This window comes from Lytechinus pictus, chromosome 1 (assembly GCF_037042905.1).
Source record: "Lytechinus pictus isolate F3 Inbred chromosome 1, Lp3.0, whole genome shotgun sequence".
Classification (NCBI taxonomy): Eukaryota; Metazoa; Echinodermata; class Echinoidea; order Temnopleuroida; family Toxopneustidae; genus Lytechinus; species Lytechinus pictus.
Genome location: NC_087245.1, coordinates 28,613,046 through 28,685,134, shown reverse-complemented (window position 1 = coordinate 28,685,134; position 72,089 = coordinate 28,613,046). Strand labels below are relative to the sequence as shown.

The 72,089-nt window shown below is 35.6% G+C and overlaps 2 protein-coding genes and 1 long non-coding RNA gene across 6 annotated transcripts; 1 reads left to right on the top strand and 2 right to left on the bottom strand.

Moving 5' to 3' along the window:
- Positions 1 to 3,206: 3,206 nt before the first annotated feature.
- Positions 3,207 to 21,183, bottom strand: LOC129275372 (sushi, von Willebrand factor type A, EGF and pentraxin domain-containing protein 1-like). The gene is made up of 11 exons (XM_064099779.1): positions 20,999 to 21,183; positions 20,787 to 20,852; positions 16,731 to 16,854; positions 15,532 to 15,647; positions 13,717 to 13,905; positions 12,995 to 13,243; positions 12,553 to 12,798; positions 6,225 to 6,425; positions 5,273 to 5,866; positions 4,758 to 4,919; positions 3,207 to 4,140 (listed from the first exon to the last, which is right to left on the bottom strand). The coding sequence occupies exons 1-11, from the start codon at positions 21,054 to 21,056 to the stop codon at positions 3,971 to 3,973; spliced, it is 2,175 nt and encodes a 724-aa protein (XP_063955849.1). The 5' UTR covers positions 21,057 to 21,183; the 3' UTR covers positions 3,207 to 3,970.
- A 14,405-nt stretch (positions 21,184 to 35,588) lies between these two features.
- LOC135155659 (uncharacterized) lies at positions 35,589 to 40,370 on the bottom strand. 2 transcript variants are annotated; one of them, XR_010294825.1, is made up of 4 exons: positions 40,102 to 40,370; positions 36,824 to 36,920; positions 36,312 to 36,431; positions 35,589 to 35,838 (listed from the first exon to the last, which is right to left on the bottom strand). It is a non-coding gene; the product is annotated as an uncharacterized LOC135155659 (long non-coding RNA). The 2 variants fall into 2 exon arrangements; XR_010294823.1 differs by having other exon boundaries at positions 40,106 to 40,370.
- A 1,283-nt stretch (positions 40,371 to 41,653) lies between these two features.
- Positions 41,654 to 71,787, top strand: LOC129265277 (cell surface glycoprotein 1-like). 3 transcript variants are annotated; one of them, XM_064099766.1, is made up of 12 exons: positions 41,654 to 42,389; positions 46,880 to 46,925; positions 47,356 to 47,382; positions 55,625 to 55,719; positions 56,469 to 56,600; positions 58,214 to 58,354; positions 59,246 to 59,342; positions 60,811 to 61,003; positions 64,432 to 64,572; positions 65,101 to 65,363; positions 67,261 to 67,299; positions 69,448 to 71,787. In XM_064099766.1, exons 1-12 carry the CDS (start codon positions 42,106 to 42,108, stop codon positions 70,969 to 70,971), a joined length of 2,982 nt encoding a protein of 993 aa, XP_063955836.1. In that variant the 5' UTR covers positions 41,654 to 42,105; the 3' UTR covers positions 70,972 to 71,787. The 3 variants fall into 3 exon arrangements, with proteins under 3 accessions (XP_063955836.1, XP_063955842.1, XP_063955847.1); XM_064099772.1 differs by lacking the exon at positions 47,356 to 47,382 and having other exon boundaries at positions 69,448 to 71,552; XM_064099777.1 differs by lacking the exon at positions 67,261 to 67,299 and having other exon boundaries at positions 69,448 to 71,552.
- The last annotated feature ends 302 nt before the right edge of the window (positions 71,788 to 72,089 follow it).

The following is a 72,089-nucleotide window of genomic DNA, read 5'->3' as shown; positions in this document are numbered from 1 at the left end:
CATTCTATTGAGATAGACAAATAATTTTGTATTACTTATTTTTTAGTACTCATCCTTCCTTTGACTCTAAGCCATAATGGTTTTCATAAATGCTATGTGTCTTGACTTACAAAATGTATATATAGTATAGTGTTCTATAAGGTAATGCTTATTCTTTTGCATCGTCCTCTGCATTTTCAAGTTCGAAGAAAAAAATATTAAAATTGCATTAATCATAATTATAATGATACCAATTAATAAAAATCAATAGTGAGAGATGATTTTTTTTAATTAGTATACAAAATTAAATTAATGCTAAAAATACAATGCGATAATGTAGACCTATTACAGAAATAAAAAACAATATTGATTTAAATTGAGAAAAATGAAATGAAATTTTATAGAGCATTCCGGCGGCTTATTCATCGTGGCTTGTTTTGGTCATAAATAAGCAACGTTACATAAAGTGGGCGATTTCAAGTCCGGCGTTGGCGTTGGTTTGCTTCTCCCAGCTCCAAAACTTATTCTGAGTTTGTAATACTGATCCAGATAACATTATTGACACCTCAACCATGTCAACAACTAGTGAGTGATTTTTCAGGACCATCTTCATTTTATGTTTGGTGATAATACTCGTGTAAAAAATGACTTAACACCAACACCAAAAGGTCAACACGGAACTTGAAATCACCCAATGTTCCAGCATAATCAGAGGCATTTACAAGTGCATATTTTCCAAAGGATGTTGCATTTATTATATTGTTAATCATGGTCATGTCTATCATGTTTGCAAGTTTTTATTAAACTTGCTCTTATTTCTTTATTTCTGCGTCAACTGTGCTTACACTTGGTACAAAATGATCCATGGATAATACTACATAATAATAATGATAATAATAATACTCAACATTTATAAATCGCTTTTCCCACATGGCCCAAAGCGCTCACAATTTCAGTTAACTTATTTATACAAAAAGAAAATCAATAAGTTGCGTAGAACAAAGGAGTTTTAGGGGGTAAAGGGACTCAATTGTTGGGGATTGTCTTATTGTGAGAGGGAGTTTGTTCCATTCCATTGAGGATGCAACGGTGAATGTTCTATCTCCGGTCTGTTTTCTTTTAGTTAGATATGTTAATTTAAGTGGGTCTTCAGAGGATTTATATAGTGCTTCAGACAAGTATTTTGGGGATAGTTTAGAAAGTGATTTGTATACAAAAATAAGTAACTTAAAAATAATCCGTTGTCTAATAGGGAGCCAGTGTAAATTATGTAACAGGGTTACAGGAGGTGTGTCACGGCGGACTTCAAAAATAAGACGGGCAGCCCAATTCTGGAGGTGCTGGAGACGATTGATGTGAGCCACTGGTATTGAAGAAAGAAGACCATTACATAAATCAAGACGAGAAAGGATAAGGGAACGTATTGGTTAGCAGTTGACTGATCAATAAACCTACTAATTCTAGTTATGTTCCTCAAATGATATGTGACAGTACATCAAACAGTGGAAATATGATCATTCATAGTCATATGTTTATCAAAATATACTCCTAGGTTCTTATTTTTTTCTGAAGGAATAATACGAAGATTACCAATTTCAAGTTGAATATCAGGCAATTTCTTCAAATTGTGTGGGGAGGTAGCTATATATAAGAAAAAATAAGTTTTTGTGTCGTTCAGCTTTAATTTGTTTACAGTCATCCACTGTCTGATGTCAAGTATGCATCTCTGCATGTGTGTCCATGAGGATGATAAGGTCAAAGATCATCTAGGGGTCAAAAGATCATATTGCATATACCTTCTTGTAATGAAAAGGGAAGATATACGAAAAAAAAAATATTCCAAAAGTGCTATAAAAAAACGTGTATCAATGTGAGAGAGTTACAGAAGTTTAATAAACCTCAATTCACTTTCCACGGTGATCCTCATATAAGAATGTTGCTCTTAAAATGCTGGTTATATAGTAGGCCTTATAAGAATTTAATATAATGTTTTTGTAAACGAAATCTCATCTTTTTTCCACGATAGCTAAAGATGCTAAAAATCATTTGGGAAATCAAAATATGTTCCGTTAAGTATATTGAGTTAAGAATACAAGCAGTAAGTACATCAGAAGCATGGGTGTCGATTTGTGTTCGTGGTTGGCGGATGACTGACACAAATATTGTTCTCTTTGAGGGATTTTTTTTTCATTTAGTTTGAAGGTGGGGGGGGGGGGGTCAGTGGCATTACGGGTCTAAAAATTTTAGGGGGCCAGACATGAAAAGACAAACTGTATAATTTCAAAAAGATGCGAGCAAGCAAAACAAATGACCATTTTAATAAAAAAAACTATTTTTGCGACAGATTTTGACATGATATTTTAAGATATATATCTTATTTCACCCTTTTCCCTTTCATTTCTTTTTCCCCTTTCTTTGTCGTGAAACTTTCGTAGAGGTCCCTGGAACCCCACGTCTGTAAGCAGTTAGTGTAGGGGGGAGGTAGTTCCTATAAGACCGAAGTTTTTAGTATAATGTTTAACTTTATTTCCTCAAGACTAAAATCTTGTACCAATAATGCGAGCGCGAAGCGCGAGCTGAAATTTTTGAAAGAAATTGACCTGAAAAGGAGTCATTTTCAGGACTCTTATCGGTTTTCATTGTTATATCCCTTTTATACACTCTTTAAAATTTCAATTCTCATTTCTTGTGTATTTTCTTCACTTATCTTACATTTTAGCTAGCTGTTAGCTTTATTTCTACAAGACTAGATACTTATAAGGAATATATAAATAATGCAAGCTCAAATTTTTGAAAGAAATTGACCTGAAAGTGAGTTATTTTCAGGACTCTTATCGGTTTTCATGGTTAAATGCCCTCTATACACTTTATAAAAATTCAATTCTCATTTATTTTGTATTTTCTTCACTTATCTTACATAATGTTAGCTTTATTTATACAAGACTAGGTACTTATAAGGACTATGTAAATAATGCGAGCGCGATGCGCGAGCTGAATTTTTGAAAAATTGACCTGAAAATAGACCGTTTAATAGGGCTCTTATCGGTTTTCATGAATATATCTCTTTTACACTCTCTTTTAGATTTCAATTCTCATTTCATTTGTAATTTTCTTCTCTTATTTAACTTGAACTAACAAAAATGAAGTTATATTACAAATGATGGTGGAAAAAGGAGGCACACCACATGCGATTGGTTGCGGGAAGGAGCAAATTTTAATATAGAATGTCAAGTATAAAAGCATAATCATGAACATGTTCATAAACATGTTATTTTATTTCATCCTGGATTTTTTTTCTTTTTCCATCCATCTGTTTGTAACAGTTTCCGAAAGAAATTGTTTCATTCAACAGTAATAAACGTAAGAAAATTATGAGCAAAACAATATAAATGTTCATTATGCGTAAATAAGATAACCATCGCTAACATCATTATGATAATCGTCATAATTGTTATTGATGTTATGATTATGATAATAATAATAATAATAATTATAATAATAATAATAATTAAAGTAATAATGATAATAACAATCATTATGATTATAATTAATAAATTTTGTCATATGATTCATCCCTAAAAGTATCAGAATGTTGGACCTCAAATTAATGGGGGGGGGGGTGATTGCACAGGCCATCCCCCCTACCTGAAATATTGGGGGATATATCCCCAACCCCGGGATCGATACCCATGATCAGAAGCAATTAGGAAATATGACTGTGTTCAAAACATGAAGAGCTGTACTACTTAACCTATCACTTTGAAGCAACATTGCCAATTTAAGAATCGCCATACGAAGTAAATTGAGACTTATCGCGCTTTCATAAATCTCCCATTTCATAAACTATTTTCGTTGGACTGTTTTCATATTTCTTTAATCTATCCTCAATTTCAAGTAAAAGTTGAATTTCCACCAGGGATACATTTTCTTTGAACGGAAACTGCGTCGCCAGCAAAGGTCTCTACATAGCAATGCTGTCACGTGATCAGGGTTAGATGTGAAGACATTGGTCTACATCAGAAGCTCCTCTATTCCACGTCTTCTTTACATCCGGGCATTCGAAGCACATCGTCTGACCATTCAGCGGCTGAAACGTGTTTAATGGGCATTGGATACAAGGGTATAACCCTGATGTTGAAAATTGACCCGCTTCGCATTGATCTGTATAACATAATGAATAAAATGATCTGCATTAGACGAAACATCCAACCGATGAATGTGTTAATTCATCTTACAATCAATACACAACATTAAAAGGAAAATCCATTGAAATAATTTTGTCAGTTTTGTTATTGGTAGGCCAGTAACAGACATTCATATTGACATAGATATAAACTTAGGTCTAATTTCTTAACTGAACTTTATATGGCCGGAGGAAAGGAGCGTTTCATGAAAAGGTTTGTCGATTGTTTATCCAGCAATGTCTACTTAATATGGCTTCATAGCCAATCAGAATCAACTGACATAATACTCCTTTTACAACTTGTCAAACAAAATGTTTATACGAAACGGTCCCCAGAATTCATCTCGTCGAGTCGGGTTTAACTTAGAGTCTGAGACCACTGTTTAACTCAAATAGTTCTGTAATGGTGAAGACAGCTATCTTATTTATCCTTCGTAGACAGTTGAGAATGATTTCAGAGTAAAATGAGCTGATACATTGAATATGTACTGTCAGAGATTTATCTCACATTTTAATTCCATATTGTTAAACCACAACTTTAGACCAGAACATACGGGCTCTTACATTTCTAATGATACTCCCATGCAATACTCACCTTCACAATCAGTCTTGCTGGGACTGCCCTTGTTTCGAGTAGACTGACCAAGGTCACAGGACTTGCATGTCACCTGACCATACTCGTCTTGATAGAATCCATATCCACATTGGTGACATGCCATGGATTTGGTATCATAGTAGTGACCAGTTGTACAAGCGACTATATATAGACATGATAAATTGGAGAAAATAGTAGGAAATTAAGTAACAGATTGTCATGTCAAACAAAATGGGCCAAATTACCCTCCCCCTTCTTTCTCTCTCTCACACACACACACGCACACACACACCCTCACATCCTTGCTCACCGTAACCATTGGTAACTCAATGCACTAACCCCCTTTTTTCGTAACGCTCCCGCACCCACTTCCCCGCACCCCCCCCCCCCCACACACACACGCTCACCCACCCCATAAACGCACACACACCCGTACGCATAATATACACTAAAGCATATTGTAAAACCTTGGTACCTTTACCAGTAGGCCTACCACCTACATTCCATCTGCTTACCACATGTGGTGTTGTTGCGACCAGCGACGTAACCATCAGGACAATCTATATAGTGATCATTCATGAAAAGGTAGGCTTCGGTTGCGGAATCTTCAGTATCATCATGAGATGCCCCCAAGATATTGAAAATCTCGTTATTTCCGGATACTGCAATGTCCAACACTTCTCTGGCCAGATTCTCAAGCTTCTCCTGTGCCTCCTTCACGGACGCGGAGTCTGCTTTAGAAAGGCCGACACCAACTCCTAGGTTCATCGAAATGCGAATCTCCTGCAGCCCTTCGCCAAGTCTTCCCTCGATGTCATAAGTAGTACTATCGGCATGATCGTTGTTATCAACAGACAACCCTGTAGCACTGGATCTTAGAGTTCTGACCAGGGCACGTTTTCTTCTACGACGGGTCGGGAAGCCACATGTTATTGCGACATTGTCGACAGTACAGTCTCCGTTGGTTTTGCAGATACCGCTGTGGATGGATTTCTCGATTGTCTCTATGAAAGACTGTGCAATATCAGTCAATGCATCTGGACTACCGCAGTGGCCACTGTAGTAGAGCAGATCTGTTGGAAGGTTGATCTTGGTCGGGTCTCGTAATTCTAGTTACAAACAGAACATGAAGGAATTATTAATTGTTTTATTAAGTAGTAAATTATTAGCAAGAAATTGGAAATTGTTTTCATTTGCTGACTTTCCGGTGAGGACTTTTGCTAGAAGACCTTCCCCGGAAATTGAACAACAAGAAAGACTTTATGAGCGTATACAGAATATAGGCCTATGTAAAGTTACACCTAGCAATCACTTTAAAAAATGATGTATGCTGTAGGCCAATTTGTGAATAAATTAGGGTTATCCTGTGCATTCTTCTTTGTATTATTTTCCTGACCATCATTGGCCTAGATGAGTTAAGGAACCTTAAAGTTTATTGGCTACATGTATATCTCATTCTGTACTTACGTGAACAGTCAGGCACATAGAAAGTAGGACTCCACTGTCCAGATGAGCCGCATGTGAACACATCGGCAACGGGTTGGAACGGGCTAGGAGGAGGGATGTCATAATTTTCATTGCAGGACATACTACAGTATCGACCATAGGCCCAGGTATCACAAGACATGGCGCCGTGTGACGGCGAACGTAACTTCATGCATGGCATCGCTGGATTGGAGAGAGTAAGTATGCTTAAAATCATTGACCGTAGTGATTGCTAACCCAGGGCCCTCCTGAAATCAGACATGATGATTGATTACCAGAAATACAGACCCATGAGTACACTAGCGTACCTACGGGGGGGGTCAGAGGGGGCAGTCTGCCCCCCTGACGAGCCACAACCCATGCAAAGGACGTATCCCTGGCTTGACAAAAAAAAATTCTGGTACGAAATCCTTAATCTTTTTTTTTTTTTTTTTTTTTTTTTTTTTTTTTGCTTGTCAAATTATTTTCTGGTACGAAATCCTTCATTTGTGATTGAAGACCTTTTTTTTTTTTTTTTTTTGGCTTGTCAAATTTTTGGGCGGACGGTTTTGCCCCCCCCCCCCCCCCCTGTGTAAAATCCCAGGTACGCCACTGCATGAGTATGCCATTTACGGTTTCTTGCCCTTACCATTATTAACATGAACCAATTTGTTCTTTATATCAAAAACAAAAAAAATGCAAGTATGATACTTTGAAAACAAAACTTCATACCATATCAGATTTTCCTGTCCATATTTCAAATCTATCATGCAGCTCAGTGCAAGTTAACATATTGTTAAAAAGTTTACACTGGCGTCTGAATTTCATACTTTAGAGAAATAAAAAAACACTTGCTCTTTAACCCTTTGCGTGCGGGCCCGCGAAACCGGATACCTCTCCCTGCGGCGGAGCCGTTTTTGTACATTGCTGATATTTGGATCTGTGGCAGTGTTTTCCTGATCTATTGCTAATTGCGCCAAACTGAAGTATTTTCAGGATTTTTAGTAAATGTAAAGATGAAAGATCAGACATTTTTCTTTCTAGAATTAAAGGTCTCGCCTCTCAAATCAACAGAATAGTTAAGAAATTTACGAGGAAAAAGTCGTGTTATTTTTTAAAATCTTCATTTTTTCCCCAAGTCAATAGGCACTGTGTACAAAATTGCGTAAGGGTAATCAGCACGCGCGGACAAGTCGGGTTCGATCAATACCGCTTTGTTGTCTGCTCTAGTGCTTTTTTCATTGCCTATTGTCACGCTACTCATGAATGGTTTCTTTACCTCCCTGTATTCAGATCATTTGCAAAGTGTATAATTACGACGATAATCCATTTTGGGTGAAATCACAGCATACCAAATACCTTTATTTTCCAGAATGAATAAAAAATGGTGAATATATTCCCTTGCAAGTACGATGATGATGCTGCGCAACGAAAGTCCGAAACTATATTGTGATTTTTGGCTTCTGGGCTTCAAGACGGTGGCCTCAATGTTTCACTAAAAATCGCCCTTGGTTTCTTCTTTTCATAAATTATAGTTTGTAATAAAAAATGATTTTGTTCCTGAAGATTGCATACCAGTGTTCGATTGGTTTTCCTGTTGCAATTTCAAAGAGCGAAGGGGGTAAATGTGACTCAAATCTGAAATCACACCTCCCAACGCTCTCCTCGTCTCGTTCTACGTTTCATTTTTCTATCTCCCTTTTCCCTCCAAAATAACGATGCTACCGATTACTGTTCGTCACAATGAGAGAAAGTAAATTTTATTATCTATTGAAATTGTAGCATAAACTTTTAGTTCATTGTTAGTTTTAGCGTTTGAACTGATTATGCTTTTGTCGAATTTTCAGTGCAAAAATTTTCACATGGGAGAGAAAGAGAGAATGAGATGAAGAGCTTCCAAAACCTAACAAATTCTGACAAATTCATTCTATAAAATGACGTGAATTTCAAATTGAGGTGGGGGACTATAGTATTCTAATTCTTTATAAGTAAATACTTATGCAATAGCAAAAGCGCACATTATGGTTTATATTATACCTTTTTGGTCTATTTCCTCTTTTTCCCCTTCCATTCTTTCTGTCGATTTATCATTCTCCTATACATGTATCTCGATTTGCATTTTCTATTCTTTTTTAAAATCTCATTTGCATCTTCTTCCATCCCTATGGGTATCATCACCCAGGGGAAAATTGTATTTTTTGTGAAGAAAGCACTGTCATGCTCAAGAAAATGTTCTTGGCATGTCTTAAGCGCCTGCATGTTTTAAATAAGTAAACATTTACTTTTTTATTGTTACTATCGTAATATAAAAAGCAGTATTCCTAAGACCTTTTTGTATCGCTAAATACGAGAAGCATTTACTAGGTCATCCTGACGAAATACACTAATCTTCCTTTTATTCAGGGCGTTGGCTATTTGTCCCCTGCTCTTTTTATATGGAATTTGTTTGAGCGTCCGCCATGACTTTCTTTTGTTCATTTTTAAAAGAGCAGAGGATAAACGGTGTTATTAATTCTTTATTTTGTTTCCTTTGAAATAGAGGACAAAAATAAGAGCAATATTGGATGAGAGAACGAGAGAAAGCGGGGGGTGTGGGTTCAAAAGTTTTCCAGGGGCTCGTATTACATAAAATTTGTTTACAAATTTTCAATAGCACTTGAAAGCTACTGAAACCATTCTATTTGACTGGCGGATGGTAAATTTTTGTTTAATTATTGCGCATTTTTCAATATAAAATGTGCATGTATAATGTATTTATAAAACGGTACCAATTAAGGATTTCCTCGTTTTCCCTTTTCCCTGGTTTCTAACCTGTAACTGAATGTGTTATCTACCGCTTTCATTCCCTTTATATCTATCGTCTTTCTTTATCCCCTCCCTTCTTCACCTTTTTTCTCTAAGTTCTTCTCATTTAAATTATATCTGTATCGTCTTCTTTCTTCCCGATTTGGATTACGAGGTATATACCTGCCCCCATCCCCTCAATCCTTTCTGATTTTTCTTCTCAGTACCTGTCATTTTACATTACATCTAACGTCTCCCCCCCTCTCTCTCTCTCTCTTAATCGGAAACGGTTCCGAGAGAATGCCTCGTTTTTTGGCAACTTGTATTGATCGGAGATGGTTGCATTTTTGGGCCTCTCGTCCTATTGCATCGTGGTCATCATGTCAAAAATGTTGGTGTTTTTCCCCCCTGTTTCTCAAATAATGTCCCGAAAAACCTTTTAAAATTACTATTGTCACTGTCATTTCACAATAATTTCTATATCATCTTCCATTTTCTATATTGATAACGTGGGTAGATATCTTTCGCAAAAGACAATATGATGATGATGATCATCATCATCGTATAAAAATGCACGACTAAACTATTTTTTGTGAACTTGGGGCTTAGGTTTATGGCAAGACAGAGGCCTCAATCTTTCACTAAAAGTAATTTTCTTTTTTAGATTTTTTCATAAATTATATGTCTCATTTAATTCGATTTCCCACGCAGATATTATAATAATAATGAAATAATCTTGTTCCTGAAGTTTGTGCATCGGTATTCGATTTGTAATATCCTGAAATTATTTCAAAGAGTTAAAAGAATAAAAGTGACTAAAATTGTAAGTCTGAAATCATACCTCCCAACTCTCTTCTTGTCACTTTCTACGTTTCTTTCTTTATCTTACTATTCCCTCAAAAAGAGCCAAGCAATTACTGAAAGTAACAAAAAGTATTTTTTTTCTTGAATAAATTATAGCATCCGCAATCACAAGTGTTTTTTGTTTGTTCTTTCGTTTTTTTCGATTGTCTCCTTCGTTCTGTTTTATTGTCTCCTTGATTTCACAACCGAAAATAAATCATTAAAAAAAAAACATTCACAATAGTTATAATTCATTTTTGTCTCTATCGTTTTAATCGTTCAATCTAATAGTACAGAGGCGGCGGAGTTGGTAGGTATTTTCAGTGCTCACCCCTTGCAGCAAACATGTAAAAAAAAATCCGAAGTCTATATAAATTTCTGATTTTTTTTTCGGCCGGTCCACTCCCTACCACATTCAGTAACGAAAACAATTTTTTCCCTCTATGAATCTTTTCTACCACGCTATTCGCCGGTAAAAAAAAGGGAGAAAGAAATTGGCAAAAAAGTAGGAAATTCAATAAAATTTGGGTCGGTATCAATTTTTTTTTTTTTTTTTGGGGGGGGGGTGTAGGTTACACATGAATAAAAGTTTGTAGGATTGAGAGGGTTCTATCGGGTGACACGCCAGACAAACGTGTTTTCTTTGTAGGGGGTGCCTTAGCGTAATTTCTCATCCTGTATCATTCTATTTCCTCCAAGTTCGCGCGAGGAAACTTTTAGTTCATTATTGGTTTTATCATTTGAAGTGATTATGTTTCCGTCAACTTTTCAATGCAAAAGTTTTCATCTGGGAGAGAAACGGAAATAAGATGAAGAGCTTCTAAACCCTAACCTATTATAAATTCATTCTGTAAAATGATATGAATTAGCAAATTGTAATATTTTAGCCGCTTCATCCCCGTCCCACAGCTCAACCCCTGTACCATAAAAAAACATTGCTGTCCCTGTATAACATCTTTTTCCAAACATTTTGGTTTAGATGCAAACCATGGTAAGCGCCCCAAATGCGATTTTTTTTTGGGGGGGGTCGTAACAGGGATAAAAGGGGCCAGGACGGTCTTTATTCTTATCTTTTCCACCGCGTTACTCGCAATTAAAAAACAGAAAATCGGAGAGAGGAGACAAACAAGCAATATATATTAGAGTGTAGGTCAGAACATTTCCATCGGGGGGAGGGGGGGGGGGGGTCAAACAAGAACAATGATAAACAGCCATCAGTTTGGCAAGGGTCTGAGGACCGAGTTGCAACAAATAAACGTTGTGGGATTTTTCAAAGTAATCTAACCAAAAAATAAAGTCATGTTGTAATTCGTTTAAGTAGATCGGGGGGAGGGGGGGGGGGGTCAAACAAGAACAATGATAAACTGTCATCAGTTTGGCAAGGGTCTGAGGACCGAGTTGCAACAAATAAACGTTGTGGGATTTTTCAAAGTAATCTAACCAAAAAATAAAGTCATGTTGTAATTCGTTTAAGTAGATATTCATGCATGGAATTTTAGCAAAAGTGCACTTGTCTGTTCCCCCTTTTATCACTGTATCTCATTCTCTCTCGCTATCCCTGACATTTGAACATATTTTTTTTTTCCCTAAATAATTATTCGTTCATCCTTATATGCATCATCACCCAGGGGAAGCGCCTTTATGCAATATGAATCACTGACGGATGTCATAAGCACCTGTGTTGTCGGTAAACGAGACCTTTTTTTTGTAGATACGGTATGTTGGTCGAAAAAAAAAAGATTCATAAAAGCTTTTTGTATTTCTATAAGTACGAAAAGCGTTCAATGGGTCATCCTGCCGATAAACACTAATCTTCCTTTTGTTCGGGGCGTTGACCATCTGTATCCTGCTCTTTTCGGAAGGAATTTGCTTGAGTGGCCGCCCAGACATTCTTTTGTTCGGGTAGTGCCGATATCATGAACTACATGGACGTTCCCCTTTTGAAAAGAGCAGAAGATGAATGGTGTGCTAAACTGCTTTCTTTTCTCTTTTTTTCATAATAGTAGACAAAAAATGAGAAGAAGAGGGATGATGGGGAGGGAAAAAGTTCAAAAGTGCACCGAGATCAGCTCAAAGTACTAAGACATTACAAGCTTTTTGCTTTTCTGAAAATGCAATCAATCGATGAAACCAAGGAGATATCATTCTATATAGAGTGATATCTTCTTGATTAAACAAATAAGACGAAAATGGTTAAATAACCGCGTAGCTTATTACGTGACGATCTTGCAGAAAAGATGTTAACGTATATTTATCAGAACAACGATATGGATCAAATCACCTGATCGGAAAAAATCACGTGATCAGGCCTTATGCGCGCGCGTACGTGCTCGTCACAAAATTTATCCTTCCCGTCCGACTCCAACGAAAAAATCGGTTTAAGTTGAAATGATTTCCTATTTTCGGGATTTTTCCCCACGTAGCTGTATATTTTTTTCAATCTGTTATCGAAATAGGTTTATAAAGTAAATAGTGGCAGAGGTTTTAGTACATAACAATTACGAAAAAGCTGAAAAACTTCATTGAATTAAACCAAACATTTCTCGGCTTCTGTAGAAGCCCGTCGTAGCTAAGTGAATGACTCGCTGGGCTTCTGTGGAAGCCCGTCGCACGCAAAGGGTTAAAGTTGGACATAGAATTGAAACACCCTTCAATAACTTATAGATATACATCATTGATCAAAGAAAATATATATAATGCTTACGTTCGATATTGACATAAAAGTCGCAAATCTCACTGAGTCCATTTTTCATGTTCGTTGCGTTGTAGATCACGTGATTATTTCCCCATGGTAATATGACGCTGTTACTACCAAAGTTACAAACAAGTCGCACCTCATCACCGGGGATTTCCCTACACGCTGGTTCATCCCAAGTCACCAAGGTCATATCCGTGCTTGATCGCAGATTTTGGCTGGATGGACAGGTCAAAAATTCTGGCACGACCGTATCTACCATGCAGATTGAAAGGAAAGCATGGACACTATTATTTGATTCATTTACTGGAAATATTTTGTGCTATCAGACTGCCTGCAGTTTTACGAAAGAATATTCGTAAGATCTTAACCAATCTTAATAGGAACTGGTGCTTTATTTTCTTAACATACAATAACTTGCAATCATCCGAGAACAGCAAAAACGTGTTACCGTGTATCTCGACATCAAAAGTACACGCAACAGAATTTCCGGCGTCATCCTGGAAGTGATACTCGCAAGCAGTATCAGCAGTGAAGATGTAAGGAGATGTGAGGTCCGCAGGAACTGTCCATGTCTGTAGCGTCTGGTCGAAGTTGTCTGTGGCAGTTGGTTCTGTAAATGTGACTTCTACACCCCAGTGCTCAGTCCGATTGGCGACAAATGAAGATGGACAGCGCGTCACCGTTGGTGCGTAATCATCTACAAGAGAATCACAAGCACAAATACGTCATGATGATAAGCTTTCAAACATATCTCTATATACGAGGAAGGTAATGTTGGTCTTGAGGAATTAACCCCAAATACTATTCAAAATTTTATTATAATGCATTATAATTCATTTCATTATAATGCATTACGACCTTTCAAAATTTAGCATAATTCATTAGTCCTTATCTCGGATACTCGTGACTGAAATTCATGAAAAGCGTAAAATGGATTTTCGTAACAAACACAAAAATAAAGCCTACATTTGATCCATTCTGGTAAAAGTAAAAGATGTTCCAATTCTTGAGGAAAGTGTTCCAAGAAGAATTTGTAAATAATCTTCGCTGGCAACTGTGACCAGTGACAAGCTTGTGAACTCCCTGCATCTGATTGAATGATAGCAAATCTGTCGTCAGATAAAATCACTGGCAAAGCAAAAGTTGTTTGATGTAATACTTCTAAATTACCTGTACACGTTGGTTGAGTGCCAGTCCATTGTGCTGCATTCCCGCTAACCTCTTGACAAACACGTTGAGATGAGCCCGATAGAGTAAGTCCTGTGGCACATTGGTAGGTACAGACTGACCCTACCGAGTTGGACGTTGAACAGCTCACCGAACAGTGTTGGGGAGATGTGGCACTACTACAGCGGATCACTGAAATAAAAAGAATCACAGAGAGGTTATTGTTTTTAATCCTCAATCGAATGTCTCTTGCTTTGTATCTGAATTTGGAGAAACTTTCACCATGTTCGTCATTTTTTAGAGAACATATATAATTTCCTCAGCTTTAATTGTAGAGACAAACAAATGCACTTTTATTACACTTCTTTCCGCTCACAATATTTAGTGATGTACGCTTAATGTGGTAATTTTGTTTTGCAAATCCGGATTGTACTGTCACCTTGTTTGAGTTATAATAATCTGCTCTGTAATGATTGTGAAATGAAATAAACTTAAAACTTCGAAACATTTAGAGCTTTGGGGAAAAAATAAAGTAGGCACATGCTTTTGTGACGAGAATGTAATAATTTGAGTCCAATACAATTCATCATCAGCTAATGTCTGTGGCGTGTTTAGTGGATGCAAGAGCTCATTTCCGCCCTCGAGCCACTTTCAGTAAGGCGCCAAAAACAAAACTAAAGGAAATAATTTGGAGAAAAAATGGAGAAAAGGAAAAGTAAATAGAACACATAAAAGTAAACAGAAATTACCAGCGTCAACAATAATTGGACAAGCTGCCATTGGTCATGATGCAGTGAGTGACTTTGTCTATAAATAGTATCCTCAACTTATTTTATCACGACCGTTTTATAATAATTATGAGGGTTTTGCTCGAAGTACAGTGGGCTCAAGAACAGAGAAAATGTATTGTCAAATGCCCACCAAAATGATGACAAAGAGCAACCAAGAACTCTGTTTCAAAAATTGGTGACTCAAAACAGCAGTTCGTCCTGGACTCTGGACAAACGACATATTATTTGCAATTTTTCGTCAGCTCCGAAACAGAGGGCGAAACTGCTGCTCCGGTTCACCATTATTTTCGACAGCTGTTCTTTGTCATTTGGTGGGCATTCTCAATACATGTACTGTATTCCTGAACCCTCTGTATACGTTGTGAAAACTCCATTTATTATGTATGCTTTGAAACGGAAATTGAAAAAAAGAGATCACATTGAATAAACACAAACTGAATATATACATGTATGTAAAACCAAATGTTGCACAGGAGGGTCGACAAGAAACTAAGATAACAGAGCGTAGTCCATTATAATCAGCAGATTAATAATAAATAGAGAAAACTCTGTCTGGGAAGAGAGAAACTGGCAAAATAATGTGTTCAGAATGTACTGCCCTGTTATAATTCCATTCTAGTATATGCTTCATGTATACACGCCATTTTCTTTCATATTTCATTATTATTCTAAAATTTATGTGAAAATAAACGACGGAAATTGATAATAAAAGCCTAAAGGAAAGAAGGGTTCCGGAATCACGTATTATAACAGCATCACAAAATATATCTGAAAATATCAATCCAGTTTTATCGTAATAAAATATGTACTAGTTCTGCAGTTGGTTGTTACTGAACATGACATGTGACAAAGATCACATAACCTCGATCCCATGTGTTTGTAAAAAGAACATGATATTACCACATGTATTCCTGCATCCTGAAGTCAATTTTTTTCGATGTAGGATGATGTTGCACCCACTAGTCTGCATGATTTTTGATTACTGAGAAATGAGATATGATAACGAAAGAGTCATAAGCATATTTACCGCTAACAGTAAAAGAAACGGCACAGGATGTAGATAGTCCACCAGTGTCTATGGCAGTGTATGCGATGCTATGTGTACCTTCACCGAAAGAATGCCCCGGAGGATGGCCACTTCGACTGGAGGAAGAGAGAAATGTAAAAAGTTAGAGAGGAGGACAATAAAATGCAGCTGGCCCCTGAATGTTTACCAGTTTGGGTGGGTGTGTGTGTGTGCCTTTTTATTAAATTGATTATAGATAATGTTTTAAACCAGTGGCGTTATATGAGTCTAATATTTTTGAGGAGGCCTGGGCCCCGTCTTACAAAGTGTTACGATTGATCCAATCAATCGTAATTTTTTGGAGATCCATTAGTGTCATATTTTTTTCTATAGGAAATTTGCACAATGTCCTTTGTAAACAAAAAGAAGTACAGTGAATTTTCAAGAAAACAATGAATGCATGGATATACATCATAGTTTGAAAATAATTTGAACAACCATGAATAATACATGTTGACGTTGCTGGCCGTCCATAGTTGCGATTGATCGGATCAACCGTAACTCTTTGTAAGACGGGGTCAAGATATCATGATGGCGTATCGGACGGAATTTGTTTTTAAATAGTTGCAAGCGAGCGAAGCGACTGTGCAAACATGTTGCAATTTTTAATTAGTTCGAAAATCCAATTTTGTAGTAGATTTTGACATAATATTCCGAAAATATCATATTTCACCCTCCTCTTTTTCTTTTTCTTCCCTTTTCTCTTTTTTTTCTTGGTAGTGAAAAAAAATTAGGGAGGGGGCAAGTGCCTGTACGGCACTGTTTTAAAAAGAACAGACCCATTGGAAAATAAACGTCTCGGTTACTTTATTTCGTCACACTCTCTGCATGGTATAAGATCAACATGCTTTTGTCTGGAGGAGCTCATTTTGATATTACAAAAGGGGGCACTTTTTCCCGAGGAAAAATTTTACAAGTAAAAAAGAAAGGTTTTCAACAAAAAATAAGGACATTTCCTTCACGAAAAAATTTGACGAGCCCAAAAAATTTCTTCATTTTCAAAAGGGGGGAGGGGCACACTTATGTTCTAACGGCTTTTTTACAATACAAATTTAAATTGTGCCTCTCAAATGGGGGCACGGGCTGGCTTTGCCCCCCCCTCCCTGTATCCGCCAGTGAATTATGTAATTCCTTCCAGTTTGATGAGGGGGTATCTTTACCTAACAGTACACGATGATTCGTAGTCGGTACACGTTGGTTCAACCCAGATGACGACAGCAGTAGCAGTTGTGGTGTACTGAACAGGGAGAGTTTGCGGGCAGTTGTTAAATCTAGGAGGAGTATCTGCAAGAAGAATATAAAAAAATACGGCAGGTATTCTTATCAGGGGCCCGTTTCATATACCGTGTGAGAAAAAAAAACATAACAAATCCCCAATTTAAAAAATATATATATGTCACGAACGCATAATCATTATATATGACTGGAAAGGGTATTTTATCCCAAATAATTTGATACCGCCATATTTATGGTTTATGTGTTAACGCTTGGATGCTCAGAAAGTATTCGTTGCAGTGATGTAAATTTTGATTCGCGCCAAAGTAAGGCATAAATGCAATGAATGAACCCCAGATGCCAATGATGCAATAATCCTACTTGAGTTAGTAAATATATTTGCAAATCCCTTTTCAATTAAATTAACTTGAGAATCGATACTTAAAAGTAAACTGCATACAGTGAGAGACAAAACCACACAAAAATTAAACAAAAACATATACATGTTTCTCTTTATTTCTTGCAGAAAAAACAAGAATTCGGGGGAATTTGAGTCCCTTCCATGTAGAGTAGGCATAAAGGGGGGGGGGTGCTCTTTACCTGGGGACGGGGAGGGGGTTGGGAATTAGAACATCAACTTTTTTATCAATGTTTTTTTTCTCTCTCTTGTCATTAATTTTGATACATCTTGTTAATATGATTATATTTTGCAAATTTTGTTGAACGGAAATAAATAAATCTAAAATCTAAATCTAAATATTTCATTTTGTAATTGTTGAAACGCATCAGTATTGATTTCCAGTATCTTTGAAGTTTGATTTATAATTTGTACAATTATATGAGATATGGATTTATTGTATAATTTATAATCGTATTTCAAATAATTTGTAAAACTTGTTCATCGAATGTGTATTTTGATTTTGAGAGAGTACAATAAATACATCCTTAAAACAAAAAATAAATAAATACATAACCTAACTTGACTTGATTCATTCCAAAAAATACCATATTGACTGTATAATTTGAATTATTATGTTTTATATCTGTGTAATATTATTATAATAATTGTTAATGTATTTTATGTTTGTGATGGACCTGGAATGTGTTCAGAATAGAACCATGGACCTGGTATGTAATGTCAACATAAACTTTATCTTGAATTTGATTAAGTCATGATTACAACAATATTGAACAATTATAATGTAAATCACTGAAAAGGTATATTGAAATGGATTTTAAAGCAACTCTTGTAGGATTATGACATCATTGACATCTGAATTCATTCATTGCAGTCATGACTTACTCTGGCGCAAATCAAAATTTACATCACTGCAAAGCCTACCTCCTGGGGCCCGTTGCAGAAAGAGATGCAATCATTTCAACTCTAAAAATCATGCGCAACTTGATTTTCAATCAATCAACAGCGCGCATTTGGTACTTACGTTTGATTTTTTTTGGCTGGCGTTTAAACGCAACTCTTTCTGCAACGGGCCCCCAGATCATCCAAGCGTTAACACGTAACCCATAAATATGGTATCAAATTATTTGGGATAAAATACTCTTTCCAGTCATAATATAATGATTATGCGTTCGTAACATTTTTTTCTTGAATTGAGGATTTGTGAAATGTCATTCTTTTTGGTAACTTCTGAAGGTTTCCATGGCGAAGAAGAATAGTGTATAGTAGGATTATCGGTACACCATGTATCTTTTTTGGGCAAGTGTTGGTCCTGAAACGGACCATCCAATCTCTCCTTTTCAAGACCAACACTTGCCCAAGAGAGATTCATGGTGTGCCGTGAAACATACGACACTTTTTTTTAACCTACCGTAAATGAAATAATATCATATTTCACCCTTCTCTCTTTTCTTTTCTCTTTTTCTTTTCTTGGTCGTGAAATTTTTTGGAGCAAGTGCCCCCAAGCTGCCCATCTGTACGCCACTGCTTTTGACTGAAAGGGGCCAACCACAGACCTAAACAATGACTTTCTTTCCGGGCTTTCTTTCCACGATGTATGGGCATGGAGCTATTGTATGGGGTGTTTATATTGTTCGAGAGCCGCTAATAAGGGAAGGAAGATGGTCACTTAAAATTAAAGACTGAAGGATTTGACGCATATTTTGGGTGGAATTTGGCGTGGGTGGAGGGAAACTGCCTCGTCAGCCCCCTCCCCACACATATATACAGCAAATTAATACTAAGATAAATCTAGCATGTCTATAGTGTTGATAAACCAACACAAATACTTTGATTCAAATTAATTGCCACAACAGGTTAAAAAAAGAAGTGTTCCCTTTTATTTTATCAGATGCACATTGGACTTCTATCCCATGATGTTTTAAAGACATCGAATGCTGAAATCAATCTTTGCTCCATTATTAAACAATAGTGCGTAGATTGGAAGTGGGTGGATTTTATGTGTGCGGGAGTGTGTGATGTTCGCAGGGCCCTGGGAACGATTTTTTGACTGGGGATGCTGAAGTAGGCCTAAATTCAGGGGCGGATCCATCTTTCGCCAATAAGAGGAGGGGGGGCGAAAAACAATCACCCATACTTTCCACTCAAAGATGATTTTTGTGTGTTTCTTCGTAACAGTCACTTTTTTGTTTTATTCCTATAAAACATAGTAATCTCATAAGCCATATTCAAATAGTGAGAGCGCAGAGCGCGAGCTAATATTTTGGAAATTCCATCTGAACACAAATACTTTGATTCAAATTAATTGCCACAACAGGTTAAAAAAAGAAGTGTTCCCTTTTATTTTATCAGATGCACATTGGACTTCTATCCCATGATGTTTTAAAGACATCGAATGCTGAAATCAATCTTTGCTCCATTATTAAACAATAGTGCGTAGATTGGAAGTGGGTGGATTTTATGTGTGCGGGAGTGTGTGATGTTCGCAGGGCCCTGGGAACGATTTTTTGACTGGGGATGCTGAAGTAGGCCTAAATTCAGGGGCGGATCCATCTTTCGCCAATAAGAGGAGGGGGGGGCGAAAAACAATCACCCATACTTTCCACTCAAAGATGATTTTTGTGTGTTTCTTCGTAACAGTCACTTTTTTGTTTTATTCCTATAAAACATAGTAATCTCATAAGCCATATTCAAATAGTGAGAGCGCAGAGCGCGAGCTAATATTTTGGAAATTCCATATAGGCCCTATCTTGTCCTGAAAATCTACCATTTTGAGAATGTTTGTGATCCTAAACAAAATCCGTATATAACTGATAGAAAGGGACCTGAGGACTGCTTGTAGTTAGCCATAAAGCGAGCGCGAAGCGCAAGCTGAAAATTTTTGACATTCCAACCTAAAAAAATGGAAATTCTAAGCATATTGTGTAATCATGGGTAGGATAGACATATAACTAAACAATGCGAGCGCGAACCATGAGCGAAAAAAAAATTTAGACCTAAAAACGGGTCACTCTAGGTCATGTTTTGTAAATAATGAAATAAATGGGTAATTGGGTATCCTAAATCAATAATGTGAGCGCGAAGCGCGAGCAGAAAATTTTAGTCTGAAGCTGATGATTTAAGAATGTTTTAAATAAAGAACAAGTTGTGTATACAAAATGAAGGTCGTTCTGGTGCCAAGAAATTTGATAAGCCAAAAAAAAGGGGGTTTCAGCACAAGATGTTGGTAATTTTCCATACAATTCTCCTGTGTGACACACCAACCAGAATTCCATGGCCTATGGAAAATAATACACGCAGTACCCCCTGTGAAAATCTTGGGGGTGCTTCAGCACCCCCAGCACCCCTGCTTCCCAGGTCCATGGTTTTCGTGTGTGCGGACAATCACGTTATATTATTTTATTTAACTATTATGTTTTAATATTCCTTTACTCTGCTTTTGCTATTCAATCCTTTGTATTTTTTGTTGTTTTTATGCCTAATACATGTATATGTGAACGAATTTGCTGAAAACCGTAAAATTGACAAGCGAACGGCCATATATACGGGCCAAAGCAATCAAAGAATAGCACATATTACTTACTTGGAGATGGAGAAGGTGGTGGAGGAGGATCCGATCTTCTACGACGTCGACGACGACGCGCTGCATCTGAAACATCAACAATAAACAATGTATTAAATCAGATGCATTCTGTCCTCATTGGTAATCGACAAGGGAGAATACTCTTTCTTTCAGAGGGTTGGGATAACTTCATCCCATCTCTAAAATGATATAGCATAGAGAAGCCTACAAACCTGCGTCTTTAAGAAAGGCAATACATAAAATCAAAACGATAATCGAGGTCGTCTTCATTGTGTATCAACGTCAGAATTGGAACTCAAATCAAGGAGTAATAATCCAGGAAGCCTATCGATGGCGAAACAGAATGAAAATATGATTTTTGATCTTTGGTTTATATAAATAACGGGCTTGAATCCTCACAGACCAAACCGAGAGATTGAATGATAAACATTAGTCTTGCGTCATCATTAATTGTTTCTTATCGCTAAAACAGGATGTATGCATTTGCTTTAATTATCGAACACATTTGTGTGTTTTTTTAATCAGAATTCTTGCAATACCTATTTTAAAATGAGTATACATTTAAATCTTTATTTCATTTTATTACTCTGCACTGATGGTTTGGGACTATCATTTAAAAAAAAAAGTACTACAAATGAAAAGATTAGTAAATAATTGAATAAACAGGTGAATGATTGGACGAATGTTTTAATGAATTGATGAAAGAAGTGACGTTTTACTGACCTCTCTTTTTGTTAAAGGTCAAGTCCACCCCAGCAAAATGTTGATTTGAGTCAATAGAGAAAAATCAAACTAGTATAACACTGAAAAGTTCATAAAAATCGGATGAAAAATAAGAAAGTTATGACACTTTATAGTTTCGCTCATTTTTCACATGACAGTGACATGCACAACTCAGTGACATGCAAATGAATCAGTCGATGATGTCCTTCATTCACTATTTCTTTTGTTTTTTATTGCTTGAATTATACAATATTTCATTTATTACAGATTTGACCATAGGGATCGATTTGACTGAATCATATAGTATTAAACATTGCTAACCCCACATGTTCAGGGAAGAATTAATCACTGTTTCACTTGACAATGAGAAAAAAATTAGAATATTTCATATTTCATATAATGAAATACAAAAGAAATAGTGAGTGGATGACGTCATCACTCACCTCATTTGTATAGCAACCAGGATGTACATATAACTGTTTTGTGAAAATAAGCGAAACTGTAAAATGTCATAACGTTCTTATTTTACATCCGATTTTGATGAAATTTTCAGTGTTATGCTTGTTGGATTTTTCTCTTTTTATTCAAATCAATTTTTTGTTGGAATGGACTTGTCCTTTAAGCTTCTTTCTTTTTTTCTTTTTACCTTCTCTCCGCCCTTTTTCACTACTGTACATGAAAAAAACATAGGGGTAGTTGCTCCTGGCCCTTTGGATTGGTTTGTATTTTGTTGTTGTTTTTCATACATCTACTTACAAAGAAATATGTATATTATGTGTAACAGCCATTTATACCGTCGACTGTGCATGTGTAATTTCACCATTACTTTTGTTTGTATTCAATTTGGTTTAAATTCTTTGTTTAGTTCCTTTTCTAAAAAAATACATCACGTCGTTTCTGTCGTACTTTATTATGGGTAAGTAAACTGTGAACATAATTGTAAAAAAAAAAAAATCCCAACATAGACAAGATAATATTTCTAATCAAGCTAAAATTCAACAACATACAAATAAAAACAAAAAAGAAATGCACAGAAAAGAAACCCAACGCAACATCGATGCACTAAAAACTGATTTAGCTGAAGAAGATTGGAATGAAGTATTGAACGAAACTTACGCCGATGTTGCTTATGAAATATTTATTCAAAAACTCTTACATTATTATAACAAAAACATACCTCTTGTAAAAGATAAGGTCCTTAAAAAGAATAAACAACCATGGATCACAAAGGGCATTAAACGATCAATATCAACACGGAATAAACTCTATAAGCAAGCTCTAAAAACTCAATGTAAGGTAAAATTTGACAAATACAAAAAATATAGAAATAAATTGACATCCATTATTCGTCTATCTCGAAAACTGTACTATTCAAAAAATATAGAGGAAAACGCAAATAATGTTACTTTTTTATGGAAAACTGTCAACGATCTCTTAGGTAAGAAAAAACATGATATTGCAAATAGTTTTAATGTTGATGGTCAAGAAATTACTAACCCAGAAACAATTTCAAATGCATTCAATGATTATTTCACTAATGTAGGTCCCAATCTGGCCTCAAACATTCATGTAAATGATTCACATTTCACTAAATTCCTATCTCCAGCATGTGAAAACTCACTCTTTTTAAGACCAACTAATGAACTTGAAATAATTAATATTGTTCAACAACTGAAATCTAGCAAGTCTTGTGGGCATGACGGAATTAGTGTTTATTTGCTTAAACAAATTATTCATTACATTGCTCATCCACTATCCAATATATTTAATCTCTCTCTTTCAACAGGCAAATGCCCGGATTCCCTGAAACTCGCAAAAGTAATACCAATTTATAAAAAAGAAGATTCCTCCTTAATCAGCAATTACAGGCCCATATCTTTACTACCATCAATATCTAAAATTATTGAAAAAATTATTTATAAACGACTCTTTACTTTTCTGAAAAACAATGATATTTTTATTCCTAATCAGTTCGGTTTTAGAGAAGGACACTCAACAGATTATGCCTTATTATATATGTACGACAAAATTATTGAAGCTTTCACCAGAAAGGAACATGCGATTGGAATTTACATGGATCTTTCGAAAGCTTTCGATACAATCGACCACAAAATATTAATTCATAAATTAAAGTCATATGGAATAAGGGGACAAGCACTATCCTGGTTTGAAGACTATTTACATAATCGACAACAATACGTACATTTCCAATCTCAAAACTCACAAAAACAAAATATCAAGTGCGGCGTACCACAGGGATCAATTCTGGGACCCCTACTTTTTATTATCTATATTAATGATATCATAAATTCATCCCCAATTCTAAATTTCATAATTTTTGCCGACGATACCAGTATTTTCTATTCCCATGCTAATTTAGATACTCTAACACATATTCTTAATTCAGAACTCTCTAAAATATCCCAATGGTTTAAAACAAACAAACTTTCACTTAACATAAGCAAAACCAATTTTATACACTTTCGAGAAGCTAATCCACATTTACCAGCTCCCAATTTATCAATTGACGGTTTACCTCTTACTGGAAAACACTCTACCAAATTCTTGGGAGTAACAATTGACTCCAATCTAACGTGGAATGAACACATACACAATGTACATACATCTATATCAAGAAACATAGGAATAATTTACAAATTAAAAGACTTTCTTTCTGAAAAATCATTATTGGTTCTATACAACTCCCTAGTACTTTCACATATGATGTATTGCAATATTGTATGGGGTAACTGTAGTATAACGAAAATAAACTCTCTTCTACTTCTCCAAAAACGAGCAATTCGTAACGTTACTCATTCGCATTATATTTCCCACACAGAACCTCTATTTCAGCGTTTAAATGCACTTAAAATACAGGATATTCACACTCTACAAACAGGTATATTTATGTTTAGATACACTTACAATAATCTTCCATCATTATTCCAAAATCTATTCAATTTAAATTCAAATATACATGCATATCCAACTCGCCACTCTTCTGATTATCATCTACACAACCCCAAACTTATTATTGCTCAAAAATCAGTTCGCCATCATGGACCAGATACCTGGAATTCCTTACCACAATACTTAAAACAATGTCCCTCTCTTAACTCATTCAAATCATCCTTTAAAAAATTTATGACACGCAAATACAATTCTGAATAATTTATGCATATATATAAAAAGAGTTCTACGGGTCTTGGTCAATTTTCAATTTTCTTGGTAAATTTTTAATTTCTATCTGATCTCATAAACTGTTACATCAGAAAATGAAAAAAAGTTAAGTCATAGTATCAAACTTTTCTATCATTTCAAGCTGTATCCTGGAACCATTCAATAATTCCTAATTAATACTACCCCCACACCCTCATATACCGACACACATACACGCACACCCACTCTCAACACACACACACACTTAACATACACATACAATTTTAAATATACATTTGCACACGCGCACACGTTTGCACATGCACAAACACATGCAAATACGTCAAATGTGCACATAATATCAGGCATACAAGGTTCTTGCATGTAAATATCGTATTAATAATATCTGTTTATAATTAATTTAAGTCAATGCTTGATTTGTACTTCGTTCTTTTTTGTCTATTTCGCTAATACGTTTTGAGGCCGCTACCCTAGTCAAGCACTGCTTATGGTAGCGGTCTCCAGCATTTTTTTTTTTTTTGTCTACTCAACAAAGTACAACTTATAATATTGCAAAATAATACTATCTATATACATTTTTGCAAATGAATGATTATTTGTATTTTTTTTTGTAAAAAGAAATGTATCACTATTTTTTTCTTTATGTTGTACATTATGTTTGTTAATTATTTCTGTTGGAAAAATGCTGAAATAAAATCAAATCAAATCAAATCAAATATAAGTAATAGGTTAGTATAGGCATAGGTGCTGCATTCTGTGTATCTCCCAATATCTAATTCGTGGAATTTCATTTTAGTTCAACTCAGGCATGATATTTCAAGTTAATCCCCAATATTTTAACTATCTATATCCTGAACAAAGGTTATTATTCTATCTAAAAGAGGGCTTTGTGTATATATATCCAAAGATCTTGAAAGATCGATTATCGTCATCAATCGCGGTCTTTGAACTGACCTATACAGTGCGTATAAAAAAGATTATCAATTTTTCTCATTGGCTAATAGGCCTACAAATACACGTATGTCCAATGAATGTGATAGGCATTATTGTGTATATATAAACACACACAGTTTTATAATAATAATGATAATAATTATTACATATATTATATATATATATATATATATATATATATATACTTGTAAATAATTCAGCATCAACGCAAGACGTAGCTTCCATGTATCTCTTTATTACGTCTTGCGTTGATGCTGAATTATTTACAAGTGTACATAGAACATGACGCGCTGTAATACACGTTATGCAAAGGGCCCTCTTCTTATATATATATATATATATATATATATATATATATATATATATATATATATATGTATGTATGATGAAGCCCTATGTGCGAAAATTTGATCTAACTTTTCTCTCTACGGTTGTTTTATTCACCTTGTATTTTGCTTATATACATATATATATATATACACATATTGAAATGTGGGAGACCGCCATCTTAAGCTTGAGATTGATGGTGTCCTCGAAAGAAAACCAGACATACTGTGCAGATATTGAACTTGCCCCCCCCCCCCCTCCATTAACTCGTTGAAGAGGAAGTTAAAACTGTTTTTACCTCAATCTTACAAAATGAATTTATTTATTTGCTATTTAACTTTCATATTCCTTTGTTTCTGTATCCCCTCCCCCTCTTCCCCCCCACAATCTTTCTCCCCCTTTGCCATTTTGAATAAAAATATCGTAAAATAACCTTCTTTCTCCTCTCTTTAATAATTCATGTAATTGCAAGCTTTGCTTTTTAATGCCTATATCGTATAAACTTTATGAGTATGGAAAATTACAATTACACGTATTGTTCTACGAGGAAAAGCAGCATAAGGAAAAATGAAAAAAAATCAGTGATGCAGATCTAGATATAACAGCATTTAAATGAAATTAAGTCACATGTTGAGTCACGCAATGAGGACTTGAAGAATTGTCACATTTTTTTGTTTGTTTTTATTCGAAGAAATATACATAGTCGTGCAATTATTGTAAAGGCAAGTAGTCTAGCTCAGTGCCCCATTGCATAAAAGTTATTATTATAGTAACTTTGCCATCCAATTGTAACTAGCTACCATGGTAACAAACCATTTTTGGCAAAGTTACCATAGTAGTAACTTTTCTGCAACAGGGCCTATGCAGGACTCATTACTGGATTCTTTATCCACCGACTTTACACCTTAAGCCGAGTGAGGGCGCGACCCCAAAAACATGTACCCCGGTGGCAAACTTCCCAGAACCTTGGAGGAGTTTTTATTTTTTCATTATTATTATTTTTGTTTATTTTTTTTTTTTTTTTTTTTTTGTTGCTTTTTTTAATTTTCTCCATTGGAACAAAACGTAGTCCAGAGGAACACCGACGAACAGAGACTGAAGCTTTAGGTCTATCCAGAACCACATTCTTTATTGGGGGAGGGGAAATTGAGGCCGTAGGCCTATGCATACAATTTCATGGAGGTTGGGAGATGCCTATTATCATTCTATCATTATTATTATTATTATTATTATCGTTGTTGTTGTTGTTATTATTATTATTATTAAAACTATTATCATTATTATTATTATATACTTATTATCATTATCATTGTAATTATTATCATTATTATTGTCATTATTATTACTACAATTATTTCAATAATAATCATGATGATGATGACGATGATTACTTGCTCACATTGGTCAGAATAGTTATTATAGAGTAACACTATCAATATCCCATTGTTTATAACCAACTTTCGTCTTAATTATTTCCCCATCTCTTTCTTGCACTAATCGAATGACAAACTCAAACCCTGAACTCTATACCTTACCCTAAACCTCACATGAAATCCTTTTGCAGCCCAAAGCCTAGTACATCTTAGATGAAATAAAGTCTGGAGGAGCTAATGTAGTGTCACCCCTGCGACACCGCCTCTGTATTATGTTCCCCATGATCGACTGTAATATGTCACTATTGACCACAACCCTCTTCATATAAGCTCCTGAAAAATAAGGGGAAAACGAAATTATATCATAATAATAAAAAGTATAAGCTTGATAGTACCAGTCAGGCGTGCAGGTTTATTTTTAGCTCATGCTTTCAGTTGTTTTTAATGGTATATAGTGGAGCGGTTATGTGACAAAAAATGGCCAAGATGCTCGGATCTGGCAGAAAGTGTGAAATTTGGTATACAGGGGTATTTTTGGGCGCTGATTTCAAAAATTGCCGGCCCCAAGCGATTTGACCATCGAATCGGCCGCCATTTTGAAATCCAAGATGGCCGCCATGAAAAATCATTAAATGTCATTTTTTTTAGTTTTACATGGCATGTGACACTGAAATTTGGCATATAGGGGTATTATGAGGCAATGATTTCAAATATTGCCGGCCCCCAGCAATTTGACCATTTGGTCGGCGGCAAAATGGCCGCCATCTTGAAATCCAAGATGGCCGCCATGATATATTATTGCAATCATTTTATTGAGTTTTATATGAACTGCGGTATTGAAATTTGGCATATAGGCTTAATTTGGGGTGCTGATTTCAAATATTGCCGGCCCCAAGTGATTTGACCATCAGGTCGGCCGCCATTTTGAAATCCAAGATGGCCGCCATGAGAAATCATTAATGTCATTTTCTTGAGTTTTACATGACATGTGACACTGAAATTTGGTATGTTGGGGTATTTTTAGGCACTGATTTCAAATATTGCCTGCCCCCAGCAATTTGACCACTTGGTCGGCGGCTAAATGGCCGCCATTTTTAAATCCAAGATGGCCGCCATGATATAATAATGCAATCATTTTCTTGAGTTTTATATGAACTGCGGTATTGAATTTGGCATATAGGCTTAATTTTGGGCGCTGATTTCAAATATTGCCGGCCTCAAGCGATTTGACCATCGGGTCAGCTGCCATTTGAAATCCAAGATGGCCGCCATGAAAAATCATTGAACTCATTTTCTTGAATTTTACGTAATATGTGCCACTGAAATTTGTAGTATATCGGTATCTGGGTGAGTTCATTAAAAAAATTGCTGGCTCCAAGTAATCTGACGATTGGTCGGCAGAAAATGGCCGTCATCTTGAATTCGAAGCTGGCTGCCATAGAAATATTGCAATTATTTCGTTGAGTTTTATATGATCTGCGGTATTGCACTTGACATATAGAAGTAGTGTGGGGAGCTTATTTCAAATATTGCTGGCCCTCAGCGATCTGATCCCCTGAGTCAGGGTTATACGGGCCAAAGATATTCATTCGAGCCAACCCATTTAATTCTCAATTTTTAATTTTGATATTGCTGATTGACAAAAATGAATGAATATGATTGATAATCTAAGACTGATTCTAGGGAGGCTAACTTTACTGAACTTCCTTTTTTCAAATTGGGAAGATATATCACCACTTTGGAACTATTTTTATACTGGCGGAAGAAGTATTGCCACTTTACTGTCTCAAGTGATGAATATGACCCTGTCAGGTGTAGTCTTCATAAATGCGGATTTATTTTTAAAATGAGCTGGTCGAGGTACCCTTTTCTGGTCAGATATGGAATGTCAGACATGTATCCTATCCACTGGACAGGTAGTAAACATTCAATTCTCGAATTTCATCCTAATTTTTTTTTTAGAGCGCCTCTTTAACACACGAGTCTATGGGAAATGTTTTAGGCCCGTGATACCTCAGCTGCAAAATGGCAGCCATCTTGAAATCCAAGATGGCTGCCATAAAAAATCATTAAAAAAAATCAAGTATCATAATTATAACGAAGGTATTATTTTGAAATTTGGCATCTTGGGGTATTGACATTTCCCCCAAGTAATCTGTCCAATAGATATGCTGCAAAATGGCCACCATCTTGAAAATTCATTAAAATCATTTTCTTGAGTTTTAAATAATTTGAGGCACTGCATTTTAGACAAAGTAGGCAGGTTTTGGCCTGCTGGTTTTAGAATATTGCTGCCCCAGTGTTTGATCCACCGGGTCAGCTGAAAATGACCGCCACTTTGAAATCTAAGATGGCTACTACGAAATATCTTTCAAAAATGTTTTCCTGAATTCTACATTACCTGTGACACTGTAAATTGGTACTATGAAGCAAAAACTTGTATTGTATGTTAATTTCAAATATGGATAGATAATTAACATACATGTAATTATAACACATAACACACTTTATCTGCCATTTTAAATCACACAACATAATGGGGCAGCTGCTTGTACAGTATATGACGTCACAAATCAAAAACTTAAAATTCTAATATCTTTGATGGATTTACCAATATCCTTTTCATATAATATTTTCTTGTGTTTTTACAACAAACTTTTCTCTGGGGTGAACTTCCCTTTTTAATGGATAGAGCAACGTCCGATGTGGCGCTGCTAAGTTGCTGCCGGGCTCATGATCTACAGGGTATGGGCGAAATACATTTTCGGAGCATTTCTGTTACTGAATTCTATTTTGAACAATAAATATGTATTATTACCATCCATCATTAATATTAATTTCATCATCATCATCACCTTTATACCACTATATAACCATCAGTACTTCAAGTCTGGAGCAGTTTTCTTCTTGTCGATTTGTAATAAAATATCGCAATTAATGGAGCAATATTCTGAAACCAGCAGGCCAAAAACCTGCCTGTATGTCTAAAATGCAGTGCCTCAAATTATTTAAAACCAAGAAAATGATTTTAATGAATTTTCATGACAGTCGATCCACTCTAGATTTCAAGAAGGTGGCCATTTTGCAGCATATCCATTGGACAGATTACTGGGGGCAATTTCGATATCCCTAGATTAAGCTTACCCTAGATGCCAAATTTTAAAATAATACGTTACGTGATACTAGATAAAGTGATTTTTTTTCAATTATCTTTTTTCATGGCAGCCATCTTGGATTTCAAGATGGCTGACATTTTGCTTCTGACTCAGGGGATCAGATCGCTGAGGGCCAGCAATATTTGAAATATGCACCCCGCACTTCGTCGATATGTCAAAGTGCAATACTGCAGATCATATGAAACTCAAAGAAATAATTTACAGCCTCTCAACAGAAAATGATTGTTCCGGATGGTTACTGTTCAACCAAAGCCACCTCAAATGTGTAACTGCAGAAGAAGCTAGCTGGTTTGTGTATTTATGGTGCTTCATATTTACGGGTGCCAAAGTATTATAATCCTTGCAACGGACAAAGATGTGGTTGTGTTGGATTTGTTTTCAGTGCCAATACAATGGGTTTTACTCACCATTATAATGTTGTACATCATTCAAACTTGGTAACCATATTGGAATTCAAAATAGCATCTATTTATTATGTTTTTTTCATTGATCAAGGATGCAAAGATCAAGTTTTTCTCCAAATTCAAAGTGTTACAGGCCATACGTAAGACTTGAGCAAATTATATTTCATGGAGGCCATCTTGTATTTCAAAATGGCAATCAAAGAGGGGTCTGACAATAATCAGTGCCTAAATATATGCCTATATGTCAACTTTCAGGGCCAGAGTTCATATAAAACTCAAAAAAATTATAATTACTCTTAATTCATGGCGGTCATTTTGCCGAAACCCGATGGTTATATTGCTGGTGGCCGGCAAAAATCAGTGCCACGTACTTCTGTATGCCAAATTTTGGTGTCATAAATAATGTAAAATGCATGAAAATTATTTTGATATGGTTTTTCATGGCAGCCATATCTTGCCGCTGAACTGATGGTCAGATCACTTGTGGCTGGCAATATTTGAAATCAGCACCCAAAAATAGGTACTCTATTTGCCAAAGTTCAGAGCACATGTGAAATTCAAGAAAATGATTTTTAATGATTTTCATGGCGGCCATCTTAGATTTCAAGATGGCAGCTGACCTGGTGGTAAGACTATTGAAATAAGTGCCCTAAACTACACCTACACTGTATATGCTAAATTTAAATACCATAGATCATACAAAATTAGAGAAAATTATTGCAACGATATTTCATGGTGGCCATCTTGGATTTTAAGATGGCAACCGTTTTTCCGCTGACCTGGAGGTCAATTGCTGGGGGCCGGCAATATTTGAAATCAGCACGCCGAATTAAGCCTATATGCCAAATTTTAGTGTCACATATCATGTAAAACTCAAGAAAATTACATTTAATGATTTTTCATGGCGGCCATCTTGGATTTCAAAATGGCGGCCATTTAGCCGCTGACCAAGTGGTCAAATTGCTGGGGGCAGGCAATATTTGAAATCAGTGCCTAAAAATACCCCAACATACCAAATTTCAGTGTCACATATCATGTAAAACTCAAGAAAATGACATTAATGATTTCTCATGGCGGCCATCTTGGATTTCAAAATGGCGGCCGACCTGATGGTCAAATCACTTGGGGCCGGCAATATTTGAAATCAGCACCCCAAATTAAGCCTATATGCCAAATTTCAATACCGCAGTTCATATAAAACTCAAGAAAATGATTGCAATAATATACCATGGCGGCCATCTTGGATTTCAAAATGGCGGCCATTTAGCCGCTAACCAAGTGGTCAAATTGCTGGGGGCTGGCAATATTTGAAATCAGTGCCCCATAATACCCCTATATGCCAAATTTCAGTGTCACATGCCATGTAAAACAAAAAAAAATGACATTTAATGATTTTTCATGGCGGCCATCTTGGATTTCAAAATGGCGGCCGACCCGATGGTCAAATCGCTTGGGGCCGGCAATTTTTTAAATCAGCGCCCAAAAATACCCCTGTATGCCAATTTTCACACTTTCTGCCAGATTCGAGCATCTTTTTCACATATCTACTGGACTAATATTGGAAATTCATATCATATCGGGCTAAGCCGTCGCAACAGAAGATTACCGTGTTTTGTTTCTTTGTTACGTCATAAGAGTTATTCTAAAAAAATGGAGTTGACCTAGTTCTTAAGCGCCACTGCTGCGTAAGCGTATTCGCCGGTGCCGATCTGACGTAAAGTGCGTCTGGAGCAACCCCCGAAGCTACCGCCATTTTGTTTAATCCATTAGAAGCTAAAATAAGCCCTCATTAATATTAATTTCGTACGATGCTCCCTCGTCAACTGTGGTTTTGTACGTGTATTAGACAATACGCACATCAGCGCAATGACAAAGGTCAACTTGGCAAATTCATTAATGTATTCATTTTGTTACGCGCTCGTGACGCGAAGGATTCAGCGAATCAAGCAAGCGCAAATCTGAGACGATACGTCGCGCTCTATAAAGTATCGATATCACAATCGATATCACTTAAAAACAAAGCATTGTTTGTATTGCGTCTTATAGGCCTTTGCCAATTCCAAAAGGGAAGATGAAAAGAATAGATCAAGTCGTGATTAGGTAAAGAGGTCTCTAGTGCTTTTGCCATCCCTAAATTGTCACATGTTAAGATATACAGCAATCTTAGTTTTTAACAAATGTAAAGAATCTCAACTCTAAATTATAGCCGGCAGAGGCCGCGGAAAGATCAAAGGGGCTGTTGTACTGACCTAAAAGTTTTTTTTTTTTGGGGGGGGGGGGCGGGGGTGGGGGCAAAACATGGTTATTAAAATTTGATGGTAATTTTCACTGGTTGAGACTATGGTTACTGAAAAAAATAACTGTCACCACTTAAAGAGTACATTTCTTGTTAGAAACAAATTTCGAGAAGCAAAAAAAAAAATCTTCATGGATCCCCGTGCGTTCTTTCTTCATCTGGCGTCCGTTTCATAATGAATTACAGCTATTTAAAAACATTGCAATTATTGTGATTACCGTGGTAACCTTGATTATGATTGGTTGGTTATACCATCGTAGTTACCATACATGTAACTCATGATGAAACGGGCCCCAGTTTATCATGTTTAATACGTTTCCTGTCCCCTTTATTCTCCAGCATTTCTTACTCTGTTTTTTTTTTCATTTAATCATTTTCCCACTCAAAATTCTTTTGTGCCGCCTTTCTCCTACATATGTAGAGCACATTTTCAAAAGGGGTTAGGTCCATTTTTCATCAAACTTGATTTTTATGTCTTAATGTATAGATTTTTAGTAGCTATATAAGATGATACCATAGAAAAGTTGAAATTCCTATTAAAAAGTGAAATTGAACTAATATGGCAAAGAAAATCACCTTTTTTTCAAAAGGGGTTAGGTCCATTTCAGTTTAGTTGCAAAAGGGGTTAGGTCCACACAGACTTTTTTGGAAAATAATATCTACAAAAATATGAAGACAAGTAGATTTCTTTTATACCCAATTTTATGTTCTCATGGTAGGGTATCATGAAAATTCAGTTTCGCATAAGAATATTGCAATGTGGGAGAATTAAAAAAAAATTATTTTCTGGGAGTGGACCTAACCCCTTTTGCAACAGAAACTCTTCTGTTAGAACTCATTTGTCAAAGGGGTTAGGTCCATTTTTCATATATTTTATTGTTTTCTGTCTCTAAACCTCTAAATTTTCAGTCACTCTGATGATACCAAAGGAAATTTGAAATTCAAATGAAAACGTGAATGGAAGTGGCAAAAAAAAAATTTGGATTGAAAAAAAGAGATTGGATTCACTTCAATTTACTTGCAAAAGGGGTTAGGTACACAATGATATTTTTTTTTAAGTATATAGAAAAAATTGAAGACAGGTAGATTTCTTTTATACCCAATTTTATGTTCACTGTTCACATGATAGAGTTGTACATCATGACAATTTAGTTTCTCATAAGAATATTGCAATAAGTGAGAATAAAAACTTGGTTTTTCTCGGAATGGTCCTAACCCCTTTTGCAACTAAACTCTTCATATATTTCCTTCTTCTTTTCCCACTTGTTATCTGTCTCCTGGTTACAATAAATCTCGTCTTATTTCTCCTCCACCCCTTTTGTTCCTACTTCCCACATTCTAGCTCTCTTACCACCCCCCTCTAAATTATCTCTTCATATGTGCCCCTCCATTTCTTTCTCATCTCTTTTCAACCCACTTCTCATCACTCTTTCCCTCTCTCGATCTTCATCTCATTTTCAATTTTGCCAATTCCAAATCCCTTTCATTTTAGCTCTGTACAAATACTATATGAACACAAATGAAAGACATAAAGGAATTCTCTGGTTAGTGGTGAATTTTATTAATTAGCCATAAAAAAATATCACATTATCAGAGGATTAAGCTTTACCTTTTTCTTAAGCGTATGTTAATACTTTGAACCAAAATAATTTTTTTGTATGCTGGGGCAGCGATCCTGGGGAGGGGGGGGGGGGCACAGTTCCCCCTACTTCTTGAAGCACTGAAAAGTGCCTCTTTATGCAAGAAAAATGCCCCCTCACGAACGTGTACTGTGTCCCTTTCACCTGACGAGAACCTGTTTTAGGTGTTACCAAGTGCTCTTCCTTGTATGCAATTTTTTTACCCAAAAATGCCCCCCCCCCCCCCCCGGAACGTGTTCTGTGCCCTTTCATCTGAGGGCCCGTTTCATGTGTTAAAGAGTGCCCCCTTGCCTTCTTGTAAGTGCCCTTTCTCGAATCACTGCCCCCTTTTACCCAAGAAAAGTGCTCCTAAAGAACTTGTTCTGTGCCCCTTTCACCTGAGAAGGACCCGTTTTATGGTCACCATGACGATTGCCCTTTGAAACAAGAAAACAATATTCTCATTTCGATAATATACTTATGAAGGAAATCCTTTGTGCATTAAGTTTAATAATTCATGAGTGGGGTATATAAGCAGTTTCGTACAGATGGAGGGGGGCTTGAAGAACTCTTGCCCCCCCCAAAAAAAAAAAAAAAAAAATCACGACCAAGAAAAAAAGAGAAAAGGAAAGGGTGAAATATATCATTCTGAATATTTTAGATTTTCTTTTTAAAAATGTCAAAATTTTGCTTGCTCGCAACTTCTTAAAAATTTCATGTAATACAGCATTTTCCCTATGCCCCCCCCCCCCCACTTTCAACTTCACTCCGCCGCTCCTATTTGTATGTTTATAGCTTCTCCTTTTGCAACCAGTTTTAATGAAAATCAACAAGAAATTTCATACATCATGATTTTGGGGTTGTGATAATAATTATTTTTTTGTGAAAAATTGGACTTGGAAAAAAAAACCTTTTCCATCTTCATCAAGTGGTTCCTAAGTCAGACTCTTCAATGTTGAATTGTTGGATTTCTTGAATGAAAACATCTGTTACACCTGGCCTGCAGATTGAAAAAATAGAGAAAGAAAATCAATGAATTTAAATTAAAATTGTCGTGATTTATGAAACTTAAATGTTTTAAGAAAAGTGAGACTATACATATATATGTTTCTTCAACACATAACAGGAAATCTTACTTCTACTAATTATAAACTTGTACTTCTATAAAGCATATCACTTAAACCTGTTCTATGCAGTTTACATACCACTCTCCATTATCACTACATGTACTCTATGAAAAAATGCCAGAGATTTCTCATAAATATGAATATGAATCAACATATGTAAATTATATAAATAGTCAGAATTAAAGTTGATATGTTTTTTGCACAGAATATTTTGATCTGTGATTAAAAACGACACTAACTATAATCTAAAAACAAAATTGAAATGGGTTTTTCAAAGGCAGGTCTATTTGTTGCCAAAAAAATGTGAACAACCTCCATTATTAAAAATATTCACTAATTAACTCACTCATATAACTGCTGTAGGTTGTATTTCTCTTTGTGGTCTAGTCGCTGTTCTATTAGGCCTACTTCACCAATTATTTATCATCATCAATCACCTCCATGGAAATTGTAAAACTGCATCATCCTATTGGACAAAATGTAAAATAACAAGATTTAAAAAAAAATGTTAATCTACAAATATGAAATATGAATATCACACTAAAGAATGCATAAAATGAATTTGGTAAAATATGAAAAATAAATATTGCTTTGTTTATAAACAAATAGGAAATAAAAAGGCCATTTAATTACTAGTAGATCAAGGACATGACCTTATTTTATAAATTTGCCCAAGGTACATAACTTTTGGCATTGGTTCTATTTTAGACTCGAGAGCCTGTATATTTAAGAAGTGTACATTCATTACAGATCCTACCTCTTTGTGGCTCAGATTATTTTTATTTAATGTAAACATGGTTAACATTCAATGCATGTAATGTATCTGTAATTTTGTATGGGTTAGTTTAAGTTTTATACCTGGATGAGAATCTGCAAAATGATGCATGCACTTATGATCATCATCTTGAACCATATAGGTAGACCTCTACTGTTTTTCTTGTTCTTCAAACTCAACCTGTTTGTGAAAGGAGAGAACAATAATAAGAAGTGATCTTTTTCATGGCCGTATAGGGGGAGGGGTTTGGGTAAGAGCTGAAATGTGAAAACCTTCATCAAAAAGAGAATTGCATGACATTAGGAGTGGGCTATAAATGGGTGATTTTCGGTTTTACTGTGGGAACAGTTTTTTTGTGTTCCTTTTACCTTATCTCAACATGAAATGACAATATTTTTTGTCTCGGGTCCGAGAAAAAAGTGTGCCGGGCCAAAATCCAAAATGGCCGCCAAAACCCCCCCCCAAAATCACATTTTTGGCCACAACTTTTTTATTTGGTGGTCATTTTCTCTGGTTTTGGTGTCTATTCATATGTTTTGGGGGGCAGGCAATTTGTTTTTCCTATAATTAGTACTTTTAAACCATTATTTGTAGAGTTAAAAGGTAATTATACCTAAATTTTCCCATTTTTGTAGCCTTTTTTCAGTAAAAAAGTGGGTTTTATCATCCTGGGGTTCTGGGATATTAGATGGTACGAGGTCAACAATAGCAAGCAGCTTCATGTAGCTATATTGCTTTTATTCCTCCACTTTGGGTTTTACGGATATTTGTGAAATATATCTTATCAAATAAAAGAAAATGTCATTTATCCATAGGGGCTATACGGTGTACAATGCACTGTACATACTACACTGCATATATCCATGCATTGACCACCATGGCATATGACAAGGCCTGTATATAAACTATAGTGTCATAGAAATGAGCTTCAAAGGTTTAGAATTAGATTGTGAATTTGATTCCTTCTCAGCTGATGTACAAGGTGAAACCAGCAACGTAAATTACACTGACATGTAAATATCACATACATGTATATATACGTACATCACATTTTTAGCCATATCTTCTTCATTTGGAGGCTTTTTAAAAACCTGGTTCTAGTGTCTAACTGGCCTATGTTTATGGGGTCAGGTAACTACTAGTATCATGGTAACGCTGATCAACAGCCAATCAGAATAAAGGACTGCATGCAAGTTACCATTAAGTTAAGTTAACATAATGGTAAATTTTTATGCAACGGGGCCCAGAATAGCTACAGTGTAAATTACCTCTCTCCGCCCCCTGAATTAGCATATTTGACAAAACATGTCCTCAATTTCTGAGACAAAACATATCTTCAATTTCTGAGGCATCTAATTCTAAACCTGAGAGCTCATTGCTATGACACTATAGTTTATACAAGCCTTGTTATCTGTCATGGTGGCCAATGCATTTATGCAGTGCAATATGTATGTACAGTACATTGTACATATGTATAGCCCCAATGGATAATTGACATTTTTTTATTTACTAAGATATATTTCACAAATATCCGTAAAACCCAAAGTGGAGGAATAAAAGCAATATAGCTATATGAAGCGATTTGCTATTGTCGACCTCGTACCATTTAATATCCCAGAACCCCAGGATGATAAAACCTACTTTTCGGCTGAAAAAGGGCTACAAAAATGGGAAAATTTTGGTATAATTACCTTTTAACTCAACAAATAATGGTTTAAAAGTACTAATTATAGAAAAAACAAATTGCCTGCCCCCCAAAACATATGAATAGACACCAAAACCAGAGAAATTGACGACCAAATAAAAAAGTTGTGGCCAAAACTGTGATTTTGGGGGGTTTTGGCGGCCATTTTGGATTTTGGCCCGGCACACTTTTTTCTCGGACCCGAGACAAAAAATATTGTCATTTCATGTTGAGATACATTACAAGGAATAAAAAAAAACTGTTGTCATATTGAAATTACAAAAAAAGTATATTTGACCCATGTATAGCCCACTCCTAATGACATCCTTCAATTTTACTTTAGGAAATGCATTTAACGGCCCTAGGTAATATTGGTCGCTTCTGGCCCTCGCTTTCTGAATTTTAGGTTTCTCTAAATTTTTTTACATGTACGTCTGCCCCCCCCCCAAAAAAAAAAAAAATCTGGATCTTTTTATTTCCGAATCTTATTTCATTAGATTTTAACATAATTTCATAATCTCATGCACTAGGTCTAGATCTATTTGTAAGAAAGTATAGATCTAGTCCAATGAGACTCAATGCTGTCGCACAGCATTGAGTCTCGTTCATGTATCTAAATTAGGTCATAGATCTAGACTAACGATGGACTCTCGATCTATCTAGACCAAGAAAGTAAAGCTTCGGTTCTAAACCCTATATCGGTTTAGAAATTTTTGATGTCTGACTTTGACTTTTATTCCTGGCTAAGACTTCATTGCCATTATTGACCGAGAGTAGATCTAGATCTAGTCCGACTCCTTGGTCCACTGACAGTCATACTCGTACATGTAAATGGAGTCGTTTAGGCCCAGACCTAGATCTAGGCCTAAATTACAGACCTAGTCCTAGATCAGAAGCCCTGGGGGTAAGTATCGAGGGTTGGGAAAGTATAAGTTAGACTAGGCCTAGATTTTATTTAGGTAGGCCTAGCTCTTGATAGCATCAATGAATAAATAAAAGTAAAGTACGGTACGGTAGCCTAGATCTAAGTATAAAGTAAGTAGGGCCTAGGATTAAGAAGATTTAGGTCATAGATGTATTGATAATAAGACAAACATGCAGAGCAGCATGTTATTTCTAAGACCGAGTCTATATATTTATGAATAACATTAACAATAAGAGTTAAAATGGTGGGGGCTAAATGCAGAAGCCTGAAGTTATGCAAAATAAATTTGATATCTGAAACAAAGTGAGGCCTGACAGTGACACAATGACAGGCGTATTTTCATCCACACTCCGCTTCACAGTTTATTCCTGACTGAGTCTCGATCTACTGAAGATAGATGCAGATCTCCCTGTAGATCTAACGTTACAGTGTACAAAAAGAAGCCTCATTCTTCTTGTTTTAATCAATCGTGGGTTGGTCCTTGTTTGAGGTGAACCAAACCAGCCCGATTATCTCTCGATTCCCAGCCGGCTAGGAGCCCGTACAAAATACACTACAAGCAACATACAGGCTGCACTGGGCGACGATGACAATCTAACTTCAATTTCAAAGACCAAATTCTGCTTTCCTTTAACAGAAGAATGATAGCAAACTCTCTAATTTGTTAAAGAAATAACCTAAGACCACAAAATACAGTGTGAAATGTGTAAATAGTCCACTGAATTAATGTGGTTATATCAATTTATACGTACTCACCGGAGTGTTCGTAGGTCCATTTTGTGTGTGGAAAGAAAAGTTTCAGAATGAATAAATTAGATGACGTAATGAGGTCAAATGAATAATTATTTCTGTAACACGATACCACTAGTATCGATGACAAAGAATCGGGGAAATCGCGTATTAATGACGCTCTTAGCCAATGAAAAGGCCGGATTATGAATATCTTCATGCTCATGAATGTCAATGAGGGCTTATTTTTGTCTTCAAATGATCGCGGTAGGCGGAGCCTAATCTCATTTGTTTTGTGCTGAACGCGCACGCAGCTTTCGGTCTAGTAATATATTATAAGGTCTTTGGTCTGGAGCTATTACGCGCTTGCCTCGACGCGCTTGTTTTACAGGGTTGAACGAACTTTTAAGAACAACAACAAACCAAAACAAAACAATGGTCGATCAAAATGTGTATCCACTGTAATGTAGGATGGGGGGTCGGGTGTCCGGACACTTTATATTTTTGAAGCCTTCTTCTTTGTCTTTGGATTACACTAAAAATATGAATTCAATACTTGTAATCATCTTTTATTTTATTTCCTAACATTTTGTACTAAAAATTTATGAAACTTCGCTTTCATTTTTTTCCAAATGACTTTCTAAAATTGATTCTCCGGACACACAACCTGTCCGGACACACAACAACTGGGTATAATGTAAAATCTCTCGCTTTTTTAGCTTTCATATCGCATGTGCATGACATTCATTTTGCAGTTCGATTACACAGTTTTCTTTTATAGGCAACTTTTATCGAATATTTTGAAAACGCTTTCACGCCTTCTTAATTCTTCTTTCCCCTTTCTTGATTTCTTTCTCTTAGTCTGATTCTATCTTTTTATTTCTTCCTCCTAATTGCACTCCTGTGATGGTGCTTTAAGTCCCCTTCTCCTTTTTGTAGTGCTTCTGACTGCCATCAATTTGTAGTTAATAAGTAGAATAAGTAAATAATTGGCCGCTTAAGAGTCCTTTGTTCATCATCTTTAAAATATCTTTTTATTATTATTGATGTTATTATTTCAATGATAATAATAATAATGATAATTATTAACACTACTAATATTATTATTTATTATTATTATTATCATCATCATCATCATCATTATTATTATTATCATAATATCCATAAACTTGATGAGATGGTTATCATAATAACTTGTCCTTTGAATCGTTGCTGCTGATGTTTTGATGTTATTTCAGTTGATATTTATGATATTTCAAACTCGTTTTAGCGGCATTTGTTTAAGAAAAAAAGGGTTTATAAATATGAAATTGGACAAAACTTTAGGCATCATGCACTCGCCAAATAATGCAATTATTTAGAGCGCCAAGGGGAGGGGAGCTAAATTTAAACCTACGAATGAGTAAAATCATTGCATGATTTCTGCCCTTCAACGAGAAGACAAACAAAAATGAACTTGTAAGACAATGCAATTCCTAATAAAACCCTATTGTTGCAAGGTTGAATGAAATTGTACGAAGCTGGAAGAATCTTCCGCAAGCTCTATATGCGGTAACTATGGACAACATAGATGTTGACACACACGCTTTGTAAACAAGTCGTCCCATCATGCACTGCATGCACTGCAAAAAATCGGTATCATCTTCATTAAACAAACTTCTGAAATTTGTGGCAAACAAGAAAGTACAAACATACTATTTACGCTGTAACTTCTATGGAAAAACAAGTTTAGACTAATCAGTTTCGAAGCAGCAAGTTGAAATCAAGTGTCAAGATGTTCTCTGAAAGTTAAACAATGTTTGCGGAGGTGTTCCCGTCTTCGGAATCTAGAGTAGCGAGAGTGAGCTGTTATGAGACCCTGCACTCCCGGGGAGCGTAGTTCATTGATTGCCGCTGGATCGATCAGAGCCTCGCCGTAGTAAGGTGGTGATTGCAGCTGCATGTGAGTCGGCGGCATACGTTTAGGACAACTTCTTTAACAATTTCCGATCGGCCAAATTATTGGTCGATCAGACTTTTGTTTCACCATGGCATCCGGAACAACTCTTCAATCAACGCCGGCCAAAAGTATTTTTGTTTATCGGAATGGAGATACAAACTTTCAGTGTAAAAAGGTTGTCGTCAATCCACGACAAGTTAAAAACTGGGACGCTTTTATTGAACTTGTCACATTAAGAGTGAAGACAAAAACTGGTGGTGTTGTACGACGGGTATATACACCATCTGGCAGGACTGCAGTTTCAGATTTGGGAGGCATTGAAAATAACCATTTCTATGTTGCAGCTGGCAGTGAAGGATTCAAGAGACATCAGTAAGTAGCTACATGTAACTTTAGGCCTAGTCTTGAGGACTCCATGATGATGTCTAGGCCCTATGTCTTTTTAAAATACTTTGAGTTTGACATATACTTCTTCATCATTGGAGTCTTGAACCGCCTTTCATATACCGTATGGGTACTAGTATTCAACCCGGCATAATTCAAAGATTTTGACATATTCCCCAAAGTATTTAGAAATGGGGAATTTATCTTAATTTCACACCTTTGTTATTTCCAGGGTAATCTGTTGTCGATATTTTCTTTGTCAATCTGTCGACTGTATTCGCGGAGGGTCGAATTATGCGGCGATGGCCTTTTGCACTGAATGGTACTAGTATTCAACCTAGTGAGGATTGATAGCAAATCTCAAAAGGGTTTAGATTGCTAAATTAGATCTAGATCTATGTAAGTCTCTGGCCTTGATTAATTCCCTGTTTGGTCTCATCTCAAATGGTCTAGTCCTTAGTCGGATGGGACAAGGGCAGATAGAGAGACAGGGCTATCTTTCATCGCTAGGTTGAATACTAGTACCGACGGGTTGAATACTAGTACTAAAATCCGTCGCCGTATAATTCGATCGCCCGCGCACACAGTCAACTGGTTGAAGAAAAAAATAACGGAAAAAGAATAACCAGCATTTGCTCTTGGAAATAAGACGGGTCTGAAATTCAGGTAAATTCTATATTTCTATATATTTGAGGAAACTCTCCAAACGGGTTGAATACTAGTACCCTTACGGTATGTGTTTAAGAGACACATGTAAACAAAGATGAATTTCCCTAGGAAATCCATCTTTTAATATAAAAATCATGTAAATTGTTGTGATTTTATTAATCTCTACACCTTCCTACGCCTAATGCGTAGGAAGGTTTAAAAAAATTGTCAATTAAAATGTTCAAAAATGAAGTTTCTTACCAGACCGATGTCGTGTAGATCCCTCGATCCAAATGTACACAACGCAAATACAATAGGGTCGACCCTTGAACCGCTTATGTATGACGTACATGTACATCCGGTTACTAGCGATGCCGTTTTGAATACTAAAATTTATTACGTAATTATGAATAATTAGCAGTATTATACTAATTATTTATAATCACGTAATAAATTTAGTATTTGTGAAATAATAATTTTTATCTATAAATTGTTCTTCAAAATGGCATCGCTAACCGGATGTACGTCATACACAAGCGGTTCAAGGGTCGACCCTATTGTATTTGCGTTGTGTACATTTGGATCGAGGGATCTACACGACATCGGTCTGGTAAGAAACCTTCATTCTTGAACATTTTAATTGGCCATTTTATTAAACTTTCCTACGCATTAGGCATAGGAAGGTGTAGAGATTAATAAAATCACAACAATTTACATGATTTTTATATTAAAAGATGGATTTCCTAGGGAAAAGCGGTTCAAGACTCCAATGATGAAGAAGTATATATATGTCAAAGTATTTAAAAAAGACATCATCATGGAGTCCTCAAGACTAAGCTAGGCCAGCGTGTAGATTTAGTTCATCATTGCAATGTTTGATTTAGACCAAAAGCTTCAGTCTCTGTATTTTGGTTGTTCCGCTGAACTGCGTTGGCTCACTGGGGATTATACATGTAGTAAAATGTCAGAAATTGTTAAATAAATCCCCAGAAATGATGGTTACCGGTATGTTTATGTTTGATAATGAAAAAGAACTTGTGTGTAGTGTCCAATGGCAGTGGCATGTTAGGCTGTTTTTGTGTAGAGACTCTAGTCTAGAATCTAGATTGGAGCAAATCTAAGGTGTTACTGTTAGCTATACTGTATGTGTAGATCTAGAATACTACAGATGATCTAATCTTAAAGAATGACGAGAAGAGTAGATCTAGGTCTACCTAGATCTATAAATCTTTATTTCATGAAGGCATAATGACATTGCAACAAACATGCTTAAAGTTTTAATGATTTTATGGTGTTTACCTTAAATCCTTTTTTTTGGGGGGGGGGGGGAGTGAGAGAATATTTCATTTCCAGTTTTGACAAGAAAACATATCTACTAGATCTGATATTTATGATTGGACTTCTAGACAACCTTTTTGTTGACAGAGAAATCAAAGTAAAGGAAGTATAACGCTGAGAATTTCATCGAAATCGGGTGTTACATGTAAGAAGGTTTGTCTATTTTTCGCAAAACATTTATGTACATGGATGTATATACACACAACTAATTGACATGCAAATGAGAGTCGATGATGTCCCTCACTACATGTATCTCTTTGTTTTTTTATTGTTTGTAATATTTCATCATTTCAAAGTGATTGAACCATAATATTAAAACAATGGTAAATCCACATGTTCAGTTAGGAATGAAACTTTGTTTCACAGGACAATAAGGAGAAAATTTGAATATTTCATATATTAAAATACAAATGAATAGTCTCAAGTGATGTCATCCGTCCTTTCATCAATTTGCGTACAGATCAGGGTGTGCCTATTTCTTTTTTACGAAATTAAGCAAAACTATAATATGCCTTAGTTTTCCTATTTATGATTTTGATGAAATTTTCATTGTCATGCTCGTTGGATTTTCTCTATTCAAATCAACTTCTTGTTGGGATGGACTTATCCTTTAAACGTGATTTGGATTAGAATTAATCACTGCAGAGCAGCAGGCCTTTTCACCCAGGTTGTACATGAAGTAAATTATTGAAACTTTATCAAGTTTAGCAAGTTCATTTAGAATTTTGTGGAGCTGTGTGTATCATAATACTGTCAAAGATCTTGCTTCGTGTGGATATACTCTACAGCAAAAAGAAAAAGTCTTACATGTAAGATGCAACTTGTTTTTTTACTTTATCTGAATTGATCAGGAATTCTATAAATATTTTTGTAAACAAAGCTTTTGACATTTAAAGCTAAACAACCATGTTGAATTATTAATATCCATTGCATGAAAATTGATATTTAAAGTTGAATTTGTAAAACATTTATTTAAAGTTTGTTTAAACAACTGTAAGGAAACTAGGAAAGTCAATAGAATCAGATTGTATGAAATGTACTGTATAGGCCTACAACTCATTGATAAAGATTATGTGGCTCTTTTATGAATATCCCTAATGTGATAGGAAATTGGAAAAAGTTAAGATCCATCCTTACCACACTCATATTTCCAATATAGAAATGTCATTGCTCTGAAAATCACCTACGAAAAATGTTCTAATCAAATATCCCTGCCGCCCATGCATGCACACAGACAGTTTACACATGGTTCACCATTTAAGCTCTAAGTATTGCAAGAGAACAAGTGTTTTCTTCACTTACGGGATATATATCTTAAATAATTTATGTAATCATGGGCAGCACATATGCATCCACAAACACAAAGTTATTACCGGTAATTCAGAAACTATAGTACATGTAAGTAGAGATTTTCCACATACTGTATGATCACTTTTGATGAGATGTTGCAGTAAATGTGACCAGCAAACACACCAAGTCTAATGTCCATTTAGTGTGTGGTTAAATGAACTACAAGTACAAGTACCGGTAGTGTTTGTTTTGCACAATGCAAAGTATATTAAGTGGAAATTAGACCATCTACTAGTACTAGGCCAAGTGATGTTTTTAGACCAAATGGCCATTAGACCTAATTGATAGTTAATCAAGTGGGTTTAAGTTTTTAGTTATTTGGCGATCTGAGAATTAAATGTAGGTTCTGCTTGTAAGTTGTAACCTTGTTGAACAAGTGGATTAACAGTTTAATACCATGGTGGGATTCAATCCCCTGACTGTCATTCAGTTCACATGAATAAATCAAAATCCACTGATCCACAGCTCACCTTTATTTCATTGATTATCAAGCTTGCAACGACAATTCCCCTTTCCCTGCCAGTCACAATTGCCAAAAAATGATTCCCTAGAGCTCCAGAATATTTTTTTTTTTACTAAATCAAGTATCCACTCGCAACTTATGATGAATTGAATAAACGGAAAAATCACACAGGGATAACACTGATTATTTCATGAATCAGATAGATCTGTAAATTAGAAATTCATGTTAGTTTTGCCTATTAATTTCACCCAACACAACAGGGGATTCGGAGCTGAGAAAGCATATGATGTTACATGTTTGTTTGGTTTTTTTGCTTTTAAATTTATGAAATTTTTTAATTTAAGCTCATTTTTGAAAAAGCTACAATAAGAGTAATGGTACATGTACTTGGATGTTTTTCAAGTTTGAGCCAATAGGATTAAGGTTTGAAATATCTCATATTTCATATGAAGTTAAGAAGAAAAGAGTGTTGTTGTCATCGTCACCTTCATTTTAATGTATCACCCTTCTTCATATACTCTCTTTTGTCACATTGAGCAAAACTTTATTTGATGTAATGAATATATTTTCTTTTTATTCAAATCAACTTGTCAATGTCATTAGATTTATGTTATAAATTGTCAATTATGACAATGTGTAATTCATTCCTTCCATTTCTTCTTCCTTTTTTCCCAACCAGGTACAATAAAATTCAAACATTAACTCCACAAAAGACAAGATTATCGGTAAGTGTGCCTACATGAAAAATTTTGTCAATCGAACTATGTACGTGTACATGTATGCTGTATTCATGAAAGAATGGAAAGCATGTCACTTTCTTTCAAACACACATGATTATTTTTATTTCATGCATGACATTTGCAGCTTTTGATATAGAAAAAAAAAGAACATCATACTGTGTATTTTCCATATTGATTGAGGAGGAATCTTATTTATGTAACTTGTACACTTGTACTTGCTTTTGTAGGTCCAAAAATCCTTTGTCTAATGTTGGGTACATACATATGCTGGACCAGATTAAAATTCAATCTATTGAAACATTTGATATTTAATTTATTTATGATTTTGAACAAACGATGTTTCCATTATTATGGAAGTTCTAACCTAAATATAACACCAAGATTTAATTTACATGATGTAATTAATTGTTTGCAGACTGACCCACTAGACCCAGCTGTAAAGGTATGTTTAAAGTTGTCTTCATGTTTGGTGAATGGAACATTAATACACTCATTAAGCTGTCAAATATAGAATAAATGCTTTGGGTGTTGTTGCCAAGTTTTAACTCCTGCCAGTGCATTCTGTCCTCATTAAATGTTGCCACATAGTCATATCACCAATTGGGTGATTTCAAGTTTGGTGTTTGGGCCCTTATTCTCGAAAGAGATGTCAGTTGTATCATGGTACAAACCTTGAACTAATATGCTGATAATTACGCTTATTTCATCGCATAATCTTTTGGCAAAGGGTACTAAGAAAGCGCGATTATGCAAGAAATCGGCATAGTCCATGGTTTTCTACCAGGATACAATGAAACTTCTTTTGAGAACACGGACCACAGTGTTTCTGTTTACATACATCAGCTAGCACGGAAACAAATCATATGAAGCTGATATTGGAATGACTTTTGCTACATCGAGCCATCAAAATGTGAATTTTTTTTGTCAGCTCGATAAAATACAGGAGAGTGTTGGAGCTACAATCCCCAAAATCTAACAAAACCAGAACCAGCATCAACAAGAAATCACCCAATGTCTACTTACATGTACTTCACCCCCATTTTCATGAAAGAGCCAATAAACACAAGTAAACTCATGCCTCATATTGTGCACTTGACTGTCAAATATAAATTCACCTTTGTACATTATCCATGCCATTTCTCTTCATATCTCCTATTCAAACAGCGCTAGCACTCATCCATTCACCGTTTAGCTAGATACCTGAACCTTGTTGCCTGGTGACGTGTAAACAGTGCGATTTGCTAAAACGTCCCATTATTGTTTGGTTAGAAATATATCTTTGATCTTCAAGTTTATTCAATCTGTTCGTGGGGGGTATCGATATGTACAATGCCACAGCTGAAATGAATCTGTGTACATTGTCAATATTGTACATTGGCTTTTCTAGCTCGTGCTGCTGAGGAAGACCACCATAAGTAAAGTTATGAATAATTTCAGTCAGCAAGATTGATGAGAAAATCAATCTAAACTTGTACTTTCATTTTAAACCAAGAAAATATATAAAACTGGGTTGTGGGATGTTGATGTTTTTGTAAATGTCTTTGTTGTCACCTTTTTAATTAATTAATGAAGGAATTACATGTACATGTAAGAGTTTTCATTGTTGGTCTTTCCATGAAGTTGGGCTGCGTGTGTAGATAGTGACATTTCAGCATAACTCAATACTAAAATGCATTTATTATTTACATATACTTTAGACCATAGAGTTTTATGCTACACCTGCTAGCATAATGAAAGTTTTTCAGATTTCTTTTTGAAATATCAGTTTGCATAGGAAATCTGAGGTTCGTGCATACACATGTAGTACTTGTATTGTATCAAATTTTGGAAAACCCAATTGCCATAATATGACTTTTTTGACCAAATGTAATTATCCTGATGCTACTTTGCTCAATAACTTCATTAAAAAATTATTCTAAATCTGTATGGTCTTTACAAATGAATGTATAAATTGTGATTTTTAACTTGTGTTGAAATGTCACAATTTATGCCCCAGCTTCATGGAAAGACCCATGTACACACATACAATACAGCTTAGGTATACTTCTGTATTTTTCCAGTACTGGGGCCAAAATGCCATATCAAAAATGTTAACGCATCAAACTTTCAATATAAAAATCAATATTGCAATTTGTCAAGTATTGGAGGTGTAATTGTAGTACATTTGATATTAATGAAGCAGAATAGCAGATGCACATTCATGTAAAGCAAATACATGTACATGTATGCACATCCATGGTTCAAAACCCACCTTGAGTGTGTAGGGAACTAGAGATTCTGGATATTTTGTTGTTGTTCAAGACTTCTAAAATACAAATTATTTCAATACTCTGAAAGATATTCAGAGAGGGAGGGGGGGGGGGATACACAGGGACTCTGGGCGATTTCATCCCCGAAATGATAAAAGAAATATCCCATTCTTTGCAATGAATAACGCTTATCCAATGTTCAGGAGTAGAATGTGAAAAGTGGACCCTGAAAGAATATTTGTAAATTTTGACCTACATACACCTTGTACTATACTGTAGACTTTGGCTGCAGTTCTACACATTTTTGTTGAAGAACCATTTTTCATAAAAACCTGCAGTGTATTTTAGGACACACAAATTAAAAGGAGGTGGATGGGTGAAAGACTTCAGAGAATATCATAAGATAGAAAATGAAATTACAAAAAAGGGAGATTGGCATTTATAAGATAAAAAGTAATCCCAGAAAAAAATGATAGTATGATAACATGAAATAAGAAATTGAGAAGAGAGAGACGTTAGGATATTAAGATACATGTTAGTTGTTACAAGAAATTGAGAAGAGAGAGAGAGAGATTGGGATAAGATAAAAGAATTCAGCATTAAATAATGGAATAACTTAATAAGAATAGATGTTCCAAGAAATTACTCAATTTGTGGGGAAAAAAGAGAGAGAATGGCATGTTATTGAAGAAAAAGAAATTATGGAAAAGGGGAATAGGTGGGGGGGGGAGCTTCCCCTCATGAGCTGGCCAGTATGCAGCAGTACAGGGACCAGTTAGCATTGTTAATCCCCTTTACATCCCTGTAGTATCTTGGTCACTAAGGTGTTATCGATTTTTTCCTCCTACAGCCATTATTTTGAATGAACCCACTTCTTCCCCCAGCATTGTCTGCTCTCTCTTATACAGCCATAATACCCTGATTGCTGCAGCTTGCTATGCCCCTTTGTATCATTATTGATCTTTAAGTTATAAATATGGGTGCTCAGAATAACATGGTGTACCTTGGTTATGGATTGTGAAAAACACATGAGTCTAGATGAAAGAGAAGTCATCCATGTGCTGCTTACATTTAATTCTTACATTTTTATTTTACTTTTATTTAATATTGTTTGCTACAAGGGGCCTGTTTCATAAAGAGTTACAATTACATGCATGGTAACTTTGGTGTTATTGTAACTACATCAGCAGGCTATATTGTGATTGGCTGATAATCCCAGTTACTATGGTAGTGGCCATAATGACAAAGTTCCTTATTAAAGTTTTTAACACTTTATGGGCCACTGATTTTTGTTTGTTTTAGGGATTGGATCTTGTAACACGTTTTATAATTGAAACTCAGTCAATAATTGTCATTTCTATGTAGGCCTGTTTAAAAAATTGTCGCAAAGACTAAACAAAACCACAAAATATCAAGTCATGTGCCCTAGGGGATGGAAAACAAGGTAGCGTAAGTTTTTGAACACGATACGCTTTTTCACTTTCTGACTGAAAATAAATTGCAAATTGTACAAACAAACACAATGTGGTATGCATGTGTGCATATATTAAGAACAAATCTGTTAATATTAAACTGATACTCTGTTGCCTGGATACTCTGTAATGCTATTCCAATAATGTTCTCAACAATGTACATGTAGTACATGTACAGCAATACTTGAATCTACACTGTACTCATCAATCACTTTGTTGTTATGTTTCAAAAGCCTCTGAAAAGTTTTATCTTTTAATCTTTTGATAGATTCTTCATTCCAAATATTTTGATGACCATGCATGGGTGGTAGTCTGGAACACTGTCATAACTTTCGTAATAAATCTTGTCTTTCTCTCCGAAATCGCTATGACAATCACTATGATTGTCACAAACCTGTCTTCTGAACATTGTATTTTCCCTTTCGTATAATTTCCCCGCATCTTTTCGAAAGCAAACTAATCAAAATCACAGTTAGATCTGAGTGGGAGCCCTTCTAACCAATAGTTAGGCCTGGTAGCGCATCGGCGTATCCTCAATATAGTAGCTGGCATCACACAACTGCGCGTATGTTGGTGCGCTTAATTGCGAAGAGAGCCTGGGGGGGCCACTTCCATTGACGAGTGGATACCATGCGCGACCATGGGGTCTAGAAAAGCACCCTAAACACGTATTTTCCATATTCTGAAAATGCACCCCTTAACAAGTATTAGCGTCTGAAACCCTACCCTTAACAAGTATTGGAAACAAAACAACACTCTTGGCAAGTATTCCCTGAAATGAACCCCTAAACAAGTACAGCGATATTTGTTATCTCACGGGTCCGTCGGCCGTCGGTTTTACCTTTACACACCATTTGGTGCACGGCCCCACCTTCCACACCTCGCGCAAATCGGACTCTAAACACGTATTGTTGGGGCAAAGAGGACATCCTTTATAAAACATTTTAATTTTGTTTCATCATCCCCGCAAATTTGACCCTAAACACGTAACTTTCCTAGCGAAATAGATACCCTTTTTCCATTATTTTTGTGTTTTTGACACCCTTATCACGTTACGTACGTAACGTGCCCAATCTTGAATAAGACATCCTTTTTACGTGTTTTTTTGGTCGCGCATGGTATCCACTCGTCAATGTAAGTGGCCGGGGAAGAGAGATATATGGAGCTGAGAAGGATCTTCAGACCTTAGAGAGAGATTGAAAGAAAGGAAAAACAGAAAGTAAAGAGAAATTAATATCTATTGCCTAACAACTTGTAGCATGAAAAAAAATATTTCTGAAAATAGTCATGGATGATGAATGAAACTTATACAACAATCTAATCTGAATAATAATATGATCACTGTATGATTGACATATAGTTTGCATGGTATCAAGATACTATCGTACTATGGTATCATCTTTTGCTTGTATATTTGGATTGTGTGCTTTTGAATCGTGTGTTTTTGGTGTGTGCTAAAGAGGAGAGACAAAATTTATGACATAAGTTATGACATCCACCAGAATACCAATTCTGTCTTATCTCTGAGAAAAGACAATGTTCAAAATACAGCCCCTGATTATTGCTTAAAAAGTTTATTACTGAGTACTGACAAATTACAAATTTGAAAAATTATTATTCTCACATGATAAGATCTTTTCATTCGGTATACACTCTACTATCAAAGCTTGAGATAAATCAAACCGTCCTTATTTAAAATCAATATTGCATTCAGGATGAGAAGCATAATTTTATTGCTGTGTTATTAAGCAGAAAAATGCATCACAATTGAAATTGATATCAATAAATATTTTATTCCAACTTTATTCAAGGCTTGACTGTTAATATGGATTTCACTGAGCAGTAGTTAATCAATTATTAGATCAATAATCAATCAATATTCCCATAAATGTCAGCACTGTATTGCCTCCGATAGCTTTTCTGTTAGTCTCCATGTAAGTGCAAGTTGATAGAGAAAGGTTGATGTTTTTAGATCTGAATAACTTTCCCTCTTTTTTTCTCATTCTTTATTTAGTTCTTTGTTAAGTTGTTGTATTACATGTACAGTAAAGACAGATAAGTTCGTAAAAAATTTCTTATGGTTTTGGAGTCTTGTAGGATAAAATTACATGTATATGTGTGCATGTACGTATATGTACACCTGATAGATCAAACTCAGCATCCTGCAAAGACCAGCACGTTTAACACTGATATTAAAATTGAATATGGTATTGAAGGCCATATGACTGCTGCAAATATCACTTCATTTCCATTAGGATGATTGCAATATATATACAAATGGGGTTTTGATGATTTACAAAACAGATAATCATAGAAAGAAGACATGAGTTGGCACCTTAAATTTGTTAATGCTAAGTGTAATTAATCCTTTTAATGATAGGCTTAGCAACCGCATTATGATTCCAGTCATTAGTAATAATATGTTATGTACAGATATTTTGTTTTTGTTGACATGACTACACTCAACAGATATATGTGCTCTGCCTCAAGAAAAGCATTGGTAGGGTATGCCTCTGTTCTGTTCATGACTTTTCATTGACTCTAGCTACGTGTACTGTAGATGTACATGTATGTGTAATAGAGTATTCCTAGATGTTTTCTATTTTAATCTACTGAATAGAGAGTCTGTCTCTGAAATAAATAACAAGATAATCTACATAGTCTAAAATCAATTAAAGGTTTGTATCTTGCACTTTCCTGTTAACACTGAGGAATTGAGTATTATGCATTTTTATTATTTTAATTTCATACATACATATTTTATGTTAAAAGTTAGCCTTGCAGCAGGGGGTGTTACAGAATTGTACATGTCTTTGCATTTCTGATCTTTTGACACATTTAATAAATTATCTGACCAATCAAGAGAATTGTCACATTTACCTTTTCATAATTTCCATAAATAATGATATGTGATTTGTGAACAGAGGGATAGAGGTAGGGTCCAGATAGAAATTAATAGATAAAATAAAGTCAGCTCATTTTTTTTATCTATGAATTGATTTGAAATACAACAAAAAACTTTTTAACAATATGATGGTAACCTGAATATAGCTCTGCATCTATACCATATTGGAATTAACCTTTTCAATATTGAAAGGATTAGAATGGCAGGTGGTTTCATTGTTGATATGGGCAAGGTCTCTGTCTCTGAACTTGATGTGCAGAAGATACATCTTCTTCTTGTGAAATGTTTATAGGTTTTTAAAAGTTTTTTTGAAAGTGGCATATTATATTGAGATGATGAACTACTGGATTGAAACTGAGTCTTCTCCAATGGGCCCATTTTTAGCTTTCAGCCACAAAAATATTGGGACAGTGATTTGCTGTTTCAATAAAATGTCTTTTCCGTTTCTGAAAACGTGTAATTCCATTTCAAACTGGATCTAAAATTGATTTTTTTTTCATTGCCATATACATGTACACAGCAAATACCTGAATTCCATTTTGCAAAGGTACATGTAAATTCAATGAGTTTTTAAAAGTAAAGAACCAAAACAGATTTTCTGTTTATATTTACTAGTAAAAGGAAAATTGTTGTCCTTAATCGTCATTTTTTTATTTATTTAAATTTAAATTTATTTATTATTTTTTTGCATTTCAGCTCCCTTAATTCATGCATTGATTCATTCTCTCATGCATTTGTGTATAATTTGTTTTTATATTGTTCTGGCATTGTACATGTATACAGATATACAAAGAGGTTAAGGGTTTGTTTTCTTTTCATATGAATGGACATAAACAAGAAAAAATAGAAAATGCTCATAGCTGATAGATGATAGAAATACAAATAATGAGGTGACCTGGGGTTTGGTCAGATCGTTAATAGGTAAATTAATTGGCAATTATCCAGTGAATTGTTGAGCAAATGGGCTTGACACTGGATAGTGCCATGATTGCTGTTAAATCATATCAGGATGATAATTGCAGCCTTAATGAGCACTCTAAGAATGGCTAAGAGAATTAGAGATTGACTGATGAATCGACGTGGATTTATTTTATATGAGACGGGAAGCTTTTGATGTGTGTTAATTCTAAGAATCTACATGTTGATGTACTGTAATGTACAATTATGTAGTTTATTGATGTTGTTAAACATGTATTTATTTTTATTTTGTGATTGATCTACTGTACTTTTGTTTACTGTGTATGTGAGGTGTTTGTGTGTACAATTCTTAAGTCCTTCTCTCTGGAAATTTGAATTATCTTTTACTTTGTGTGAGGTCATTTTGGTTGCTTATGGTCAGAAACACATGTAGTGTTTTATAAATTCCCTTTTCCACATTTTGTGCCAAAGTCTATGAAAATGTCCTGAAATCCATCTGTATGCAATGGGGAAAGAATTGAATGTTTAAAAAAAAAAATACTGTAGATCTACATAGTATGTTTAGTAATTTGTTTTATCAGTTATTTTGTTATTATCAACATTAATTTCATTTAATCAATAGTTTTAATAGAAACATAATACAATACACATCTTTTTTTGTCATAATTAAGTGTTTAAATTGATTTCATGATCAGCATGATAACAAGCAAAGAAAAAAAATGACGATTGGTCATCAATGATTGCTTGGATTAATGGATTCCTTTACAAAATGTTACATTTGCTTAAGTCAGGAAAACACTGTCCATAAATGACATCAAATCAAATCTCAATACAATCTTTTAAATATATAACAAGCATATCAAGAGTTTCATATAGCGCAGTAGAATATACATGTACATGTATACCTTGTTGAATAGTTTCTGCACTTATTAATTATGTAATTGATAGTTTTAATTATGTCAGTTTTCCAGTCATAGAACCTTTTATTCTGTTCCAATGGACATTAGAAAGGGACCATCTGCATACATACATGTAGCAATAACGTTTGCAAGTTTTGTTTACGTAGCATCTTGAAAAATGGGCTTGAAAGTCATCATCTTTTATTATTGAAAATATTGCCTTTTGTTCTTTCATATGCAGCTTCCACCCATCATCAAACCCGTTCAACACAGTCGACTCAAAGTTTCAGCAAGATGTAAAAGAGCAGCTATATCCATTGGAAGCAAAGTCATCTAGTAAGTACATTAATCATATATCTTTCCTGGGGGGGGGGCAGTCAAATATATTGCTGTACACATGCGTGACCCAAAAACATGTTTAAAGGGGAGTTTTTTTCAGTTGTGGACGCGGGCCGCGCGTTCATTGGTTAAGGGTATCAAAAACACAGATTTTCAAGAAAAAGGGTGGTTTTGAAAGACTGGTCAATGGTCAATCACGGGGTCAAACGTACATGTATTTAGGGTATTTTTTCTTCCAAAGCTTTTTTTTAAGACTATCCAAACGTGTTTAGGGTATGTTTTTTCCCAAGCTTTTTCCCTGAGGTCATATTCTGGCGACAACTTGTTTAGGGGCCAAATTTTGCAAATAAAGCCGCGAAAAACTTTTTTTAGGGGGTTATTTTGCACACAGAGAAAAATTCCTTTGGGGTTGTTTGGAAGTAATTTGGTCACGCATGTGTACAGCAATACATTTGACTGCCTCCCCCCAGATATCTCTATTTCAATGAACACAGATTGTCATACATTTTGAGGTATTATTTGTGTAACGAAATTATTTACTTAAAATTTGAACGAATGGATGGATGCATTTTATGGATAAATGATTGAGTGAATGAATGAATGGATGGATGTATCATGGATGGATAGATAGATAGATGGATAGGTAGAGGGATGGATGGATGGATGGAAGGAAATGAGTCAGAACTAAATTTATGAAAATGATTATAAACATCTACATGTGTATTCTTTTCCTCCTCATCATACAGCGTGTTTCGGAATGGAGATGCCAACAATCCAGCTATCAAAATCCTCTTCACCAAGTTCATGCTAAAAAACTATGATGTGGTCTTAAACGAGGTCACGCGGAAGGTCAATATGATGACAGGAGTTGTTTGGAAGTAAGTTTTTTAATCTTAGTAGAAAGTCAATTTGAACATAATTTGATGCAGTTGCAACCTTAACATGCTTGTCATCTCATCAAACATTCATTTAAGATGTTCCATTTATAGTGTAAACATATACATTTTTCTAGTTTTGAATTTCCATACATTTTGCTTGATAAAGCAGTGTTTTACAAAGACACTTTATTCCCATGGATGCTATCGAAAGTCTCCTACATTACCTTTTTTTCTTTTACCTCATTGTTATATTTGTGTGGATACATAATGTATATCCAAGATTATTTTTCTGATGTCTTGTCAATTTGTACCTTGTGTATGATTTAAATCCTCATCTTCTTCTTTCTTTCTCTGTCAATGTCTCTGTCTCTCGGTCTCTCTCTCCCTTTCTATATATAAATCTTGTTTATTCATGACTTGTTTCATTTCTTTAAAAAGGATATACAGTATGTTACTGTATGATGATATCAATGAGCAAAATTCCAGAGGGAATTTATAACCCAGATTTAACACTAGAGGAGTGAGAAAAGGAAGGAAAATGATAGGAAATAGAAAATTGGTTTGATCAGCTGGTGCAGGGCTGGGGAGTGGTGAATGTGCCACATCTCGCAAACAAACTGGATGATTGCCTCGCACCTAGGTCATCCTGCCTTTTCCCCCCACAAGTCATCCCCGCGTTGGTTCCTTAGAACGGAAGTTCCGTCCACCTGCTCAGCGGAGGCATTTGAATGGGAGCCCTAAGTGCTATTGAAAATGATTCTTGCATGAGGGCTGTTTCACCTCCTTCCATCTTTCTTTGCTAGTTCTCGACTGTTGTAGTTGCTATGATTGATGCAGCTAATTATATCACAAGGGCAATTTGGTATTCACTCTCTCATTTCTTATTAATCGGTTGCCAAGACAATGGGGCAAACAGTATAGTGGAAGAAAAATAAATGGTAAAAAGGAATTTAGTAATGGGCGTTGTCTTGCCTGCATGGAAGAAGGCACAACTTTTGTACTTACTTTGCTGTGAGATTTCAAGATCCATTATTCATTTAATAGGTAAAAAGTGAATTATAATCCATGCATTTCTTGATACATTTTCAACAAACATTCATTATCACGAGAGGCCATAAGACCCACAAGATAACATGGGCCGCAGTAAGAATTGAAAAGAAAAAGATTAAAATAAATCCCAAGTGCAGGGATGAATAAGGGTTATTAATAAGTAACTCCATCTGTTAGATCTCAGGAAAACAAAGGTGTTTGAATGGGGTTTATAGTTTGAATTAGAATTAGTAAGGGAGCAACTTTAATAGGCATATTTATTATGAAATACACAAATTGATCTTTTAGAAAACAAAAGGAAACTTGGAATGATTAACACCCTTTGAATATTATTTGTAGGGAATGCTGATTTGTATTTTAAGTATCAAGTATCCCTTCAGTGTTCTTCTTCTATTTCTATTTTCTTCTTCTTTATGTGTCATTGTGTCTCTTTCTATCCCTCCATGTAATTTATTCTAATTCACCCTTTATTTCTCATTTTGGTATCATCATTGTCTTCATTTTTTGACCTCCATCATTTTGCCATAATCTCATAGTCTCCATCTGCTTACTTCTTCTTCTAGGTTACTTTCACTCAACGGTAGGGAGTTACAAGGACCAGAAGAACTTGAAGACCATGAATTCTATGTTGCTGCTGGCAGAGAAGCCTTCAAGAAGGTGCCATACCCCAGAGATGGTGTCATCATATCACCAAGAATAACAAGGTAAGAGACTCTTTGTAGTCTGATATCATTTTGGGAGGTTTAGTTGGTAGTTGGTGACATTATATGTGATCAAGAGTTAGTAGTAGAAGTCGTTTGTTGTTGTTGTAGTAGAAGTTGCTGAAGTTTATTTTTTAATTGTCATTATCATTATTATCATTATTATCATCATTATTATTATTATTATATTATTATTATCATTGTTATTATTATTATTATTATATTATTGTTATTATTATTAGTATTATTATTATTAGTAGTAGTATTAGTATTATTAGTATTATTATTATCATTATTATATTATTATTATTATTAGTAGTAGTAGTATTAGTAGTAGTATTATTATTATTATTATTGTTATTATCATTATTATTATTATTATAGTTATTTTATATTAAATAACAAAAAGTGTAACTTTGACAGTCATTGCTCTCTCAGTTACCATTTATTATTTTTGTTTATCTTTGTATGTTTACTGTTAAGTGTAGAATTTAATGTTAATTCTACAGTCACTTCAACAAAAACCGACTCCACACCAACATTGGAAATAATGTAATATCTTTGGTCAGTGTGGAGTCGATTTCCTCTGTGTGACTGTGACAATACTTTCAACAATAACCTTCAGTAATTTAAACAATGAACATGTATCGTGGCTTAAATAAATATGTGTTGTTAAACACTTTAAAGTTAATACTACAGTATTTACATGTAAGAGTGTTGTTTTTATAAATTCTTCTGGGTATTAAGTGTGAATTTCTACACTTTGTTTCTTCTTACTTACTTCTGGACTTCCTATTCCTCCTGCTGCCTTTGTTCCCGATCTTCCTCCTGCCCCTACTCCTTTTGCTACCCTACTTTTTCCCTACTCCTCCTGCCCCTCTTTATCTTCCATAGGCCTGCCCAAGTCAGGAGAAGAGTAACAAGATTGTCCAAAGGATCAAAAGAATCTAAAGCATCCAAAGAATCAAAAGCATCAAAACCCTCTCAAACAGTAAGTCAAGATGAGCTGCATTGCCATGCAACAGAAACAAAGTTTGAAAATGTGCATTTGTCACAGTGTGCCAATTAATTTCTGTTGCCGTGGTGAAAGCACACTTTTTTTCACGAGTCCAATATTTTTTAATAGTGGACTCATGAATAAAATAGCGTATTGTGATGAAAGCGCACGTGAGCATTGTACATTTTTGTCTCACCTGCATAGCAGAGTGAGACTATAGGCGCCGCTTTTCCGACGGCGACGGCGGCGGCGGCGGCGACGGCGGCGGCGGCGGCGACGGCGACGGCGGCGGCGGCGTCAACACCAAATCTTAACCTGAGGTTAAGTTTTTGAAATGACAGCATAACTTAGAAAGTATATGGACCTAGTTCATGAAACTTGGCCATAAGGTTAATCAAGTATTACTGAACATCCTGCCTGAGTTTCATGTCACATGACCAAGGTCAAAGGTCATTTAGGGTCAATGAACTTAGACCATGTTGGGGGAATCAACATCAAAATCTTAACCTAAGGTTAAGTTTTTGAAATGTCATCATAACTTAGAAAATATATGGACCTAGTTCATGAAACTTATACATAAGGTTAATCAAGTATCACTGAACATCCTGCATGAGTTTCACATCACATGACCAAGGTCAAAGGTCATTTAGGGTCAATGAACTTTGGCCGAATTGGGGGTATCTGTTGAATTACCATCATAACTTTGAAAGTTTATGGATCTGATTCATGAAACTTGGACATAATAGTAATCAAGTATTACTGAACATCCTGTGCAAGTTTCAGGTCACATGATCAAGGTCAAAGGTCATTTAGGGTCAATGAACTTTGGCCAAATTGGGGTATTTGTTGAATTACAGCCATAAATTTGAAAGTGTGTTGGTCTAGTTCATAAAACTTGGACATAATAGTAATCAAGTATCACTGAACATCCTGTGCGAGTTTCAGGTCACATGATCAAGGTCAAAGGTCATGTAAGGTCAAAGAACTTTGGCCACGTTGGGGGTATTTGTTGACTTGCCATCATATCTCTATAAGTGTATTGGTCTAGTTCATAAAACGTGGAAATAAGAGTAACCAAGTATCACTGAACATCTTGTGCGAGTTATAGTAGTTTTCAAAATCAGCACTGCTGCTATATTGAATCGCGTGATGCAGGTGAGACGGCCAGAGGCATTCCACTTGTTTTATAAAGGTGGTTGATTATTAAAAGCGCAATTTATACAGGAAATCTGCATAAACCATAGGTTCAACCGATGGTTTTCAAAACCATCTTTGTGAATTTGGGCCATTAATTCCCTAAATACCATTTTCTCATAAATGAAATTGAAAGTGATGTTATTTGTGTAGAGATATATCATCAAACGCATCATTTCATACCCCCTTCTATAAGAAGAAGAATTTTACTGATCTTGTTCCATTAAACAATTAGAATTTTACTGTATTGAATATCTGTGTCTTTCAGGAGCAGAAAACATCGAAGCCCTCCAAACCTTCAAAGCCCTCCAAGCCCTCCAAGCCGACCCCGCCAAAGATCAAGAAGGAGAAGAGCCCGGAGCAGAAGGAAGCGGAAGAGGTGTTCCATCACAAACCCACCATAGTGAAGAGAAGCAGAGAGAGAGATCAGCAGAAAGAGAGTCCATTGGACTACAGTGAAGGTCAGTTATGCTACTGATAAGGTAGCCTTGCTAAAGCTGGGGTAATAATAACATAATCATGTTAAGCAGGGTCTGCTGGGAGAACAGTTTTTGGAACAGAAGTGGCTACCCTGGGTAAAATATTATTATTGTTATTGTTGTTGTTATTATTATTATGATTGTTATATTGTTGTTATTATTATTATTATTATCATAATTATTATTATTGTTATTATTATCATATTGTTATTGTTATTATTATTTTTAGTATTATTATTTTCATTATTATTAGTAATAGAGTGTTGCAAGAAACTTGTGTAATCGATTGCAAGCCAATTTTAGGTTCCCAAAATCAGTCATAAGTCGTGTAATAAATTGCAAGCTTTACTATTGATCACAGGGTATGCTTTTGGCATCATCAAGAATGAATTGATTTTCTTTATTCATAATTGATCTATCACTTGTAAATATGCAACTGAAATTTTGCAATTGATTGCAAATATTTTCTTGCAACACCCCCTAAGTCTGTCTAACCACAAGATTATGTGGGAGTAAATCCGCATGAAACATATAAATGGTTGAAGTCCGTGAGAGATAACAATAGGAAATAAGAAATTATGATGAAGAATGAATAGACTTGCATGAGATGGGAGCATTTACATAATCAAACATCATGTCATGGTGCTTTGAATGAATGTGCATTTGGGATATCAAGAGCTCCATGAATGCAGATTGATTAATGTCATATTGTATGCTGCTGTCTTGGCGAGTAGAAAAGAACTGTTTGAAATTGTGAGAATCGGTGGTTTGTGGCCAATATTTACAATGTGATACATGTACATCTATAGTAGATGTGGAAATAGACATCTTTGACCCATTTCATAAAGACATTCAGCTTTTCTAACTTTCCCACTATTGTAACTAGCATGGTATCATTGATTTTGATTGGCTGCGGAGCCCTGTTACCATGGTAGTTGCCGTAATGGCAATGTTACATGAACCATAGTTGTGACTCTTCGTGAAACGGGCCACAGGGCATTTAATGATAATAATAATAATAATAATTAGACTTATATTGCACCAAATCCACTCTGTAGAGTGCTCAAGGCGCTTTTTTAGGAAATTATAAAGGAAATTAAGAAGAATTGAAAAGAAATGTTTTAAGGTATTGTTTGTAAGTTTCAGAGGTCAAGCACTGTTAAATGTTTTCGGGGAGGCTATTCCATAACTTGGAGGATGAATGAACAAATGATCTTTCCCCCCAGGTTTTGGAAACTTTGGGGGTAACAATTTAAGACCTTGTATTCTGTACATCTATTGTCTATATCTATCAGGAAAAATTTATTTTACGATAATTATTTTGGAGGGCAAAATCGCCAGGAGCCCCCATGTAATATTTCCCTCTGATATCTATTGAATGATAAGTGTAGTAAATATTCTTCAATCCTATTTAAAATTCCCTCTGAATCAGAATCCAATTCAATAACTGGTAAGTTCTACAATATATTTTGGGGTGTTTTTTGCAAGTTGAATGACTGCTACTCACATTTTGACTTTGTATTATTAGATCGATCATTTAGCCCAAGGTAGATGCCGACATGTAGAATGATAGTTATTGCTCTGTTAGATGCGCGTTTCTGTTGCCCAGTCATGTTCTCTGTCCAGCCTTGTTGCTATGTAGATCGTTTGTTGACATTGCATGTATTAGAAACGTAGTCCTAAGCTGATTAGTGGCCTATTTTGCCGAATGTGAATGACCTTGCTGAGCTTCGCATATATGTGCTTTCTATTGATATTTTGTATTTCCGTCCCATTTGTCACGTCAGTGGGTAATTGATACAGCTCTGTTCACCCTTTCTTTGTAATTTGTGGAGGTGTTATTGCTATGACATTAATCACCCCTGCTGCTTGACGATCATCTCCTCATTTTACAGTTATTGCTCCCCCCCCCACCATTCACACTTTCAATCATAATAATTAGGCATGTCCTGTAAATCTCAAACGTTTCATTAAAAAGATGACGTTTGCCGAGTAGGAAGTTCAATCGACATTGGCCTTGTGGAAGTGGGGATGATGGAAATGGTATTGGGTTGATCACGTCATATTGTTCTCCATTGTTTATTAATTATGTAAACAAGGGTGATAATGGCATTCGAGGTTGTGTCTTGCAAATACTCAAAGCAAACCCCCAATTTCACTCAATAAAATCTCATTTAAAATTGATCAACAAAACGTCATTCGATCCATCTCTACTTTGATTAGAGTGTTGATGACTGATGTCCATCTCTAGAGCATAAACAAAAAGTGTTAATAGTGTGATTGTATATTTCTTTCCTCTTTGTGTGAGAGCACATACATGTATACCTGTACATATTTGCGATTTCTTCAGCTGAAGGAGGAGTTTATTGGACATGGCAGATCACTATTTATTCAACTACATGTATGATTGTGGTCAGTCGGTTGCTTCATGTATTCTAGAATAGATTGTGCCTCGTGATTGGTTGAATGGTGTCACATGACCACTTCTTTTATTTTGTGGGGCTAAATTGCAGAATTTCCTTGTGCGATTTGTGTCCATGTGTTAGCAAAACTTCAAATCATTAATAGAGCATGCTTACATAAAACGGTTATACTATTTCACTGTGAAAATATTGAAATTTTATGCTAATGATGTTTCCTGTGATTATCCCATTTGAAGCACTTTGTTTATAGATGCAGTTACCAGGTTACCATGGTAACGGTCAGAAACCAGTGCTTCTCAGGCAATCATATCTTTATCAAGGATTCCTTCTAAATTGTCAAAGCTGACGAAATGTAGTCAGTGCTGGCAACTTTCAAGATACGCTTCCCTGGACGTGCCCTTTGTCTGTCCCGCTAATTGCTTGGAGATGCAATTTTAGTTTGGAAACATTTCAATAGATGTCACTCCTTCGTTATCATTAATCAGTCATCCCTGAGTGGCTTGACATGCTGTTAGAACATAGATGTTTAATAAATGGATAGAAAGCAATTGACTTTCAGACAAATTACTGAGCAAGTACTGTTAATCACATGACCTTGAGAATGTACATGTTTATTGTTCTTACATGTAGTTAATTTCATCTCTGGCGGATATTGGCACATTTTGAAAGAGAATGTGTAATGATGCGTAAATGACTACAAGTGCATTTATATCTATTCAGTACAAACTCGAGGCTCTTCATGATATGTGTTGCATCCACTCTATATTGAATATTGAATATGGATTCCTAGAGTGTCAGATTATTATTAGCTCAGCTGATATACCTCCCATATGCATGTATAGATTTTTTTCTCTCTTTGTTTTTGATTTAATTATCTAATATAATCCCCCAAGACTTGCTATACATGTTAGTTTTGCAGGCATGGGGCCAGACACCAGATTCCTTCATCCACAATTATTTTAATTTTGATTCTTCTTGCCCTTGTAGATCCAGACAGTGTTTTCAAGGCCAAAGAAGAACGGAATGAAACCAAGGGAGCAGCTGAGGTCCAAGAGACCGGTGAGACTGCAATCGACCTCCCCATCGACCAGGTCGCTGCTGAAGAAGTAGAGGAAGAAGATGACCTTGGTAAGTATTTTAGTCAATTTTTCATTTTGCTTTTCAAATAAAAAAAGGGTTTTATTGTGACTTTATAAAGCAGTCGATTTCCATTTTTATCATGTGATTGTATCTGTATCATTGTAGTGATATATATTATACTTTTATAATCATATTTGTATTATGTTGATGTTACTATTTTTATATGGAGTGGAATGGAAATAAAATAAAATTGAATCAAATTGAAACTTAAGCAACGATGATAAGAGTTGTGTTGTGTATCCTCTGGAAAGAAGCGTCATATGAATTCAGCTATTGGGGAGCATTTCAGGTGCAAGTTAGCTCAGAGAACCCATGTCATTTAATAATAACGCAGTCCTTGTATAGCGCATATCACATTACTAGTATGTCATAACGTCCCTATGCGCTTCCAAAGGACTTGGATATTATTACCCTGGCATATTCCCATCAGGTGTACGCTATGTTCATTTTCTTCTTTACCTAATCTTCCCCATGTGGCTTGAGTAACATCCACCCTTTTTTATTTGTCCTTTCTAGAACCAGGAGCGAATGAGGACACCGCACAGCAGCAGTCAAACGACAGTCCCAAGCCACCGGAGGAGAAGGAGGACATGGTCGGGAGGATGCTCGAAGATGATGAGGTACCCGAAGCCATCCCAGACGATGCCCCGCCCGCTGTGAATGAAGATGATAATGTGGTGGTCAATGGTGGTGATGATGGGCGTGGTGGTGATGATGATAATGTAGGTGGAGCACAGGAGAGAGGAGGAGCCCAGGAGGAGAAAAAGGAGGAGGACCAGGTGGGTGTTTTGGACAGTTCTTAAGGCATCTTCATTCCTCCTCCCCGTCCTATTATCAGCCATTATCCCTGTCATAAAACATGTCCTTTCCACCATCTGCCATTTCTAAAGACCCTGGGAACAGATCCCTTTCCATATTCTTTGCTTTATACAGTTTGGGAACAGTTTGCCAATCACTTCACTGATCTAATATACTCAAATAATCATTCATTCAAATCCACGCATGGAATTTATAAATATGGCCAATAACTCCACAGTCTCTTCAAATTTTATGCACATTGACCATTCAACTTCAGAGGTTGAAAAAAAATCTTTTAATTTAAGATATGAAAAAAAAATTCAAGTCCTGGAACAAAAAGTCGTTTATTTGATAGTCGTACCCACTGAAATGTTGTCATGGATGTAGATGACTAAAGTATATTCAAAGTCTTATAATAGCTATTAACACCTTCATCCTTATCCTGTGATAAATGAGCAGAATTTGTTTTCACTATTTCAAATGATAAGGTACTATATTGTAGACCCCCTTGCCCCTTTTAGTGAATCTAACAGATTAGTTGTCTTGGCAACCTCATTATAATTGTTCCTTTGTAACCATCCTGTTAGGTAACAAAGGTCTAGGGGTGCAACAGACCCCCGTTATGGCCCCCTTCCTCCACCCAGCGAAGGTATTCAATCAGTTTAGTCTTTATTCATCCCATTATCATACCTGTTAACATGCATGAAAGAAAAAAAAATACACAAATTTCATCTGAATATTATTTGATAACCTAACGGAACCATATATTTCATGTGAACGAGAAACAAACAATTCAATTGTAAGTTATCCACTTTGCACCATTTTGTTCTATCCCTGCATGTCGTACACGCATCCATTACTGCATGCATTAATTATTCTTTCACTTCGAAATGAAATCATCTTCACATTTTTTTATGAATATCAATCGGTTTGCAGGTAATTTTTTTTCCATTGCAAAAAATTAGCAAAACAAAATTTGCACTGACTTATACAATTTAATTGTTAATTTTATGGAGGCTTGATTCACTAATAACTGTATTTTTCTGGGTTCAGTGATTCAAAGTTGTATTTCTGTGATCTTGTTAAAGGATAAAACAGCTCAGATTTCGTTAAGCCCTCATAAAGTTACCAATTATCTTTTAAGTTCAAATTCAATGCCTAATTTGGTCAAATGCAGCAACATTGCAACTTCAGCAGCAGCCTATGTTATCTAACTTTCCATCATGCAAAGAAAAGATTTTGCTCTTGTCATACATCAGCACTTTGATTATCCTCAAATGCATTTAAAATTTTTCACTTTGCATGGTACATTGCCCTTTAAGTCTTAAGTTTATTTTGATCTAGAAACATCTGTATTAAATTAAAGAGGTAGACAGCTTTCACAAGTTCAAAATTAATCATATTGTACTCCTCAAATTGGCAATAATGATTATTGATAATTGATTCTATTTATTTTCACATTTTGAAAATACATGACATAAATTTGATATAGAAGAATAACTTTACCTAAAAGTTGCCAATTTGCATTTTTTTAAAGATTTCTTTTTCATCACATTGCCAATTTAAAGTGTGCAATGATGATCAATGATGATCTTCTTAAAGTTAAATGGCTTGTATTATTAAAGGAACAGCACCACGCACTACACTTGGAATGGTATCCATTTTCAGTACATTTTTCTCTCTCTAACCATATTAGACATGTGATTGCTGGCATTCAGAATAGTCAGAAACTGCAAAAGCATCTGTTTTACCTCTTTGGGTTATTAAAGCACTATATAAACGTTGCATATTATTATTATTATTATCATGATCTGTCATGAGTCTTAAACTAAAGCCGATATTTTCCTTCTTTCCTGGCCGGTCAATCCCTCCAAGCAGCCTAATGCTTTCCTGACTGATGACCTAGGTGAGAATACGGTATGATGACGCCACGCCACGCTTAAACATTTTACTGGCTTTTAACCTCCTAACAGGTGTGACTCGGTGGTTTGTTGGTTTTGACGTTGATTTGCTGTGTGGTGGGTGACTGAATGACTAACCCTACCTCTTAGATCTCTATTCTGAACTTGGTTGTAACTAAAAATCATGGTCTAAATCTGTGTTTTGATTATGGGTATCCATGGGAGTATTTCATGGAAGGAAACAAATTATTTTTTAATTCGACAGTTACCATAGGTACTGTGCTTGTCAGGAAATATATAAAAAAATGAAAATTGTCAGATTTGACATGTGAGACCAAAATTGTTTATGAAAAGCTTCCCAGACTTAATTGCATGGTGACATTTCATGTGCATCTTTCTTACTGAAACACATTTTAAAAGATATTTGAAAACAGATGAAGACCATGTGTAAGATTTAAGTGGTGTTAAGAGCATGGGTTGAAATGTTCTGTTCAAGCAACAATCTTGTGAAAATCATCAATTCTCTTGCACTTTGCTCATGTTAGAAATATAATTGCATACAGATAAGGCTTCGGTCACAAAGAATAATTATTAGCTGTTATTGGAGATCCTTAAGTATATATTTTTATGTTGAATCTTAATGGATGCCCAGAAAATTCAGTTCATTTACGCAATCAAATATACAGAAATTGATGATGTTTTACAGATTGTTTTGTCTTATCTTAACCTTTTGCTTTCTATAAAAATTTTCTGCACTGCTATGTTTATAGTTATAATTGTTGGCCAAATCTTGGTTTTGGGAACCACTCGTTGCTTTGTATGTGCAGTAGTGTACCAAGTGAAAGGAGGAGGAAATAGGGAACCAATTTGTGTGATTCCCTCAAGTGCTGCTATACAAAGTAAACGTTGGTTCCTACTTGCATGATAAATCCGAACTGTTTGTTCGGAAAAGTCAGTTTCATGTTCATATTTTTCTGTAATTTCATGTACGAAAGCTTATTTGCGCAGATTATTGCCTATTCCTTCGAACTTGTTTTTATGGCTGCATCCTTTTTTGTTTTTCGTTGAGTTTCATGTTTTACTGTAGTCTACATAGCCACTGATTTTTAAGGTGGATATTTTCAATGTGTGGGACTGTTCATAATCTTTACTTTTCTGATACATCTAATATTAGGCTTTGGTATTGAGATTTTAGAAGAGGGTCCAATATGATCTATGTCTTTCCAGCTATACATGTAGACTGATTTGGGGTTATTGCTGTGGATTTTACCTGTTCAATTACATACATGTATCTAGTTTCAAAACACAAGTTTTGCCAAATCCTAATACATATATATAGAAATCTGAGTATTGAATTACAAGATTCTTTTTAATTCTTCGGTATCTCTACCTACATAGAAAGGTTTGGAATTAGAATTTAATGATTTTAAAACTGTTTTACTTCTTTATCTTTGCAATAAATTTGTATTCGTATATTTACAAAATAGATCTTTTGGAATGAACATGATTTTCATCTTAGGGAGATATATTTCTCTTTTTTACTAGTACATGTAGGTTGCTTCATGCTGTATTCCTTTGCTTAATTAACATTTCTTCTTTTCTTTTTGTTTTAATCTGTGATGCTAATTACTTGTTCTTAATTATGACTTGAATGATATCTTAAACTAATTCATATTTTGTCCACAATCATCTTCATGTGAGTATGATGTATCATTAACCATTACAGTTCATCATTCTGTGTTTTGCATTGCTTCATGCACAAACTATTAAAAATGCCATAATTTTCCTCATTTTGTTTGCATATTCTATCAAAGAAATTATGATTGCCATTGTGTATTTTCCTTTAAACTATCTTGGTCAAAACAATTTCACAGCTATGAATGCTGTCAAATGCATGTTCTTAAAATCAGTATTATCATTGTCTTATCAGCACCAAAATTAGTTAACCCTTTTTTTTTCATTGCTTTGTTTAAGTTTGATTTGATTTGATTTGAAACTACAGGTGAAATAATTTGCAAATTGGAATTCATGATTTAAAAAAAAAATTCATAAAGACATCTGTAATGGCCATGCAACATGTTGATTTTGATTGACACGCTTATTTTGAGATATTCAGTGAACTTTTTATTAAAGGCTTTTTTCATAATTTCTTTCCAATTTGCAGAATGAAGACCAAATCGCTGGCAAGATATCCCCTATCATGAATGGAGCCGATGATGACCTACCAGTGTCCCGTCCCGCCAGCAACAAAGGAGCACAATCACCCAATGAGAACAACAGCAACAATGCAGAGAGCAGGGAATTTCCACCAGATCAACCAACAGAGAGCCCTGCCCCTTCTCTTAAACAAGAGAGTTTACCCCCCGCATCCCCCGCCAACCCCAGTGGAAGAGTCAATACTCCTATTGTGAAAAATGAAAGGACATCCAGTCGGAAGAGTTCATTACACAGCAGGGAGGGTCAGTCGAGAATGAGCCCTCACCCACCGGCGTCCAAACGAAGCGTGCCGCCTTCTCCCGCAGGAAGCCGCAAAAGAAGTGTAACTCCCAAGGAGATTGTTAGCAATGGTGTAGAAAGCAGGCCTCAGAGTCAGAGTGGGGAGGTGGTAGGTTCGGCTCCAAGTCCCCAAGCGTCACCCTCCCCCGCTGAGCAAAGTGGACAGGTTCAGTCAGCGGTTGAGAACAATAGCCCAAGGCCAGTTAGTGGAAATGGCCAAAATGAAGAATCCTCACTCACGCCTCAACCTCAGCAAACTCCAGCCTCTCCAGTTGTAGACAATGGACACTCGCAGTCACCCGTTGAGAACAATAACCTGCAACCGGTCACTGGGGACGGTCAACCTCCCATCGAAGATAAACAAAATGTAGAAGCCACTGAAACTCCCAAACCTGTAGAGTCAGAGCAGAATGTGCCATCATCCCCAGCTGTTGAAAATGGACAAACAAGGTCGCCTATTCAGGGTGAAACCTCTAGACCGAGCAGTGTGGATGGTCAAAATGTAGAAACAACTTTGGAGGCGAATGTACCACCTTTGCCACCTGTTGAAAACGGACAAACTCAATCACCTGTTCAGAATGCTAGCCCAAGACCGGTCAGTGGGGGTGGTCAAAATGTAGAAGGTCCATCAACTCCTCGACCTCCACCCTCGGAGCAAGATTTGCCACCTCCTGCAGCAAGCAATGCCCAAGCCCAATCACCCACTCAAAATGTTAGCTCAAGACCTGCCAGCAGGGACATTCCACCTGAAAGTGGGGATGATCAACTTGCTGATCAACCAGCACCAAGTCCCCACTCACCTGCACCCCAGAGTGACCCCACACCCCCTGACAATATTGAATCAGCCCAATCTCCTATCAAAGACTCTGACTCCAGGCCACAAAGTGCTTCTGCTCCTCCAAAGGACAATGCTACAAAAGGTGCTTCCGCAAGCCCCAACCCTCCAGCATCAGCTGCGGAAGGTGCCCCTACAAACCCTGAACCTCCAGCATCGGAACCTAATAAGCCTGCCTCCCCTATAGGTGATACTGAACCATCCCAGTCACCTGCTGACAGAAACACTCCACTTGAAAGCAAGGGTGAGCAGCCTAATGATCCCTCAGAATCCAGAGATAATGAACAATCTGTGCCTCTGAAGGATGTTGACAATGCCGCAGACCCTGAGGCCAGAGAAGGAGAGGTGGCTGCATGATAGTCATTCAGGTTCACAAGACTTAACAAAAGACTCTTCTTAAAGATAAACCATGCAATTCTATGATACCTGTCAATCTTGTTCTATCTCGGCGATAATCTATTTTTTTCCATTCCCTTCGCTTCCTTTACGACTCCCCACCGCATTCATCGTCACCTTCGATTCCAGCACAGCTTGCTGCTATTTCCACCTTTTTTTTTTCATACATTCCAAACTTCATTGTGTACTTTTATTGCTCTGTACTATTCTATTCCAATGTCAGATTGACAGTCATGCCACCTCTAATCCTTTCTCATCATTCCATATGTATATACCTCATAACACACGCCTTCTATGGAAGATGTATTCAAGGAAGTGTAAATCACCTATTCTCCAAAATCTGTATTCACTCTGCTCATTCATAATCAACAATATACTTGTGTTGGATCTATGTCATTTTCTACCTAGTATTTATTGCATTGATTTAGTTGTTATTCATGGGAATTATTCATACATGTAAGCCTTTGTATAAATATCTTAATGTATATTTCCTCTAGAATCGTTGTCTATCCGATATATAATAAATCACTTTGTACATTTTCATAACTTATGTATATTTAGAATTCTTGTGTAAAAGCTGTGTCACTTTATGTAATATCATCATTCAGAAGTCAATAACTTTGCCCGGCTTTTCAAATTTTTTTAGTATCCCCCACTGCTTGTTGCTATGCCTGAACTTCTTTTTTTTTTTTTTTTTTTCAGGAATAAGACTTGTCTGAAAGATATGCCTGACAATTTGTCACATCTATCTAATCTCATGAAATATATTGTATTATTTGCTTGGGTTTAAATTTTCTTTGAGAAACCTGCCTGATGTCACCTTAGAAACAGGAAACCTTTGCATTTAAATCTTGAGAGTTTCTATTAAAGTAAACTATTTATTGAATTATTCATATAATAATGATGATTATAATAATAATAATAATAACTTGATTTATATAGCACTTTTTGACAGAGGATACAAAGTGCAACTATTATTACCCTGGGTTTAGCCCAAGCTACCACTTTATCCTCAGTGCTCCCTGCATTCAAGGAATCAATTCTACTGTTTACCTCAAATTATGCCATGGCTGTGATAT

Excerpts from the sequence above, each read along its gene's own strand:
- LOC129275372 (XM_064099779.1), bottom strand. The coding sequence starts at position 21,056 with ATGAAGACGACCTCGATTATCGTTTTGATTTTATGTATTGCCTTTCTT. Across the intron at positions 20,853-20,998 it reads TGCCTTTCTTAAAGACGCAG|ATGCAGCGCGTCGTCGTCGA; the intron begins GTTTGTAGGCTT and ends TTGATGTTTCAG. Across the intron at positions 15,648-16,730 it reads GAATCATCGTGTACTGTTAG|TCGAAGTGGCCATCCTCCGG; the intron begins GTAAAGATACCC and ends CTCTTCCTCCAG.
- LOC129265277 (XM_064099766.1), top strand. The coding sequence starts at position 42,106 with ATGGCATCCGGAACAACTCTTCAATCAACGCCGGCCAAAAGTATTTTT. Across the intron at positions 46,926-47,355 it reads CACAAAAGACAAGATTATCG|ACTGACCCACTAGACCCAGC; the intron begins GTAAGTGTGCCT and ends AATTGTTTGCAG. Across the intron at positions 59,343-60,810 it reads CATCAAAACCCTCTCAAACA|GAGCAGAAAACATCGAAGCC; the intron begins GTAAGTCAAGAT and ends TGTGTCTTTCAG.